The sequence below is a fragment of the Antechinus flavipes genome, chromosome 3 (genome assembly GCF_016432865.1).
Source record: "Antechinus flavipes isolate AdamAnt ecotype Samford, QLD, Australia chromosome 3, AdamAnt_v2, whole genome shotgun sequence".
Lineage (NCBI taxonomy): Eukaryota > Metazoa > Chordata > Mammalia > Dasyuromorphia > Dasyuridae > Antechinus > Antechinus flavipes.
Genome location: NC_067400.1, coordinates 11,661,222 through 11,733,310, shown reverse-complemented (window position 1 = coordinate 11,733,310; position 72,089 = coordinate 11,661,222). Strand labels below are relative to the sequence as shown.

Sequence of the window (72,089 nt, the reverse complement as noted above, 5' to 3'; positions counted from 1 at the left end):
AGATAGTTTCTTGGTAATTTAATCATTTTATTAATAAGACTAGTATATTTATTAATAACAGACCCTTAAGGGCATTGGGCTTGTGATTTATATACCCTTCTTTTATGCTTTTTTTATTAATTGTTTTATTTTTTCTGGTTAATTTTTAAAATACACATTTCTTTATGAGTCATATTAGGAGAGAAAAATAAGAACAAAAAGGAAAAACCACAAGAGGAAAAAAAAACAAAAAAAAAATGTGAACATGGCATGTGTTGATTTACATTCAATTTCCATAATTCTCTGTTTCCTATTCATTTTATTGTGATTGCCTTGGATCACTGGAATGTTGAGAAGAACCAAATCTTTCATAGTTGATTATCATCATTCAGTTGCAACAGGGAGTAGAAATAATTCTCAAAAACAAACCATTTAATTTTTTGTCTGCTTATTTCCTAATATGTAGCATGAGACAGACTACAATGATAAGCTTGGAATCAATCAAAATCTATTAAGCACCTACTATGTGCCAGACACTGATAAGTGATAGGGATACAAAATGAAGGAAAAGGCAGTTTCTTTAAATCATTAAAGAGATACCTGCCTATGATTGCATCCTCACTTACCACTTCTGTGAAACCGGGATAGTGATGCTTTCTTGCTAAAGTTATTGTAAGAATTAAATGAGATGACAATAAACACTTGGCAACATTTTAAATTTCCATGTGAATTTGGGACTTCATTTATTTATTCATTATTCTTTCATTCATTTGTTTGTTTTTGTTTTCTTGGTTTTGGAACCTTCTGGTTTGGAAATTTCCTTAAATAATGAATGATCTTTTTCTCTTTCTCCTGACTTGAGACTTTATTCAGGATTACAAATTAGTGTCCTTTCTGAAAGACCTCACATTACTTGACACCAGAGACTCTTTTGCTTTTCTTTGTCTACACAGGCCTTAACACAGTTATTGGCTGCTTTACAAATAGTTCATGGTAGTTCATGAACTGGTAAACTAGGGTTAGTGCAGCAATAATGATTTTTTAAGGTTGCTTTGTGTTGAAGGCAGTTAATTTTATTGGTGGTCTCTTATGAGACCAGCCATGCATTTATTACTGGGAGATGTGCTAGCTAAAGGAGTAAGTTGCTCTCAGGAACCTTTTAATTTTGGTGAGGAGATAAGATGTAGAAGCATTAAATCATTAGGGATTATTGCTGAGGCTGCAAATAGGAAAGGAAACAACTATATAACATCTAATGTTACAGCATCGGAGAGCTGAGGGAGGGAAGATTTGGGAGACTATCTGGTCCCCCTAAACAAGAATTATCCATACTGTGTGATGGTAGCTCTCTTGGGCAGAGTGCTTAAACTCGGTGATTTGAAAGTGTTTCTTTATATACATTATTTCATTTGAATCTTTCAACAATACCGCATTGTATTATACGCAAATTACATTATTATATTATATATATTATACATATACCATATATATTTTTCCATCTTACTATAAGGAAACTGAGGTTAAGGAGAGTTTTAAGTGATTTGCTTGGTGACAAGTAGCTAGTAAGTATCTGAGGTCAGATGTCCAACAAGACACAACCATGTCCAGCTACATCTTGTATTTGTGAAGTTGATTTTTGAACCTGGACATTAAAAATTTACAATTGTTGCTCTTAACTTTTATCTCCTTAGATGAAGTTCTTTCTTTCTAGGATTATGAAGGACCTTAACTCTTTTATCCAATATGTTATGTATAGCTCCTAGATTTATGAATGATACAGATAATGACATGCTATGAATTATTGAAAAAGAAAAAAAAAAACTAATAGGAACTACATTGATTAGGAGGAGTTTCCAGGGATGGTTTGCCTAAGGATGAGTAGGATTAGAAGAGGTAAGAGAAAAAAAATTAGTATACCAAGTTTAAGAAGCAGCAAATATGGAAAGAAAATTACCATATTTAGGGGAACATGAAAAACTTAGTTGTATTTTAGGATAACTATAAATTAATAGAAATGGTTTAAAAGATAGGGTGAGGTAATATTATGGAGGCCTTATAATTGGTCAGGACAATTAGATAGCACAATCCTGGGCTTGGGCAGGAGAACATGACTTTAAATCTGGTCTGAGATACTTACTAGCTTTGTGACCCATGTCAAGTCATCTAACTCTTTGTGCCTCAGTTTCTCCATCTATAAAATAAGCTGGAGAAAGAAATGACAATTATCTTTCCTAACCAAACTCCAGAGAGGGTCACAGAGTAGACACAAATGAAAGTGACTGACTTGCAATAATACATCAAGCGGATGGTTTCCAAATCTGAAAAACCATTAGAGATTTTTGAGTAGGTGATGAAGATTCATTGGCAAATCATGGAACAAAGACTGGCTTTATCCTGAAAGATTTGGGTTCCAGTCTCAGTTCTGGTGCTTACTATCAGGGTAGAATTAGACAAAAAATCTTTGCTTCTCTAGGTCCTTGATGAGCTTGAGACAAAAATTAAAGCATCTGGAGCCTCAATTCTCTTATATGTACAGTGAAGGCATTGGATTAAATCATGGATTCTTAATCTTTTTATTTGTCCCCGATACCTTTGTTCGGTCTTATAAAATCTAGGGATCCATTCTAAGAATAATGTTTTAAATACAAGAAATAAAATATAAAATATATAACATAAAAGAAACCAGTTATATTGGAATATAATTATTAAAATATTTTTAAAAGACTAATTTTCATAGTCTCTAAGATCTATATATAGTAGAACCCTAGAAAAGAACCTCTGGACCAGATGGCATAGTTTTAGATGCTACCAATATGAAGGATGATTAAGACCAGGAGAGACTGAAAAGGCAAACAGCAGTCCAGTGAGTAGTAAGCAACATCTGGTCAAGGAAATAGATTTTATTTTTTATTAGTTTCTTTTATAATAAAAAAAAATCAGAACAATGTGTGCTTATTTAAAAAAATAGATTAAATGTGGAAAAAATATAGAATTGGTATCTTAGAACCTGTAACTTTATGGAAAAGGTCAACGAAAAACAACAACAACAAAAAAAAACATTTATTAAATCTTAACTACATGTGAGATACTGCATCACTAATGTCCTTTAAGAAAGGTAAAAAATTAATTGTAGTTTTGAGAAATTCACACTCTAATAAGGGCAAACAACACATAAAAATGAGCACAGAGTTTATGGGAAGAGGTCATCAGAGAAAGAAAGAGAAAGGATGTAAGAGATGGTAATAAAGTGGTCATTTTAGCCTAGGAAGCAAACCAAAAAACCTGGGAAATTTTATCAGTTTTTATCCTCCTGGTGATGGATTTGGGGGAAGAAGCAGAAACTGTATTGTCTCTTTTCTGACAAGAACATTGTCACTTCAGGATAAGTCTGGATTTCAGGTATAATTATGCAATCACCTCTAATCTTCGTGTTTTGTCTTTGTTCTTGTTCAGTCATTTTAAATCATATTTGAGTCTTCATGACCCAATTTGGGGTTTTCTTGGCAGGGATTTACTGATGGTCTGCTATTTCTTTCTGTAGTCCATTGTACAGATGAGGAAACTGAGGCAAACAGAGTGAACATAGGGTAAACAAAAAGACAGAGACTGCTCTATCTCAGACCTCTGAGGCTAATGACAAACTAACAGGCTGAAAAGTATCCATTCTCTTTAGAAAGACAATAAATTTACTGGCAGATTTTAACCAAGCTTGACTATTTATTTTCTGTATATCCTACGCATCAATGAAAAATGTCTCATATCAAGAAATCTACGTCTCCAAAGAGACACCCTTCTCCATCTGCTAAATGATGTTTTCCCCTATCCAGAGTGGTGACAAATGTAAAGAATAAAAACCTTTTCCTGACTTGTTTTCTGAATTGTGTTATAATGGATTTTCAAGCCATGATAAACCATCTCTGCTTATAAGTAAACCTTTCCTTGACCTTGGGACTAGGAAACTGGATGCATGATATCTCTTACATTGCTGTTATAACATGATTTAGAATAAAGAGTTTTGATCTTCAGGCCAAGGAGAGAAGATAAAGTCAAGAAGACCTGGGTTTGCCACATAGTACCCCAAATGACTTCAGTCAGGCAAGTATTTTACTTATCTATGCTTGAGGTCTTTAACCTGTAAAATGAGCATCTTAGGCTTAATAACCTGGAAAGTTCCTTCCAACTCTACAGCTATAATCCTATAATTGCAGTCTTATTACTTCCACCAATTAAATTCACCAAATGTTTATTAAGTATCTACTATGTGCAGTGTATTCTTCTTGGAGGATATAGGAACACAAAGGCCAAAGAAGAAATAGGCCCCATCTTCAAGAAGCTTACATCCTGTTTCAGAATAAATTGCTGCTACATTTCCAATTTAAGAGTCTTACAATTTCATTGCTTGTTTAAATCCTCTCAATCAGTTTCCACAAAAACCATGTGGGGAAGAGAACAATTTCCCCTATTGAATCTCTGATACCTTTTCCTCACAAAACAACCACAATAAAATTCATAGAATAGTTGGTTTTACTAACAACCACTCTTTAAAACTGATTTGGTTGCACATGGCAAATGTGTTGACTGCACATGTTTAATCTATATCAGATTGCTTGCTGTCTTGGGAAAGGGGAGGAGGTAAAGTAGGGAGGGAAAAAACTTTAGAACACAAAGTCTAACAAAAAATGAATGTTGAAAACTAACTTTACATGTATTTAGAAAAATAAAATACTATTGAGAAAAAAATAAAATAAATAAAACTGATTTGGATCTCCATGTAAATAGCTTTAGTTTTCATCTATTCAAAAACTGGTTTCATTCACCATAATGTTAGAAAGTATGTTAGTGGCTACACACACACACACACACACACACACACACACACACACACACATATGTGCATGTATAGAAGCCAAGAAAGTCAATGATTAAAAAATGAGAATTTTTTCTTATGATCCCATATTCAAGAAAATATAGCACTTTTTGGGGGGGATAGGGAGGAGGGAAAGAGAGAACACAGTTGGGATGGTTTTCATTTTCTTCTTCTACTATAATCCTGAATCTATGGTATGATGGTCATCTATCAGCCTTCATTTCCAAGGGGATTTAAGAAAAAAGATTTGTCTTGCAAAAAACAAAACAAAACAAAACTAGACTCAGGAAAAGGAGGATAGAGAATGAGTGGAAAGGTACAAGACATTTCCAAATCTCTCATGACTGAATGAACTTTTAATTAGATGACCTTTTTCACTTTGAGATGAATTTTCCCTAGGTGCTAGAATTCACAGTCATAACTCTGAAATTCTGAATTGTCCAGTTGCTGAAGCCAAAGTCAAGATGAAATGGCTGCAGTGAAGTCACTTATCCATATAATGAGGGGATTAGATTGGATGATCTTTAAAGTCCCTCCCATTGCTTCAAAGCTCAATAAGTAAATGTTACCCAACTTTTCCCTTGACCACTGACATGCACAGAAAGCTCATGGTTGTGGTTCCAAGTCTCCTATTATTTGTTTCCATCATTTTAAGAGCATCAATAAAGAGATAAAGAGCCAAGGGCATGATGCCAGCAAGAGAAGACAAAGGGTCTATAAGTTGTCAAAGCCTTGTAGTCTTCAGAAACTAACACTGGGCTCTGCATCATGGAGAATTGATTAGCAAAAAGATGTCACTTCTTGTGCTATTTCTTAGGCTCATACCCAAATTTCCCATGAGTACCAACACTGAAGAGAGTTTCCTACAGTCAGGAGTCATTTTATCCTTATTTGGGGATGTTTCAGCCATTATGTTTTCCATTTTATCCACTGGCTTCTCTGGGACAAAAGTACAAACATTTCCAATACTCACTTTCTTTCAGCAAGATAAATGAGATGATTACTTAGTGAGAAAATTATTGGGGGGAAAAATCAACTTGGCATTAAATTCAAATAAAAATAAATTTGTCCTGACAGTTAAATGTCTTTTTGAAGATCGAGGCAACTTTTGGCCTGAGGTTTGTATTATTTTAATAATTAAGCAATAATTGAAGGATGCTTTAGTAAGGGAATTGTTCATTGTATATCATTTGAATTTCACTGGATTTGAGTTGTTCATTGTCCAATAGCCAAAAGAGATAGCAGCCAAAGAAGCTTCAAAAGGGAGCTGAAAGCAGAAACTTTTAGTGCAAAACTGAAACTTACCAAGCTATCAATTAAAAAGTATTTATTTAGCACTTACAATGTACAGGGAGCTATACTGGGTTTTAGGAATTTGAATGCAAAAGTAAAACTATCTTTGTTCTCAGGGAATTTATGTTGTACTGGGGAAAATATATGTTCACAGATAAGTAAAATAGAATGAATTCAAAAAAATTTCAAAACCTATTGCAATTGGAGGAGTCAGAAAAGAGATAGTCCTTCAATTGAGCTTTAAAGGGAACAAGGGGTTCCAAAAGGTGGGAGAGAAAGACAAAAACATCAAATTAAAAGAGGGAATGGTCAATTGTCCTGGAATGCTTATTCTATTAAGGGGAGTGATGCATTCTTTCCAGAAAATTATCAAATGAGATATGACTTGTGAGGAGCTTAGTGCAGTTCCTGGTAAATAGTAGGTGCTTAATAAATGCTTGTTTCCTCACCTCCCCACCCCCAACTACAATAGTTTTGTCAGTAACATAGTGTAGTGGAGAGCATATAGAATGTAGAGACCAGAGGACTAGGGTTCAAATTTCACTTCAGATGATGCTGTCTTAGAGAGACTAATGGGGGCCCCTAGGTAGCACAGTAGATAGAGTATCAGCCCTGAAGTCAGGAGGACCTGAGTTCAAATCTTATCTGTGTGACCCCGGGCAAGTTTCCTAATCCCAATTGCCAGAGAGAGAGAGAGAGAGAGAGAGAGAGAGAGAGAGAGAGAGAGAGAGAGAGAGAGAGAGAGAGAGAGAGAGAGAGAGACTAATGCCAGATAGTGATAAGCTTACATACTCAATTGAAGTGATTGTATTTTATCCTATAGGTAAGAAGCCCTGAAATTTCTAGGATTGGTGACTGACAAGGTCAGAGCTATCCTTTAGGAATATCAGTTTGGAAGTTGGGTGGAGCATGGACTACATAGGGAAGAGATTGGATTCAGGGAGAATGAATAGTAAATTCACTGTGACACTGGATGTTAACGATAAAACATTCTGCAAATTATGGTAATGGAAACCAAATTGCAGTGTTTAGAAAAGAATGAGAGGATAGGAAGTGAAGACATCAAATATGGGTGAGTTTTTTTCCCCCCAGGGAATTTAGCCACTAAGAGAGAAGTGAGACATAAGCTAATAACTAATAGGGATCCAATGAAGTGTTAGTAAGGTAGGGTGAAAGATTTATTTGTAGGCCATAGAGAAACTACCAGTAGATAGAGATTGAAAATAATACAATAGAGATGATATTGGGGCAAATGATAGTGATAAGTGAATGGTCAATAAGTGCCTCTGATGATAACAAGAGTTCATCCATAACATTGCATTGTCTGCAGTTCATTTCCATAAATCTTTAAGAGGAATCACTCAGTATGTTAAAGGTTTTTCGATAGATCTTTAAATCTTTTATAACTACCAGTAAAGCTTGCACTCTTTCCAGAAAATTATCAAATGAGATACTACTTTTGAGTGACTTAGTAGGGGTTTAACTCATGTTTGTTTCCTTGTCCCGTGCCCTTGCTCTTGCCCTTGCCCTTCTCCTCCAGTAGACTGGTCAGTAGCATAATGTGGTGAATAGCACAGAGAATGTAGAGATCTGAAGATTAGGGTTCAAGTTTCACTTTAGAGATTTACTACTTGTGAAACATGGGGCAAGTCACTTACCTCTCTGTTCTTCTGTTTCCTCTTCCATTAAATGAAAGGGCTGGACTTCTCTAAAGTCTCTGTCAGCTCAAAACCAATGATCCAGTCTGCAATCTGTCATGCTTAACTCTGGCTACTTCATACTATTTTGTTCAAACATATAATACCAATGTACATATCAGTGGTCTGTTATTTTGTCTTTATGGTAACTCCCTTCACTGAGCCATCCTTCAATTGGTCTGTACATTATTCTTAAAGAGTTGTCTGAACTATATAAATATGTATACATATATTGTATTTAACATATACATTAACATTTTAATGTGTATGGGACTACCTGCTATCTAGGGGAGGTAGTGGAGAGGAGGAGGGGAAAAGTTGAAACAGAAGTTTTTGCAAGGGTCAATGTTGAAAAATTCCCCATGCATTTGTTTTGTCAATAAAAAGTTATAATTTAAAAAAAAGAGTTATCTGAGATCCAGACAAGTTAAAGGTCTTGCCCAATTTCATATAATTTCCAAGCGTAAGAGGTAGATTTGAAAATTTTTCAACTCTACATTTAGCACACAGATTATTCTATGCTCCTCTTTGGGTATAAATATGCTTATATTTTTATGTAATATTTTATCATCTATTTTCTATGGTTGTTTGATTACATTTAGAAACAGCATAGGGTAGAAGGTAGAGCACTCCACATTGAATCAAAAGGAAATGAGTTAGAATGCTGACACAGATATTCCCTGCTTATGGCATGCCAGGCAAGCTGTTTTTGTCACTCTCAGATCTCTAGCTATAAAATAAAAATAGTAGGACTTACCTCACAAGGAGTTTGTGAGGATCAGATTACCTCAAATATATCAAAAACTCTTCTCACTTTAACACATTTTAGAAATGTCAGCTATCTTACACAGTGACAGCCAAAATGTGCAATGATCAACTATGAAAGACTTGGTTCTTCTCAGTGGTTCAGTGATTAGTGCAATCCCAACAGACTTTGGATAGAAAATACCATCTGCATCCAGAAAAAGAACTATGGAGATTGAGTGTAAATCAACACATGCTATGTTCACTTCTTTTTTCTGTTGTTGTTTTTTTAAATCTCTCCCATGTTTTTTCCCTTTTGCTCTGATTTTTCTCTCCCAACATGATTCATAAAATAATGTGTATCTAAATAAATAAATTTACTAGAAAATAACTTTTAAAAGCAATGGTAGCTACCATCCACATGGTCACCATCACTACCATCCTCTCCATTAAGGATTTAGGTGTGCTTTTAGAAAGTCATTCGGTAACACGGAACCCAAACTCTTTTGAGTTCTATCATTCTGGAAAGACTTCAAATTGTTCCAGCAACATAATGTGCCTTCTGTTTGAGTACCTGGCTAGGTCAATATGTGGAGATTCTTTCATCTCCAGTTGGCTGGCCCTTTCTTGGCTATGACAATGAATGAGGAAGAGAAGAATAGAAAGTGGCCATCCCTCCACCAGTGTACCCTTCTTCTGCTTCTGTGATGATGGTGGTAAAATGGTAAAAAAGGCAGTATAAGCTATTAAGAATCCCTCAGATTTTCTGGTAAGCATCAACATCACTTTTGGTCATTTAAAGGCGAGATCCTTGTCCAATGACCAAAGACTTGGTGCCAGTGCTAAAAAAAACTGGGCCTGTGATTTCATTGGTATAAGGACTTTCCGGTTGAGAAAACTCCTTCTACCAATGCAAGTCAGAGGGCCAAGCGCATTGACAGATTAAATGACCTTCAGAGTCATATGAGTGAGTCAGGATTTAAACCCAATTCTTTGCTTTGAAGACAACTCAATATCCATTACATCATGCTGCTTCTCTAAAGGAACTAAAACACATCAAAACAGACATTTCTATCTTTTCTGAAACCAGAAGATAGAAGGAAGTTGAAGATAAATTGAGAAAAAAAGCTTACACTCATCTTTAGAGAGACAAATCAGGTACCAGTGGAATTGGTTTCATTGTGCTCCCAAAGGCAACACGAGGCAAAATTTCATGGGAAAATTTGTTATGTTACTTTGCCATGGTGATGATGAACAGAATAAAAAGAGCAGAATAAAGATTATTAAGGCTTATGCTATTATTACAGAGAACAAAAAGGCGGTAAAATACACAAAGAATTTGTCCAATTTTATCCAAATTATCTAAACCAATGCAAGATGTACTTTATTTCTTTAGTTTCTACAAGTAGAAGAGTAGTCACAGAAAAGGAAGCCTTAAGCACTAATCAGAAACCAAACACCCAGAAATTAGAATGACTTTTTTTTTAAAAAAAGAAGCCAGTCAGTATTTTGCTATATAATAAAAGGATATGTATATTTTAACTCAATGTCTGTTTGTTTAGATAATGGATCTGCTAAGAGAAAGGAATAACAAGTCTAAGAAAGACCCTTCATCTGAAGGAGCCACAAATGTTTTTGGACCGTTGAAATGTGTTCTCCTATTACATTGTTGGCAGATACAATGCGCTTTATTTCTGGATAGCTTCAGGCTATTAAAAAAGCCCAAAGAGATACAGAGATACAGTTACCAGAATGATAGGAAGAAGCCTTTACCCCCATCAATGTGCATGGTTTATGAGTAGTCACTCTCCTTCCTTCCTCTCTCTCTCTCTCTCTCTCTCTCTCTCTCTCTCTCTCTCTCTCTCTCTCTCTCTCTCTCTCCCTTTCTCCCTTTCTCCCTTTCTCTCTCTCTGTCTCTTTTTTCTCTCTCTTTCTCTCTCTGTCTTCTCTCTCTCTCTCTGTGTGTCTCCTCTATCCACCATTCTCAGTGTTATCCAATTGCTGATGAACAAGGGAACTTGGAACTGCTCCATTTCTAGCCTGTGACAGTTAACTCCTAATTAGGCAGCCTGGTGACCATTTGCACCAGAGGACTCACCATGTGGATGACAGATTTAGTACAGCCACCTGATCACTTAGCCCATTGCAGCTCAGAATTACCAGAATTATCAAACACAAGTTTCCCCAGTGGCAGAGATTACATGCATGTGCCTTCACACCTATTCTCACTGCAGGGCTCATTTTTACAAGGAAAGCCATAAATCATCTTTGTTTAAAAAACATTCCTGAACATGAACTTAATTTTACTTCCTTCCTACAATAATTCAACCTGGCCTTTCAATAATCCTGGCAAGCATAGGGACCAAGTGAATAAAACAAAGTAGAAACACTCCTCTATATGTGTCTGAGAGCCATGGAGCCCAAACCAAGACATCTTCAAGAACACAACTCCAAAGTCAAAAGGTCATGATAGACAGTGACCTGTCACATGATTCTTCTCTTCCCCATACCAAGCTTGTGGGAAGAAGAAAATCATAATGGCCTTTTATGTATCTTGGTTGTTGGCGGCTTGGACTTGGCTCAGTTGAACAAATGTGGTCTCTCTCCTCTAAGCCACCAGCTATCGAGTTACTCCCAGCTTAACAGTAACTGCTCCTTGCAAAACATTTTACGGCCAGAGTGAAAACTGCTCAAGAACAACTCCGTGCCATGTTATTTGGAAAAGAAATGCTCCATTTTTCATTATTTCGTGGCAAAGGTGAAGCCAGTTCCAGTGAAAAGTCTCTCTTCCCAGCAATGACTACCAACAGCCAATGGTTTTCCCAAGAGCTTTGATGCTACAGGTCCCAACAAAGACTTTTTTTCTGGAAGGCTGTTGGAGCCTCTGCTGCCAAACTGTTGTTTATTTTTGTTTGTTTGTTTGTTTGTTTTAAGGAGACATTTAGAATTTAAGCAGGAAATTTCTTCCTTCCTTATATGTTGTATAATATGAGCACCCTGTGAGGAGAAACTGTTTCATTCAAGGTGGTGGTGCCTCCAGAGTCTAACCCAGTGCTTGGCACATGGGAGGCATTGAAGCAATTCTTCTTGGCTGATCACTGGCCTCCTTTAATGCTACTGCTACTGATGGATGAAGTTGGTCTCAAGAGTACAGACTGGGAGAGTTTCCAGGCAGGGCTACTAAGCTCTCTTCAGACAAAAGGATTACTAAGCAGATAAGCTAAGAGAAAAACAGTGACTTTTGAGCAAAACAAATGGTTTGATTTGAAGAAAATTGAGAGAGAGAGAGAGAGAGAGAGAGAGAGAGAGAGAGAGAGAGAGAGAGAAAGAGAAGAGAGAGAAAGAGAGAGGCAGAGAGAGAGACACACACAGAGAGAGAGAGAAGAGAGAGAGAGAAAGAGAAGAGAGAGAGAAAGAGAGAGGCAGAGAGAGAGAGAGACACAGAGAGAGAGAGAAGAGAGAGAGAGAGCGAGAAAGGAGAGAGAGAGAGAGGAGAGAGAGAGAGAAAGACAAAGAGAGACAAAGAAAGAGAGAGACAGATACAGAGAGACAGAAACAGAGAAGAGAGAGAGAGAGAGAGAGAGAGAGAGAGAAGAAGAAGAAGAAGAAGAAGAAGAAGAAGAGGAGGAGGAGGAGGAGGAGGAGGAGGAGGAGGAGAAATAGTTCCTCAAATAATTAACAACCAGTTGAAGTGTGAGATAGGAAATAGGTTATTTTATAAGCTATTTTGTAATTTTGTCCTCTGGCTAAGAAAAATGACAATGTTTCAGATGGTTTCGTGGAAGCTTAGTCACAGAATATTAGTACACTGAGATTGACAGCAGTTTGACCCAACCAGCAAATATGTGTCCTAATCAGGCTTGTTATTTTTGGTGCTGAAAACTTCAGGATCTTGGCCCAGCTCAAAGCGTCTAGAGCTGCACTAATTCCTTCATTCTGGGAGCAATTCAAATTTGGCACCAAGTGCCTTTATTTGGTTTCTATGCAAAAAGAACATATGCCCCACCCTCCCCAAACTTGCTTTGGGCATCTAGACTAAGACTTTTGCAATCCTTTCTTCATTTACAACTCTATTCCTGCCTGACTTTGAAGTTTCCCAGAATTGCCAATGGTTACCATCAAGTGTCTGTTTTTTTCTTTTACCATAGGTCATGGACTCATTTCTCCTGTGTGATAAGTGACTACTGACTTCTAATTATAATGATCTATGAGAAAAAGGAAAACAAAGTGGTACCAAATAAAGACAATCCCCTCCTCTATTTCAAGAGAAAAGGAAGCAGAGCCTGGTGAGATCAAGTTTGCCCATAATCTAATCCTTTATCTGCAACTCTTTCTCTTTATGCCATTTTGTGAAAGTGTGTATCTCTTTGTGATACTTTAAGAAAAGTTACTAAAATGTCTCAGAGTTCCCACTCCAGGTCAAGGAGATTAAGGAGTAACATAGTAGCCCTTATATAACAAAATATTCATGGTAGCACTCTTCAAAGTTACACAAAAATAACCCAAACAAATCGGGAAACCAAGTGGGTGCCCATCATCTGGGAAAGGGCTAATGAATTAGAGAATATAAATGTAATGACATAAGTCTGTGGTTAAGAAACCCATCACTATAAGAGATTCAAATAAACCTGGGATGGATTTTATGAACTGATTCATAGGAAAGGAAGTAGCACCACAATAACAATAACCAAAATAACCACAATCAATTAAATTAATATGAGCATTGTAGCTATAAATTCAGTGAAAGTCATGAAGAGAAATTTCTCTTTACTAATGCAGATGAGAGTATGGACTCCAAACTATGGTCTTACAGAGCTGCCTCATGCACTGAGAGATGAAGAGATCTGTTCAAGATCTCTAAGTCAGTAGGCATCAATAGTAGAACTCAAACTTCCATAATCCTAATTTTAAGGTTAGTTCTGAATCTTCTGAATGAATTTGTATCTTAAAATAACACTAAATGGCAGCCAAACTCAGAATCATTGTGCAGATCAGATTATGAAACCCTTCTCTTTTTTTCAATATAAATATCGGGGGTGTTAGCTGTGTAATAGGGAACAAAAAATCTGATGTAACCAGTGTTGTTGGTTGTTTGGCTATGTCAGATTTTTCATGATCCCATTTGGAATTTTCTTGGTAAAGATATTGGAGTAGTTGCCTTTTTCTTGTTCAGCTCATTTTGCAGATGAGGAAACTGAGGCAAACAAGGCTAAGAGACTTGTCCAGGGTCACTATTAAGTGTCTGAGGCCACATTTGAATTCAGGAAGGTGAGACTTCCTGATTTGTGACCTGAAACTCTATCCACTTCACTACCTAAAATCTTTCTGTAGAGAGAAGTGTAGTATTAGAAAAATAACATTTAAAAAAGGCAACAATAATTTCAATGCACTTTTTCCTTTTCTTCTTTTCTTGTGACTTCACTCAGTTGATTCCAGATATCCCAGAGCCAGGGCATGGAAATTGGCAATCACCCTAATTTTAAGCTGACAATCGAGAATCATTTTCTTACATCAATCTACCTAAACCTATTTAGAGATAAAGCCCTTATGTCTGATTCTGGGAAGTTGTGACTCCGAGGATTTCTCTCTGGAGGAATCCAGAACTGGTCTAAAAATACCTGTGGTCTAAAGCAATCACTTAGACAGTATATTTCAAAGACAGCATAGAGTGTTCAAGCTGACATACCTTGTACCCTAGTAATCCCAAATGCCTGGATCAGAAAAGGGGATCAACAAATTGTTGCTCTCTTTAATGTTCATATTCTAGGATTAATTGGTCCTGCTGTATCCTTCTTTCATAGTTTCAAGAGCTAAAAGGGACTTTAGGGTTTATATGGTTGTAAGGATGGAGAGAGAAGCCCATATCCCAATAAAGATCAATGTGAAGGGCAGACTTCTTCATTGAATTAATTGTTCAAAGTTGCAGCTGAGTAGAAACAAGTTCCTCATGAATTTGGGAACAGTGAAACCTTTGATCATTGGATAAAAATAGATGGTGCCATTCATGAAACATCTTGGGATTGGTTGAAAGAGTTCAACACAATACTGAGCTCATATGAGCATATGACAGTTCAGATTCTCCTAGGAGAGTTCAAGAATATTTCATTGACTAGGGGTGATCAAGGAAATTAACCTTAAGTGGTTGGAGATAGGGATGTATTTAGTTCTCTATCACTTCCTTTCCTATTTTGAAAAGAAGACCTTGTTAACTTTACAAAGCTTGCTTAATTAGAGTGTCTCTGGGATTTTATTTATGACTATTGGCCACTGTCTTTATCAGAAGCTGAAAGAAACATTGAGGGGGAAACTAGATGTACCAAGAAAGAAAAAATTTGAATCTCTATAAAGGCGCTGTTCCTGAAGGCCCAAAAGGATATCAGGTAGTCGGAAGCATAGTTAGCCCTTGTGGCAAAGGTTCCATCTTCCCACAGACTCTATATCTTTTTGTGGTCATTATTTTTGTAATTAATGTTTTTCTATGCCATGTCAATTAAAAATTCTTTCTAAAATCTCATTAATGCCAAATACATAATAATCAATGAGAAGGATAACTTTTGTTGTCTTTTCTTCAGGATTATCTCTGAACCTTGAGCGTGTAAGTAAAGCTGCCTTCTGGGGTCACATCCTGCTAAGGTGAGGAGCAGTGAGGGAAACTGTAGTACTCTAAAATTTTCATTTTATATGTGGTGAATCCAAGATCCAGAAAATGGAAAACATTTCCACCTATTTAACATGTAAAGGACTGCTTGCCATCTGGGGGAGGGGGTGGAGGGAGGGAGGAGAAAAATTGGAACAGAAGTGAGTGCAAGGAATAATGCTGTAAAAATATTACCCTGGCATGGGTTCTGTCAATCAAAAGTTATTAAAATACATAAATAAATAAATAAATAAAAACATTTCCTCCAAGATCATAGAGACAATAAAGAGCAGATTTGGAATTTCAGCTGGTTTACTTGATTTGGGATTGATTATTCATCACACCATAACAGGGTCTTATTTTGCTTCTCAGAAGAGGATTGTTTACATGTGATTCTCTACTATATCTCCTAACATAGTTACTAATAACAACTGCAGGAATTTTGAACTAGTTTCATGGCAATAATAGTGAATTACATCAAGTTATTCATAATCCTAATCCCCTGTGACCAAAGCTAACTTCAAAACTAATAGGGAGTTAAAAGTACATTCTATGCCCCTGAAAATTAAAATCAAAGTTGTTTTTATAGCTGTTATTTTCCTTCTATGGATAGCTAACTTCATGTATCAATTGTATTCCTCTTAAATCCTTTTTAATGAATAAATTAAAGCATGTCAACTAGGCAGCTGTTTATAATTTCATCATGTGGCTGGAAGATTTGACTCATTTCTTCGTACAATTAAATGGGTAAATGAGGGGAAAGAGGGTACATTGTATTAGTTGAATGACATGGTCTCAATTAAAAGCTTGTTTCCCAATTTTGGGTGATTAGGAAAATTATTGGAAAGCAGAGTAGGGAAAAGACATCCTAACTATTTTTAGAGCTGCATTTTTTAAATCATTTTCAAAAAATAAACATAAACCAAATTGAAACAACTTTGAGCCCAAAAAAGGCAGATGGAGGGGAGTGAATTCTATATAACCCAATATGGCTTCCCTCCTTTAGTTTAGATGCCAAGAAGTTTAAAATTCAATTCCCCTCTTATTGTCAATGCTTGTTCATCATTCAGGGCACCTGGATGCTTCTCTATTCAGCTCCTTTTAATTGGCTTCGGTTTGGTGTTGATATTCAACCGCCCCTTTTTTCATGAAGTTTAATCTTGCGATTAAATGTGAATTCTTTTTGGAAGCCAGGCAGACTATAAACCATAAATCAAATAAATAAGCCTGAAAAAAATCTGAGCTTGCAGAGAACATTCCACAGCCATAAAGCTATTACTCTGTGCTCTTACCTCATATTTCACAGCTTTTCTGGGCCCTTTGCCCTAAAAAATTGCTGTTATAGTCAATGATAGTTGACCTTCTCCAGACTCTTAAAAAAGGTCTACATTGCTACATGTGAAAGACATTGATGTCCCGGATCACCGATTCAGAACTGGATGGTAAGGAGCTCCCAATTTTACAGATGAAAAAATTGAGGACCAGAGGGGTTTCAATTAATACCTATCAAAAGTGAGATCTGAACTCATCTCACCTGATTCCAAATTTAATGCTCGTTTCATGACGGTGCTCCACTGACACGTTTGAGGTAGTCATTAATAACAGGTTTGTTTTTTTTTTTTTTAGAAGCAAGAATGATGATACAAAAAGGGAAAAATGGATTGCAGAATGATTCCAGGAGCACAATATAAAATTTCCACTATTAGAATCATATTAAAAAGGCACGGCTTCCAGAAATAAGAAGATGTATACTAGTGAGATTGTATCTAGAGTCACATGGTCAGTTCTGACTGTCAAAGTTTAGGAAAGACGGACAAAACACTTTGGCATGTCCATAAGGAAAGCAACCATAATAGGAGAAGACCTTCAACCTGTCATATAGGATCAGTTGAAGAAATAAAGGGGTTTAATCCTGAAGAAAAGAAGACTAAAGGAGAACATAATGACTATTTTTAGGTACCTAGAGGGCCATGATATGGAGGAGGGCTTAGACTCATTCTAATTGGTCCTAGAGAAAAGGGTCAAGAGCATTGGATAGAAGTTTCAAATAATATGGGGAGAGGCAAAACCTCCTAACATGGAAAGGTATTGACCCATGGAATAGCCTTCTGCAGGTGAGGGATGATGACTTCTCAGAGGTTGGATTGGGTATTCTTCTGGATGGTAATATATGCTGGGCTAGACTCAAGACACTTTCATGGTACTTTAGTTCTAGTAGAATGAAAAAAAAATACTCCTAGCTCATAAAACAGTGAACAAAGAGTCGTAATTAGGACATAGCAAAGAAAGGATAATCAACAACAATACTCAGGTAAACACAACTTTCTTACCCTCATCCATCAACGGATCTGGTTAGCAACACATGCTGTGGTGACTTGAATGGCCTTGGAATAACCCCCAACTCTAACGCCATAACATTTATATAGGCGTTGAGCTTTACAAAATGATTTGACATAGATTAACTCGTTTGAACTTAGAATGTCAATCGTAAGGCTGAGTTCCTAGAACCAGTCAAATCTGTGGGGGTCCTTCAAGGGAAGAGTACAGTAGTGATACAGCAACTGGTAAATATTGATCTAATAATGGTAGCTATGGTTCAAATTTATATACATCAAAGTCTCTTTTTAACTCTGAAATTTGATAATTCCATGATTTTGATTTTCAAGCTGAAACAACAGTAACTGGATTGATTACTAGATATTAATGTCTCCACCCACAGTTCATAAACACCTTGCTTTCTGAAATATGCTTGTTTTCCCCAAAGGCACATGCATTGATATTGGGTCTCAGGCACTAGTATATATATATATATATATATATATATATATCAGAAACCTGATCCCTCAAAAGCCCTTTAAAATGAAAGCAAGGTTTCCCATAAGTCTAACCTCACATCATTGGAACTTCAGCTAGGGAATGTGCTGTGAGAAGGTCATGAACACCAGCGCTCAAAAGGTTCAGTTCCATCACTCTCATCCCTATTTAAAGAAAGGTTTACTCAGTAATATGATCAGCAAGAAATCTCATATCTTCCTCCAGCTGGAATAGTCACGCTGAGTTTGCTCCACTTAGTACTCAACAGCTAAATATTTATATTCACATATTGCTTTTGTTTTAAGCTTCAGTTAGCTAGAACATGGGAAGATTAGAGAGAGTTTATTTTCAGGAGTAACACATACTAAAAATATTCATCTCGATTCTAAGATGAGATAGCTATATGAATATAATATTGTGCTTCACCCCGAAGACCTTCTGAAGCATAATGTTCCATTAATCTGACTCATGAAACATTTGATTTCTCTGTTTCTTTTTGCCTTCCCATCCAACAAAGGCAAATTCTGCAGGATTAGAACTGAATTGTGAACTAGGAGTTATGAAGAGTGGTTAGAGTACAAATCTGCTTCCCATCCTTACTATCCATTCCAAGGACATTCAGTGCCTCCAATAGCGATGTCATAGATGAATAATTCAGGATTTATTCGAGATTTCATTGCATTGCTGTCATTTTCTCACTTGCCACATTTCAGAAAGATAGTCATGCTTGCATTCAACACAGGGATGTTTGTTTAGATCTTGCATCTATTCTCATTGAGAGGATGTAGGTGAAAGGTACTGCTAAGTATAAATGGACTGTAATTCCAAAAGTATGAGAAGAAAACTACTCAGCAAGATAAATCAGTGTGTGTGAGCATGAGCATGATTGTGTCTGAGGGAGATTTCCGTTGGAGCAAACCACAAAGAAAGCTCTATTTTAGCCTTTTATAGGCATAAATAATTAGGAAGAAGTTCTATTTTAGCCAGATTTGTTTTTGTCCATGAATAAATTAAAATTTATTTCATTTCCATAAGCATATCTGATGATCATAATTCTTGCTCATCACAACAGCAGCAGTAATAATAATAATAATTAAGAGTGATGAGGATAAGTATAAATTTATCAAATTGTATGAACTAGTTGCTACAGTGGATTGAGCACTGAGTCTTGGGTGAGGAAAACCTAATTTCAAATCCACTCTCAGATACTCACTAGTTGTACAACCCAGATTAAATATCTTAATGCCTGCCTCAGTTTCCTCCTTTATAAAATGGGAATAATAATAATACCTATCTCCAGAAGTTGTTGTGAAGACAAAACAAATTATTTTTGAAGACATTTTACAAATTCTAAAACACATAGGTATACTATTATTATTCTTTTACAGGTAAAGAAGTTGAGGCAGACCCAGGTTGGCCACATGATACGTCCAAAGTCAGGGTCACCCAGATATAAACATCCAATGTAGGGTTTGGAAGGACTCAGAACTTCTTCATTCTAAGACATGTTCTCCATTCCCTGAACCAATGACCAAGTACTCGGCTAATACTTTGATTGGGTTTCATCTCTAATCAATGTATATATTTATCCCATAATTCAAGGTCTATCCAAGCCTAACAATCATAGTTTGTTAGACCAATAAATCACAATGTCATCCAGATTTTTGTTTAAACTTTTATCAACTCTATTTGCTTCAGTTCCCTGCAATAGAAATATGACCCAATCAGTAAGGAAATTGTATTAAAATTTCCATAAATGTAAGTTGAATTTTTTCCATTTTGTACTTCTTAGTAGGCAGCAGAATTCAGTTTATATTTTAAAATATTCATATAAATAATCAAGTTGTAACACAAAAAAAAATGACTTTTGAAAAGAAAACTAAAAAACCATTCTAATTTACAAATTTCCACAGACACAATAAGGAATATTTATTTATTTAAATAAGAATATTTTAATGTAAAAAATGTCCTATATGGACATTCTTCTTCTTCCCAGGTAAGCCACAATCTCAATATAATTAGAGAATGTAACACAAAAACCAATATCACATTGATATAATCCTATGAGGTGGGAAAATAACAGGTATGGATACAGGAAAAAACTATAAAATACCAATTAGCCATTGAATTTGATTTGTTTGTTAAGGTTTATTTCTAACTATATTTCAAATATTGATAATTTACAATTCACTTGGTTCCAAAGTTCCCAATCAACTTTTACTAAATGGTCCTTTGCTTCATGAGTCTCTACAGAAATATGTCATGATTGATTGATAAAGCATGCTAGAAAAGCTAATATCATTCTCCAAGGCAGGTCAAAAGCATAAAAATAAGATTGTGGCATAATTAAAGATTGTAGGAATAAATATTAATAGGAACCTTTAAAATGGATTATTGCCCCCATCAAAGTGCTTGCATTGTGGACCGTCCATCTATCTATTTATTTCTATCTACCATCTCTATCTCTATCTATCTCTAACTCTCTATATCTATTTTTATCTATCTCTATCCATCTATCTATTTATCTCTACTATCTTTATATCTATCTTTCCACATATATATCTAAGTTTATATTTATTTAGTTTAGTTTTTTTTTTTTAGTAGTATCTGACTCTTCACGACCTTTTTGGAATTTTAGTTTTTTGTTTTGATTTGTTATTGTTGTTTTGTTTGTTTTTAGAAAAGATACTAGAATGGGTTATCATTTTCCTTTTACAACTCATTTTACAGATGAGGAACTGAGGCAGACAGGGTTTAAGTGGCTTGACCAGGGTCATAGAGCTAGTGTGTGTGGCCAGATTTGAAATCAGGCATTTTGGCCAGCTCTGGCACTTTTTTCACTGCACCACCTAGCTGTCTAGGCAAAACACCTTGCTGCAAACTTTAAAGTGCCATGCAATGCTAGCTCTTTCTACAATCATCCCTGCCTGTTCTCTTTTCCAGGTTAAAGATTCTTAGCTCTTTGATTGTCATGAGGCACAATCCTGACGATTTTTACTAATTTCTTTGAATTTTATCATTTTCCTTCATTAAGTTAGGATATCCAGAACTGGGTACAATACTCTAAATATAGTCTGACCACAGAAACTCTTACCATTTGACTTGGACCACACACTTTCCTAATGTAGCTTAAGACCACTTAAGCTATTTATTTGGGGAAAGGGGTATAAGTGAAGTGGGAGGTTTACAACATTGTTTATTCATTGAAATCGCATCTGTTTATCCACTCCCAACCCAGATTATCTGTCAGATGCACTGCTTGATGGTCATATCTCTTGTGAGGTGTTTTTTTTTTTAACTTAAAATATTATCATTATCATTTTAATTATTAAATTTGACCTCATTTGAAGTAATTCAATGCTTTAACCTGGCAAGACCTTTTTGGAGCCACATTCTGACAAAGAAGGATTTACTTGCAAATTTGATAAAACACTATCTTTCTCTTTATGCAAGTCATTTTTGTTCCATAGCAGAAGGCCAAGCCTAGGTTCCTGGATGCTGCCCTGGAGATCATCTTCAAAGTTGATGTTGACAATTGAAAGTTCCTTTAGGGTCTGGCCATTCAACTAGCACTAAACCCATGTAACTGGAATGCTGTCTAGGCCACATGTCTCCATGTTGTCCACAAGAAAAGCATTAAGAGATGATGTCATGTTATTTCAAAGACTTGAATTACAAGATATCAATAGCAATCTTATGATATATTAGGCAGCATTTCTATAACATTTTAAAGTATGCCAGGTGATTTACACATATTATCTCATTCTATCCTCATAACAACCCTAAGAGACAGACGCTCTTATGATGCCCATTTTCAGATAAGGAAATTGAGGTTGACTGATGAACTCATAGCTAGGAAGTCTCTGAGGTTTAATTTGAACTTATCTCTCCCTAATTACAGGTCTAGCTCTCTATCCACTGTGGCATCTAGCTACCATCCAGTCATTTATTAACTCAAAAAAAAAAAAAGCCAATGAGGGTAGTGTGCCATGACCTATTTTTTTTTATCATCATGCTGTTTCTTTGTGATTATTGCTTCCTTTTCCAGATCTGTGCTGAAAATTTCTTTAAACTCACTGATTTATGGTCTCCAGCTTCTTTCTTCCCCCGTTTACAAAATCAGAACAATTTTTTGCCTTTCTCTCTTTCTGTATCATTTGTGTCAACCATTTTTCAAAGATCACTGAAAGTGGCTTAATTATCCTATTTGCCAGTTTTTAGCATCCTGGGATGCAGTTCATCTTTGGTGACTGAACTCATGAGGGCCGAGGGGATATTCTTTATGATCTCTCTATTTATCTTGATTTTGATTCTTTTTGTTTATTTTTGTTATATCTTTTTAGTCCAAAGATCATTCTCTTGGACAGAAAAGGAAATAGTAAAAAGAGACTTAACTTCTCTAGTTCATCCTTTCAAATCCTCCTTGGCCATCCTTAGTGGTGATCCTGTGCACTCTTAGATTCCCAATAGAGCTCAAAGTTTTCACTGAACTTTAAAACATGACTGGACACTATTTTCATAGGATCATGCTAAATTTTTATATTCAGTCTTCATTATCTACCTGTACCTCATTTTCTTTTTGTGTCCATATCGTTAAAAAAAAATCTTTGGTAGCTATGTATTACACATTAACTCTAAATAATCCATGACCTGATTATTAAATACCATTTCCATAAATGTTTCTTTTATTTCTGTGAAACTTATGAAATATGATCTCCTAAATGTAAGATTTATTGAGATTATCTCTCTTTCCGATCACAAATTAAAGATTCAGTAGGAACTATCCCCCTCCTCTAAGATTCCCATTTCTAATAACCAATGCTTTCTTGTTGATAATAATTAGATCCAAGATAGGAGTTCCCTTCATTGTTGTTGTTGCTGAAAATCCCCAAGATTTTCAGGAGTGAAATTATCATTAAGGAGGTCAAGAAATAATTAACTACTCTACTTTTGGCATACAGTGAGTGCTCCCATAATTAAATGAAATACTCCATCACTATTCTGCCAAACTTGTGATCTTTTCTTATATCCCTCATCTATTTCTTTTTTCTGTCGACTCTGATGACAATAATGCTTCTACTTTTTTCACCCACTGAGTTTCACCCAAATATTTCCCTGATACGCTCTGCTCCATATACTTCCCTGTCTCCTAGAGTTCCTCTTAATAATATACAGTGGTAATGACCCAGCTTCCCATTACTTATTATGTTTCTTATAATGGAACATAAAACATCATTAGGCTATAACTTTTCCAAAGCCTTATTCTAGTGAAAGGCTCCAACTCAATCTTCAGTTATACCCAGAAGTCAAATTTGCTTTCTAATACTTGAATATATCTTTTTTTTTTCCCTTGGCTTACAACCCATATATTGTAAATTTGTATAGAGACACTTGCATTCATATTTTAATTTTGTTTCCTTGATGTATTTCTGGAATTTTGTCTCTTTGAATTTCTGGATTTGTCTTCCTACACTGAAGCTACTCTCTCTCTCTCTCTTTTTAAATCTAGTATTGTAGATAGTTTAGACAATTTCTTCCCTCTTTTGTTTATGTCCTTTTGATTAGATTTGTAAGAACTGAAATAGATAAATGTTTTTCATTTTTTAGCCTCCAAGAACTCATTATTTTGATATTTTAAGCCATTTAATATTTTAAAGCCAAGACCTAATCTCAGATACTATCTTGTTAACTGTCCCTTTAAGTATTCTCCAGGTCTCCATCAATATATCAACTGTCAGACTAATTTTCCCATTAAATGCCTCTTCTACATCAGTTGGCAGCAGATAGAGCTATCCATGCTCTGAGCTGAAATTCCATTGTCCAGGATCTAATCATACAACTTTTAGCAGAGGCTGAAAAATGTCTTTTTATTGTAAATTAAGCCTAAACTACCATCCCCAGCATTCAAGTTTCTTCTCAATATCCTTCTTTTCTTTTCTTATCCCTCTCCAAACTGAATATTAATTTCAATCAGGCCAATCTTTGTACACACTTGCATGTGAACAGACATACACACACATAGACACACACACACACACAGAGATACACACACACACACACACACAGAGTATTAATTTTATCTCTGTTCCCTGGCTCATGCTCTTCTCTACACCCATTCATTTGCAATTTCCTCCACCTGTTCATCTATTTCAACTGTCACTTTCCTCATAAAATCTTCCCTTAATATTCTGGTCTCATATATTGATTTTTCTATTCTCTGGACCTAGCATCTTCCATGTAACCCTTAATTGTGCACAGGCTTATGTTGTTCTTCAAGAGCTTTCTGGGGATTATTGTTATCTCTCCCACTAAGTTTTCAATTTTGGAGAAAACTGAGCACGATCCCCGACTTTTCTTCTATCTTTGACAGGATTGGTTACTATTGATCATAAGATGGGGGGAAGGCATTGTATAGGGAATTTCCTTCTCCTATAAAAGTTGCTGGGTACTTTTTCTGAAACTTAGGGTCTTCTCGCATTGCTTTGGGCATGGAGAGAATCCATGACTTCTCCAGGATCAAACAGTTGGCATGTGTCAGGGCTTTCTGACCTTGAAATTAACGCTCTATTCCATACTACATGTTTTCTCCCTGCCAAATGAGAGGTCCTGAGGAACCACTTTTGGATGGATTGAGGACAATAACAACTCACATCTCTAAGCTTTATATGGTTGACAAGATGGTAGACTGCAGGGTATTGTGGATACAGCACAAAACTTAAAAGGATATCAGATTCATATAGAGTTTCTGAGATTAACTAGCTTTGTGATAACAAACACCACATTTCTCATAACCCCAATTTCTTTATCTGCAAAATGGAGTTAATAATATCACTATCTCCCTCAGAGTTGTTGCAAGGGTCAAAACAGGTCATGGATGTAAAGATACCTAAAAACTTTAAAAGCACTATAACATAAATTATTATTTCTTCACAAGACTACCACAAATTAGGTAATAGTATTATCTTCTTTTTATAAGAGAGGAAACTAAAACTGAGACAAGTAAATGATTTGCTCAGGATCACACAGTTAGTGAGTGTTTAATAGAATCTGATCTCAGGTCTTTGCAATCTAAATCAAGCTATCTTTTCACGACACCATGTTACCTTTCAAATAATCTCTACATGAGAATTCAGATGCCTGTACTGACTACAGTTCTGTACTTGATAACTCATGGGTATTCCTACCACCTTGTCATATTTACCTGGTGACTTTCAACACTATGTTGAAACCTTTTCATTTTTAAAGTTGAAACTTTTCTAATTATAGTCTGAAATTATTCCAGGTCTAATTTTGCTTAATCTATTTATACAAATGTTCCCCAGCTGCTAAGTGTCACTGGAGCAGGAACATGGGAGAACAACACAGCATCTCTACCTGAACTTTAAAATTCAACAGAAAGATCAACTCATCAGCAATAATTAGTCTGGAGTCAACAGATGGTCAGACAGGTAGGAAGTGCCAGCTGATTTTATTAACATTTAAAGAAATCTTTAACCTCAAAAAGACATCTTCAGAAATAGATGTTAAAACCTGTTATGTGATTAATGGTCCAATTATTGTAACTCATTCCTTCTAGGTTAATATGGGCACCTTTTATTATCCAAGAAAGGAAATGTCGCAATATAATGTGTCCACTCTTTATGGCTCCTAAAATGCAAAACTCGCAAATTAAGAAGTAAACAAAAATGAAACTGAATGAATGAAACAAGAATCCAGGATCTGAAGACAAGAATCTCTTTTCTCTGATCTCTTAGTTTAGTGTTTAGTATATATGTCAGATCACAGTTCTCTGCTTTCTTTCACTGTACTGTTAGCCAGCTATAATAGGTATATGATCCTTGTCTCCCTCAAAGTATAAGCTGATTGAGGGCAAAGGTTATATTTCAGACTCCTGTATGTTGTAGCAGAATATGATATAGTGGAAAATTTGGAAGTAGTGGATCTCATTCGCATCCTATCTCTGCTTCCAGTTAGTCTCCTTTTGTGGTTCTTCATTACTAGCCTTTTAATTGTAGATGTCCCAGCAGTGGAACCAAGATGGTAGAATAAAGGCTATACTGTCTCACTTGGTGACCTGATCAGCTCTCCATAGTTCAGTCCCCATCTCTATGCACATGATGCTAGATCTAAATATCCAGTCCTAATCTCTCCAAAATTCCCAGCTTATTTCAGACATCTTAACCAGGAGTCCTATAGTCATCTCAAACAAAATATATAGTCAAATAACAAAGAACAACAAGGTACTCTCTTCTCTCCCTTCCCAACATTTTCTTCTTCTCAGCTTCCCCAATTCTATCAAAAGCATCGTTATCCCCATGTAATCCATTATCAAACTTGGTTTTAGCCTTACCATATCTCTCACCTATATATTTTCCTCTTCTCTCTCAGATAGCCCCAACCATAGCCCCAGTGCCTTTCTTCTGAATTACTGCAATAATCGTTTAATTGGTTTCCCATTTTAATCTAACTTCCTCTCAGTCACCAATGTTATTTTTCTAAAGTATAGATCTGAAGAGCAAACAATTAATTAATTATGGATCTGAACATACTACTTCCTAGCTCAGTGACTCCTAATACTCCCATAATCAAAAAGGATCATTTTAAAGGCTCCATGACTCAGGCCTTTTTTCCATTTCCAGTCTTCTTTCACTTTACTCCTCTCTACACACTCAGACAAACTGGGACCTGGGAAAGACCTTAACTTAAAAAATCCAGGTTCTCCAACTGCATCTTGGACCACTGCCAGTCATCCTGAACTATATCTTTCCATTGGATTTTGATGACTTTGGAGGGGAGAGTGAGATTGATGACTTTGCATGGTTCTACTTCACTTAAATCTAATTCACTTGCAAGTCAAGACATCCATTCTGATGTCATTGATCCTCTTTGAGAACAAAGGGCAAAAACACAACCAATAGAACACTAAATTCTCAGTCATCCTGTCTTTGTACTCACTGCTCCATAAGCCTTCCTTGTCTCCACATTACATCCTTCCTCTTTCCAAAAGCCTTTCATTTGGGGGTATATCTTTTATATACATCTCTTCCATACATTCTCCTCTTCTCCCTCAGCTAGCCCAACAATAGTTTAAGTCCTCAACACTTTTCTTCTGAATTACTGCAATAATCTTTTAATTGGACTCCATTTTAATCCAACTTCCTCTAAGTCACCAATGTTATTTTTCCAAAGTGAAAATCAAACAATTAATTAATTATGGATCTCAATCTGTTGTTTTCCTTCACTGATATTTACATTCCTTAAGGACGGGGTTGTTTTTTTTTCCTTTCTTTGTATCTAAATCATTTTGTACAATGTTTAATTGCTGTTAATTGATCAATTACAGTATGATTTTGAGCAAGTTAGATAACTTTTAGATAACAGCTTCTTCATTTTTATAATACAAAGGTTGGATTAATAAATACAAACATCTCTTCCAGTTCTAAATCTATTATCTTATGATACATCCTCTTTGGACCTCAGTTTTTCATCTGTAAAAAGGTTAATAGATAAGATGGCATCTAAAATATCTTCCAGATTTAAATATCTATGTGAATCTATGATCCTACATGGGACCTGCAACATTGTTGGATGGATGCTTCAGGAAAACATGCCAGAGTGAAATTCTGATTAGCCAGTAAGAAGATTTTTCAGCAGCAAGTAACTATAGAGTAGTATAAGTACTTTGAAAAGATGGGTATGGATAAGAAGGAGAAAAACCAAAACAAAAACATGTTCTTGATTTTGATAGAAAGTAACAAAGAGGTCGGCTCTAATGAAAGAGTCTAGGTCTTTGAATTCCAAAATCTTGGGTTGCGTTTTCCCAATGACATGAACTAGTTATATGACCATCAGCAAATCATTGAACATAAACTCGATATAAAAACATTATCATAATCTTATTCCAAATTAGGAAGCTCACTCATTATGATCTGACAATATTTTAGCACAGTATCTAGAACATAGCATGTGCTTAAAAATGCTTGGTGCTTGACTTGGCTTGCCAATTACTAGTGAAGTTTGTCCCTCCTCTTACCATCCCCTAACTATTGATGTCAAAAATTTATCTTCCCAGACGTTAAATTCATTCCTATTTTAAAATGCTATATAAAATATTACCTCTACGGAATAAAACAAACAAACAAGAAAATAAATAATGGCTAGATTAGTTCAGTATTTTATTCATCATAAGTTCACTACAAGAATTTTTTGAATGAATAAAAGAATAAATGAATGAATAAGAAAATATTATTCATGGCTTTCAAGTATTCCTATACCCAAACTCAAAAAGGCACTGTGATCTCATTACTGTGAAAGCTCTTTCTGATGACATGGATCAAAATTATTTGATATTTATTTGAGTGAATTACATGTGTATAGCACACATATGTGCTATGACTATATATAAATATGCCCCCAAGTAAAAGACTAAAGGCCATACATCACACACACACACACACACACACACACACACACACATACTATCAGACTCACCAAAACATTTGATGCAAAAAAAAAAAAAAAGACTAATGGATAATTTCCCTTCTTATCGTATTTGTGTTAAAATTTTACCATTGGAACTGACAATTTTCTGTTTGATGCTTTCTATCTCTTGTTTAGTTAAGAATTGTCCTTCAACTGTAGTTGTGAATACATTCTTTCTCATATTCTCTTCAAAAATTTTTATGAAGTTATTCTTAATATTTTGTTCACATTTCCATTCAGAATCTATTGCAGTATATGGTGTTTGTCACTGATCTAAACCTATTTTCTGCTAAGCTATTTTCTAAATTTTCCAGCAATTTTTGCTAAATAAGGCATTGTCCCCAGCCCTCCATTCGTTTATATTTTTTAATTTCTTGAGCATTGGGCTATTCAGTTTAATTGTTTCTGGCCACATTGCTTATCTCAGATATTCTATTAATCTTCTTTTTCTGTTTTTAATGAATAACAAATAAGTTTCATGACTCCTTTTTTATTAATAACTACTGTTTTGCAACATAGTTTGAGATCAGGAAATGTTATGCACCTACTTAATTAAACATTTTGTCTTTCCTATTATTTCCCTTTTTATATTCCAAATGAAATTTTACTCTATTTTCTACTTCTACAAATTTGATTGATATATCTGTAGCTATCCAAATTCCAATTATTGGCTATAGACATTAAGATTAATAATTTAATAAGTTCACAAAATTCCAGCCTCAGTTTTGGAAGGCACCTCAGAATCTATCTATTTTAATATAAATCTGTATAAGAATTTTTTTTCTGAGGCATGATAAATACACTTGAACCATGCATACTCCCAAGGAGGGACTCCCAAAGCAGTCCATTTCATCCATTTCAGTTGGGCTTACTCTGATCATTAGAGAGTTTGTCTTTGTGTTGACCAATGACTGTTCTTTTTGCAGTGATACCTATTGTTCCTAGTTCTTCTCTCTGGGACTATATTGAGAATGTTAAGGTACAACAGAAATAATGTTGAGTTTGGAATCAGGATCCTGGGAGGCAAATTTCAGGACCACTTTTTGCTGCCTGAGTATAGAGAAGCCATTAAATATCTCAATTTTCTCCTCTTTTAAGTGAAAGGATTTGATTGGATGAGTTCTAAGGTCCATTTCAAAGATAAATCTAGGATCATATGATCACTCTCCAATACAACAGCCCTTGACATTCTTGAAAAAAGCTGCCTTCTCCTGCTAAGTCTTCTCTTCTTCAGTAGAGATATGGCATGTTGCCGAAAACCTTTTCCCATTTGTGTTTTCCCTTTCTTTAGATATCTGAATAAGAAAGATTATTTTGACAATTGTATTAAGGATGAAGTACAGTCAGGATGACTTGTATGAAGTAGCAAGATTTGTTCGTGAGGAAAGTGACTTAAAATATACCTGAAAATCATTTTACCCCCAAGACAAATTCAGTTGGGAGGGATGAGGGAGAAATACATTGTGACTCAAAACCCCGAAGAGGAGATTCTATTAGAAAACTTGTTTTGGGATTTAACAGGCTAGAAACGAACTCAACTGAAATGTATTCCCCAAGTGAGGGGAATAGAAAGGAGAAAAGAGAGAGGAAGAAGAAGGCTGAACAGGATAGCACAGATCAAGACAGAACAGGAAAGAATAGGACAGGATTAGAGAGAACAGGACAGGAGAGAAGACTTAGGATAGAAATAATGAAATATAAACATAGAACAAGTTTAAGGAGAAAGATAATCAACTTAGTTTTGGACATGTTGAGCTTGAGGCTTAGTAATTTCTAGATAGATGTGTCATGTCAGCAATTAAGTATAAAAATATGGTTTGCAGAGGAGACATCAGGACTGGGACTTATACATTTGGGGGTCATTTTCATAAAGTTGGTAATCAAATGTGTGGTATTAAATGATATTGTCAATACATCATTAAAGAATATGAAATTAAATAGACTAGACAAAGGGATACCGGAGCAAATCCTTGGAAAATGTCCATATTGCATGTTAGAAAGATTTGAGTAAATAGAAGGGTTGATTAGAGAGATAAAAAGAGATATTTAAAGTGTGGAGTCATTAAAGCCAAGGAGGGCAGAATATAATGTTGTAGGGAAACTCAATCGTGTCAAAAACTTTAGAGTTCAAGTAGGGTGAGGATCAAAAATTAGGCCATAAGATTTGACAATGAGTAGATCACAGATGACTTCTGAGATAATTATTTCAGTAGAATGATAGGAGTGGAAGCTTAGTTGCATAAGACTATGGGAAAATTAGGTAATAAGAAAGCAGAAATCTTGTCTGGACAATTTCCCAAAAAAATTCATCAGTGAATGGAATAAGAAATAAGACTTGGGAACTAAATGTGATGGAATTATGAGAATGCTTTTATTTTATCGTTTTTTTTTTTTTTTTTTTTGTTGTTGTTGTTGTTGTTTTAGACTAGGAAAGGCCAGGGTATATGTATAAACAAATGAGAAGAAGCAAATAAAGCAGAAGAATTTTTGAGGATTTTTGAGAGAGAGGCTAGCAGAGTAGTCCTGAAGGAGGCATAAGTAAATATGATTGAGGGTAAAATACACATCTTACACTTGAATCACAGGATCACAATCTTGACTGTCACAGGAGGGAAGAAGAATGAAAATTTTGAAAAATGAAGAACAGGAAATGAGGAATATCTTACTGTTCAGTCTCTATCTTCTTGTGGAAATAAGAGGATAGTATATAAGAATAATGAGAGAGATAAAGAGACATGAACCATTAATTAGCAGAAATGAAGTAGAGAGGTGATAAAAATAAAAGAGATTGTTAAATATCAGTAGTAGCTCATCTGCAGTTATGTCCAATTGCTGATAAAATAATCTAAATTTTATGCTTTTCTCAAGCAATTCTCAGGAGCTCCAGAGAAGGAATAGGGGCATTAGCGGTGGTGATTTCTGCTGAATAAAGATGAAGGAATAAGGAAGTAGGTCATTGGAGAGAAGAGGTTAAGTACTTGTGTGGTCAGTTACCATAGATGTTGTCAACATAAATAATGAAGTCCTGAAGCTGATAGAAACGGATGTAGTGGAGAGTAAGATGTAAATAACAGGGGAAAAAATGGAGAAATGAGCTGAGTAAAGGTCAGTAGACAATATCAACAAGAAAATGCATGGATCTTAAAAGAAGAAAATTTATTGGAGAATAATGATAGAGAAATGATCTCAAAATCTCATCTGGATTTGGGACATAATGCAGGGGCAAAAAAAAAAATGCCTATCCTTCTTCTTGGTCTTGACAGATGTGAAAAGAAGAATTAGTGGTCTAGAATGTAAGTGATTGCAAGGAAGGAAGCATTCTCGGGGGAAATATAAATTTCCACTAAAGGTAAGAATTAGAATGAATGTTGGTTGAAAAGTCTGAGGATGTAGATAAATTTACTAAGAATAGAGCAGTACCAAAAAGCACAATGGAATGAGCTAGAAAATGAGCATACTAATTTGGAATGAACATAGGATATTATAGAACTGATTAGGGAAAAAAAATGAGGATTCTGAAGAAAATAACACCTACTACTAAAAAAAAAGAGGCAAAGATGGTAGTAGTGGGAAAAGGAAGTGGAACATTTATTAAGCACCTACTTTGTTTATGTTCCAAACACTGTATTACTATCTCATTTGATTTTCACAATCATGCTGTGCTATATGGGTGCTATAATTATCTCTATTTTATAGAGCAAGAAACAGAAATAGTCAGCAGTTAAGCAATTTTTCCAGGATTGTAAAGCCAGAGAATGTCAGGAACTGAATTTGAAATCAAGTCTTTCTGACTCCAGTCCCATCACTAAATCAAATGATCCACTACTTTATCTCTTAGCCAGTGTCAAATACTTTTTGATGACTACAGATTTAGGGTTAGAGTCGGGAGGCTATATCGTTTGAGATCAATTTTTACAGGTAGGCCACCTTCCTTCTCACTTTTTTCATTAATTCACTGAATATTCTTGTTTTTTCATTCTTCCATACTTTTATTATTTTTTCTACTTCTATGAAATAATTTTTGGTAGTTTGATTGTATGATACTAAATAAATAGATTTATTTAGGTAGCATTATCAATTTTAGCATATTAACTTGGTCTATCTATATGCAAATGGTATTTTCCTACTTGTTTAGATCTGACTTTATTTGTATGAAAATTGTTTTATACAGGAAGTTTATATAGTTCTTCAGTTTGTCTTGTCAGGTAGACTCACAAGTATTTTATATTATCTACAGTTATCTTAGATAGAATTCCTCTTTCTATGTTTTTCTGGTGGGTTTATTGTTAATATATAGAAATAATGATATATTTAGGTTTATTTTATATCTGCCATCTTTGCTAAAGTTGTTAATAATTTCAAGTGGGTTGTTTTAGTTGATTTTCTAGGATTCTCTAAATATACCATCATAGCATCTGCAAAGAGTGATCATTTTCCCCTCATTGTCTATTCTAATTCCTTCAATTTCTTTTTCTTCTCATATTGCAATAGCTAGAATTTCTGGTACAATATTGAATAATAGTGGTGATAATGGGCATTCTTGCTTCATTCCTGATTTTATTGGGAAAGTTTCTGGCTTATCCCCATTACAGATAATGCTTTCTGATGGTTTTTGGACAGATTATACTTATCATGTTAAGGAAAGCTCCATTAATTCGATACTCTGCAGTGTTTTTAATAGGAATGGGTGTGTATTTTGTTAAAAGCTTTTTCTACATCTATTGAGATAATTATGATTTCTGTTACTTTTGTTTTTAATATGGTCAAATATGCTAATAGGTTTTCCTAATAGTGAACTAGTTCTTCTTCCCTGGTATAAATCTGGCCTCATCAGAAGGTAAGGTCCTCATAATAAATCTCCTGTTCGATATTTTATTTAAAATCTTTGCATCAATACTTATTAACAAAATTGGTCTGTTTTTATCTAGTTTTCAAATAGTTTATGTAGTATTAGAATTAATTGTTCTTTAAATGTTGGTAAAATTCACTTATGAATCCATCAGACCCTGAGTTGTTTTTTTTCCCCCTTAGGGAATTAATTGATGGCTTTTTTTTTCAATTTCTTTTTCTAAATTGGGTTATTTAAGTATTTTATTTCCTCTCTTGGTAATCTGAGTAATTTACATTTTTGTAAATATCCATTCATTTTAATTAGATTGTCACATTTACTGGCATATAATTAAGCAAAATAGCTCCTAATAGTTGTTTGAATTTGCTCTTTATTGGTGATTAATTCATCCTTTTCATGTTTTATACTGATAATTTAGTTTTCTTTTTTCTTTTTTTTAGTCAAATTAATCACTTTCAATTTTATTTATCTCTTCTTTGATTTTTCAGGACTTTCAATTTGGTCTTTAATGAGGAAGTTTGCATTTATTATTTTTATAGCGTCTCTTTTTTTAGTTGCATGACCAATTCCCTAATCTGCTCATTCTCCTTTTGATTGATGTAGATATTTAGTGAATTTTTTCCCAAGTATTGCTTCCCATAAATTTAGATATGTTGTGTAATTGTTGTCATCCTCTTTACATATTTATTTTGTCTATTTCTTTTTTTAATTCAATATTTCTATTTTCCCCAGTAAAAAATAATATATAGCATTCATTTTTAAAACTTTGAGTCTCAGATTCTCTACCTTTCTCCCTAACCACCCCACCTTATTGAAAAATGAAAGCAAATCCAATATAGGTTATACATGTGTAGACATGTAAAACATTTCCATAATAATCATGGTGTAAAGAAAACAAACAAAAAAAATTCTCAAGAAAAATAAAGTTAAACAAAAATCTACTGCAATCTGCATTCATACACCATCATTTTTTTTCCTTTGGGTTTGGATAGCATTTTTTCATCATAATATTTCCAGAGCTGTCTTGAATCACTGCATTGCTTAAAATAGTTATGTCATTTACAGCTGATCATCTTATAATATTACTGTTTATAGTACTCCTTGCATCAGTTCATGGAAGTCTTTCCATGTTTTTTGAGAGAATTCTGCTTTTGCATAATTCTCATTTTCCCCCAATTTTCTTCTACCTCTCATTCAATTTTTAAAACCTTTTTGAGCTTTTCCAGAGATTATTTTTGGACCTGAGTAAAATTCTTTTCTTTGAAACTTTGCATTTTGACATTGTTGTTCTCATCTGAGTTTTTATTTGATATCTACTGTCACCACAGTAATGTTCTATGGTCAAGTTCTCCATTTTTTTTTGCTCATTTTCTAGCTCATTTCATGACTTTTAACTGTCTGTTAAAGTTAGGTTCTACTCTTGAGGTAAAGGTAACACTGACCTGCTTCTTGTTTTGGGGGCTTGGGGATTTATCACTGGCCCATGCCCATGAGGCCTCACCACTGGCCTGCCAGGGAAATGGAATTTTGCTGTTGTGTAGCTTGAGATTTGGATGTTGGCTTGCTGGAGCATGATCTGCTATTGGCTTGCCTGGATACTATATATGCTGGATGGTACTTCCATTTTACCCTATTGAAATAAATCTTTCCTATCAACCTTTGAGTTGTCTCAGGATGGAAAATTGTTTCACTGCATCCTTTTGTTGTTTCTGCACTCCAGAATTTATTTTGAAGTGTTATTTTATAGTTGTATGGAAGTGAATTTTGAAGAATCCCAATGAATTCCAGTGACTTCTACCATCTTGGCTGCCATCCGCTTTGAAAATAAATTTTAAATAAAGAAAAAATTTAAGAGTGGGTGGATGGATATGAATCATCAGTTGAGCTATCACATAAAGGCCTGGTTTTGTTGTCATGTTGTTATTTCAATGATCTATGACTCTATTGAACAGGCAAGCAACAAGTATTAATTAAGAGTTTACTATATGTGAGACAATATACTAAGCACTGGGAACACAAATACAAGCAGAAAGAAAGGTAATCTTTCCTGTTGAGGAACATGCATTCTAATGGGGAATGACAAAATATAAAAAGAGCAAAAGGAAAAAAAGGGAAACAGGAACAAAGTTTAGGAGAATCAGAAGGACAAAAGAGACAAAAGAAGATTTGGCTAGCCTGTGTCTATCTCCAAAATGGAGGTCCTCAGAAAGACTTCTTCAGTAAGAGAGGAGAGCTAGTTTGGCAGAACGAAGTTTCCAGATGAAAAGGCAATTATTCTGGTGGTGAAAGCTGAAATGGGTGTTCTCTTCATAGATGGGGACCATCATATTTACTTACCTTTTGTAGACTCTTTAATGAGTTCCTGTACTTCCTCCCTCCATTGCTTGGGCATCCTCAGATGGCAGACATTTTTTTTTTTTTGGTCACTGGACCTATACTTAGAAGCTTTTTATCTTGTAGTAAAACATGTCAGAACTGACACTCTGCTGGCATAGCTTTTAGGAGCCCAGGGGCATTTCCATTGCCATGCCATGATAATGTATCAGAGTAGAATTTTAGAAGATTCATTAGATCTCATTGGAAATAGTGTTCACAGTTTTCTCTGAGATAAAATTCATATAATATCTTCCGATGCCCTAATCCCTTCCATTTGGAAGCATTTTATAAGGGCTGATTTCTAAAGATAATACTAAGTAGAGCAGAAGATAGTTTGAAAATGATGCTTTTTTTAATACCTGCACATTTATGTTTAAGCTGATCGTAGTCCAATTTTTTTTTGACATTGTAGCTGTGTTGTTTTAGACTTTGCCAAGATCAGGCTTGTTGCATTGAATTGAAATGAATCACAAGCCATTTAAAAAAACAGAGAGATATGCTCTGTCAACTCTGATTTTCTTAGGGGGAAAAATCAATTTTTGTGATCATCAAGTGAAGCTGTGTTTCCAGATTGGGAGAGAAAAAGAAATGGAGTAAGCCTTGAGTCCTTTTAACTTAAAAAAACAAAAAACAAAAAAACAAACTTTAAATTTCACAGATATTGTTTAGACTCACAAAACTGACCTATAATTTGCTGTGCAGCATGAAACAAGAAAACCAGTGCTAATGCAATAGGAGTTGTTTAACATAGATAAGAAGAGACAGAGTTGGGCCCCTCCAAGGCAGGTCCAAGGATTTGAAGGGCTTTCCTTCAGATAGATTAAACTTGCTTTGTTTGACCTTAGAGGGCAAAATTGGAAGCATTGGGTGAAAGTTGCAAAGTCTTAGCCTTGGGATTTACTTAAGGATCTGTGTCTCCAAGAAACTGGAGGTTGTACTGTGTACAGTGGCCACACCCAATAATATCATTGGTAGACAGGGCTAAGGCAGGATGAGGATGACCAACAGGCCTCAAAGCCATCAATGAGTTAAGGGGTTGTATACTCCAAGTATGTGAAGACTTCTCCCAGAGGAAGGGAAAGATGAGAACAATTGTCTCAATGGCCATGAAGGCAGATGAAGGTTCAAACATTGAAGATGCCCATCCTAGGCGATTACCAGTTGTCTTGACTTTTGTTTTATCACTGGATTTCAATGACTCTGGGAAAGAAAGTGAGATTGATGACTTTGAGTAACTCTGTTTCACTTAAGCCTAATTCATGTACAAGCCAACACATCACCCCATGATATATCAGAAAACAAATGATGAACAAGAACCTAAAGATAAACCTCCTATAACTGAAGAAAAAAAGAGCCACTGCTGTTGCCAATGGGTTTTCTTCCTTAATAGATGTCTCCAAGCAAAGGCTGAATGGCCATTGCTTTTTTATTCTGTAGAGGGAATGCTTGTACCCATATGGAGTTGACTACATGACTTCCTAGGTTTTGTTTTTATAAATCTGAGTGACTATGTTTCATATTTCTTGAAGAGAAGTGCCATATTAACTTCCAGGATAATTCACATTTTGAATCGATGCATTTTAAATCATATAATCAAGCACTTATCCAATAATTTATATATTCAAGGAAGTGGAGATATAAAACAAAAGATAAATAGCACCTCTGATCAAATATCTTACAGTATTACTATACATAATTATAGTACTTATGTGTTACAGGAATACATTGTTTACAAAGATGAGAGTATATAAAACATAATTTGTGAAAATTATGAACTCTAACAGATATAGAAATTAAGAAAGGATTTGATTACCTCTGAACTGAGTTTTAAAAGAAGCTAAAGATTGAAAGAGGAAGAAATCAGAAAGAAACACATTCTAAGAATGAGAATAAATCTATACAAAGGAAGAGAGGGCAATGGCAAAAACAAAGGGCATTTGCTTAGATTGAGGAGTATGAGAGAGGCAATAATTTGTAATCAGCCCTAAAAATAGGTTAGAGCCAGATTGTTAAAATGCATTATATATATAAGACAAATTGATTAGTATTTTATCTGAGTTAATAGGGAGCCAGTGAAATTTCTAGGGCAGAGAAGTGACACAGTCAGACCTATTTTTTGAGAATATTTATTTGATAAGTAATGTGGAGGCTTAATTTAGAGAGGGAAAGAGAGTAAAGATAAGAATACCAATTATTAAGAGTTTATTGCAGTGAAAGGAAGTAAGGACCTAGTAAGTGGTTGCCATATTTGTTGTGATTATGAAATTGATAAGTCTTGGAGCATGAATGATCAAAGTAAAGAAGTGAGAGTTTCTCCAGGGAGCCAATTTAGATTGAGGAGTATGAAAATACTAAAGTTTGGAGGAAGGGAAGAGCAGATTTAAGGAGCGTGATAATGAGTTTCTTTTTTGTATGTTTTACATTTGTGATACCAATGGACATTTAAGTGCTGACACCCAGGAGGGAGCTGGTATATAGGCTGAAAGAGATGAAGGAGTGAGGTATAGATCTAGGAGTTATCTGTATCAAGATGATAATTGACTTGAGAGGAGCAGATGAGGAAGACATAGGTCACAGAGAGGGAAGAAAAATGAATGGTAAGCCAACAGAAAAGACAAAGAAAATGAGACTATTATAGGGAAAACAACTGAGTTTGAAGGAGGAAGGAGACAGTCACATCATTCCGTTCTAAGGAAGAGAAGTGAGGAAGGATTATAAATCCCTTCAGATTAGCATATAAAATCGAGGATCTTAATCCTGTTTCTGTCACAGATCTCCGGTTTCTGAAGACTACCCCTTCTTAGAATAAAAGCACTAAGTAAAACATATAATATTACAAAAGGGGTCATATTTAAGTGACAATATTAATTTTTTAATCCAAGATTTTAGAATGAAGTTAAAAGATTTTAAATTAATTGTAAATGAAATAGTTTTGCCTTTTCTTTCAGCTTCATAACATCCATTTTGCTGAAGTCCTAAAATGTTTCAAATACAAGTTCAAACAATACTGCAATATAAATAAATTCATTTTGAAGGCTAATTGAAATTATCAGCATTTGTTTTGCATGTAAATAATCAGTGAGGTACTGAAAAACAGCTTGATTTCTGAACTGTACTAAATGTCTCCCTACCAATTTCTTCCTACTATGACTTTGTAGGAAATCCCCCTTTTCACTGGTGTTACAAAGACAAATTTTAAGCCAACATAATTCATCACAGAATTCGGAATTAGTAAAAAATCCAAGGTTTTATCATACCTTCAAATATTGAATCCAATCTAATCCAATGCCATCAATGAACAAACATTTATTGAGGGCCTACTTGGATACAATGATGAAAAATCATAGAAACCCTGGACTATAGAAGCTTGAGGTCTAGTCAGCAGGCAGTGGCCTAAGACATAGACAAATAACCGTAATAAAATCATTACACGACAAATCCTTAGGTTGAGAACAATCAGGATGGCATGACAGATTTAAGGAGGAAGATATAACCTCTGGTTGGGGAGACCAGAAAAGGCTTGACAGAGGAGGCACATCTGAGCTTTGGAAGAAGATTGATAGAAAGGTGAGATGCATTTGCCATATTAACTTCCAAGTGCAACTGATGACTCTGTTATGGTGCTTTATGACGGTGACACGAGGAAAAAAGATTTAGAATTCATCCTCCCTCCATTATACATTTCTTTTAAAGTTCACAGAATAGAAACTTTAGAAAATTTCACTAAATATGACAACCATAAATTACACCACTGATGATTCAGGCTCCTGTTTAGCGGAGTATTTGCAAGAAAATAGAGTTACCTTAGCAACTTATCTCTCACATGGGACATGTTTCATGCCGTCTCTAGGCCAAGAGCTCTTCTCTACCAGAAGGATTGTATAATGAAACAACAAAGCTGCCAACAGTTACCCCGCAGCCCTTAGCTGAGGAGCTCTTTCCTAACTGAAAAATCGTGTGCATTTACTCTTATCAATTATTCTTGCCGGCAGTCTTGTCAGGACCCCATTATCTCCATTTTACAGATGAAGGGACCGAGACACCAATATATTAAATAACTTATTCGAGTAGACCCAGAAAATGATACTTGTACTTGGGCTGTATCTACTGCACAAAAGGTTCAGTTGAATTCAATCTTATAGTGATTTTTGTCATTAAAACAAACTTTTACTTTGCCTCTTTTGTCTATATGGCAAAAAATGAAGTTATAATCATAATAGCTATTCTTTTATAGAGCATCTATTATGTGCCAGGCACTGTGCTAAAAGCTTTACAAACATTGCCTTATTTGAGTCGTTCAACAACCCCGGAAGGTTGGTTCTATTATTATCCCTGTTTTACAAAATAGGAAACTGAATCAAGTAGGTTAAGTGACTTGCTCACAGTCACCCAACCCCGGTCTAAAATCCCAATGAACTCAAGTTTTCCTAACTCTAGGCCGAGAACTCTATTTGCTGTGTTACCTATCTGCCAGAAATAGTCAGTAGACTTGCATATTCAATTTCCAGAGTGGAAAAAAGGAAGTAAGGAAGGGAAGAGATGGAGGGAGAGAGGGAGGAAGAAGGAAGGAAAGAAAGAGAAAGAGGGAAGGAAGGAAGGAAAGAGAAGGAGTGAGGGAAGGAAGGAAGAAAAAAGGAAGAAAGGGAGGTGAAAGGGAAGGAGGGAGGGAAGGAGAAAGGGAAGGAGGAAGGAAGGAAAAAAGGAAGGAAGAAAAGAAGGAAGAAAGGAAAGAGGGAAGAAGGAAGGAAGGAAGGAATGAGGGAAGAAAGGAAAGAGAAGGAGTGAGGGAAGGAAGTAAAGAGAAGGAATGAGGGAAGGAAGGAAAGAAGGCGGGAAAGAAAAGGAGTAAAGGGAGGAAAGAAAGAAGAAAGGAGGCAAGGAAGGAATCAAGGAAGGGATGAAAAAATGAAGGAACAAGGAAGGAAGGAAGGAACAGGCACATATTAAAAACCTAATATGACCCCAAATCACAGACTATGGCAACAGAGTGATTATTCTGGATGGTCTCACCAAAAGAGACAAAGTCAAAAATGGTCTACACTACAGAATATTTGCCAATCTCCCCACAACTAGTCTGGTTAAGTTTAGAGTGGGTTTGCCACCTGGTGGGATGGCCACCAGGTAATTGAGTTTTGTTGGAATTTTTTTTGTCACAGAAACACATGACCCTGGCTACTAAGACATGGAGACTTTTTCATCACCTACAATGGTTTAAAGTAAACCATAGGTGAATCTTCTGAATTGTAAAGTATTTATCCATAGGTTCATTTTTATGGGGGTCATCAGGGTCAGGGATTGGAAGGAATTTCAGAAAATACATGGTGGGAGCTACATGCAAAGCTTTGTTTTCTGGAGATTATGTGTTGTAAGATTCAAACTAGAGGTTGGAGCTAGGGGAGATGAACTTGTGGGTCCATAGCCAAGCTGATCTTTAGAAAACAGCAAAAGTCTGTGTCCAGAATACTGTTCAAAGTCTTTTCTGCCTCCTGGAAGCTCTCAGGCTTTTTGTTTTACAAGTATAGTCTTGAAGTAAACCAAAGTCGCCTCTTTATCAGGAAGAGACCCAGGATAGATATTCATAGAATGATAGACTAAGAGGGAATTGCAGGGTACAATTTCCTCATTTTATAGTCCAAAAATGGGAGGCCTGGAGAGATCCAGTCACTTGGCCTCAGGAAGCAATTATTAGAGGCCAGATTGAAATTCAGATTTTCCCACTTCCATATCCAGTTCCCTGTCTGCCATGAAGCATTGTCTCTCTCTGTGGTGCAAGTCATAATTAGTCTTCTGTTTGAAGAGGCTGTTCTGGGCACTCACCTCTTCCCTTCCCCTCAGGCTGATATTCACCCAGAATATCTTGTATTTACCTTAGAGAGACACTTCAGGAGGGTACTTACCTCTGGAAGGATGTAAATGTCTTTCACATACATATAATCACCATCATCCATATTTGTATACATTTAAATGAGGAGACAGCCTCAGAGTTAGTTCACGTTCCTAAAATGTCATAGCTCTAGGTAACCCTGAACCAATCACACAAATTCTTATTGTCCTGAACATCTCTCTTAACCTATAAGTGGAAGAAGAGATGCCAGTTGGCAGTAGGAGAGGGAGCTTCTTCAACTGGAGGAATAGTGATAAGGCATTAGCGATGAGATAACATCTGACAAACTATAACATGATAAAATGTGATGTGATATGATACATTACGATGTATTATATGCTATGTGATAGATAATATATACCATGCTATGATATATAAAACCTGTATATAAGCACATATGTTTATTATAGATTAATATTTATATAAGTACATATGGACATACCATATTACATTATATCATACATTACATAGATATCATAGATTATAGATTTATTATATTGTATGACATCATATTGCATTATATCTCATCATATATAACATATCACATTGCATTGTATTGTATCACATTGTATGATATCATTGCCACTGAGGCAGAGATTATTTCTATTCTATCTTTGTGCCATAAGCACACTGTCTTAGCAGGACCAATAAGCAATGGTGGGGTGGCTGGTAGGCATAAGCAAGCTGCAACACATGATGGACAAGAAATTGTGAAGGAGAAATAACTTATCAATGAAATCTATGCTTTCAAAGGAAGTTGAGTCAGTCCAGTAGCAGGAATAAAGGAGGGATAACCAAGGACACTGATAGCCTTTCCCTATGTCAAAAGAACAATAAGTTATCTTCCCCCCTCCACACACACACACACACACACACACACACACAACCCTGTTGAACCTATGGGATCACGTGACTAGAGTCTCCCCAGGTGAGCTATGATCTGTATTGTTGAAAAGAATGCTTGTATTGCTGGAATCCTGCACCCATTTGCATGTCTTAGCATGTATTTTAACTTCTTCAAAAAAGACAAGACATGAAGGTTCATGAAATTAAAGCCTGATTGGAAGTAACCCTTCCCCAGATTCACTCTTATTGGATCTTCTTCCTTATAACCCAATTCAGAGGAAAGGGGGATTTGTGATGGTTTTTCACAAGAGGAAATACAGTTCTTTTGTTTCTTCTCATTTCCTTCACACACACACACACACACACACACACACACACACACATGCAGATGCTATGTTGAAATTGGAAAGGGAGAGGGAGATGCCATTTTCCTTGGCCAACAAAATAGACTTTAATAAAATTAACTTTTTACTTCAATGAATTGCCAGTGAATTGGGATTGCTTCCAACCAAGTAACTGTGTTACATGTTTAAAGTGGGTTGTAGTATAAGAAAAGGTAGGCCAATCTCAACCAACCAAGGGTTCATGATCATGATGGCTTGTCAAGTCAAATATTCTCAGGTTCTAGGTCAAGAGTTCTCGGGTTCTAATTCATAGGTACTCAGATTCTCAAAGGGTTCATGGACAGAATTCAGGGGCTCCATGTATTTAGATGGGAAAAATGTATATTTTGTACAAATGTAGAGCTGTTCAGCTCTAAGAAAAATATGACATTAAAAAACAAACAAGAGACTGTTCTAATTTTTAAAAAGTGTGCTACAACACAGCATTTTCACTTTTTTGTGGTTCTTGCATTTTATTTTCTTTCTCATTTTTTTCCTTTTTGATCTGATTTTTCTTGTGCAGCAAGATAATTATATAAATATGTATACATATATTGGATTTAACATATATTTTTAACATGTTTAACATATATTAGATTACTTGCCATCCAGAGGAAGGAGTTAATATTTAGAACACAAGGTTTTACAAGGCCAATGTTAAAAAATGTACCCATGAATATGTTTTGAAAATAAAAACCTTTAATAAAAAATAAAAATAAATAAATATTATGCTGCTGACCCTACTTCAGCAAAGATTTTGCCTTTGCAGTAACCATTTCCTTACTTCAAGGATTTATGATTCCATTGGGAGGATCCTTCTTCATAAGTGAACTGTCCTGCTTCTACCCCCTAGTAGATATTTAAATGGGTTATTATGGTTATATGAATACCTACCTATTACATCTGTATGCATGTAGGTATATATGGGTGTTTGTGTATATATATGTCTATACATACACATACACACACACATACATACATAATCCCCCTAGGGGCCAGTCTGTTGATGATGACACTATCTGGATATAACTAGACTTATCTTTAATCATCAGGCATATAGTTAAATGACTTGCATCTAACATTTTGTTGATAGCCTTCTGATGTTCTGGAGCGCAGGGTCATTTACTTCTATTCCCAATCTCTTCATGATATCCCCTAAAGGCAGGATTTTTGTTAGGAGTCACTAAGATTCACTGGAAACACAGTTCCTGATATGCTCTGCGATAATTTTCACATGAAAAGAAACCACTTATAATTTGGCTCAAGAATTTCATCATTTCTGGGAATAGGGCAAGAAGGATAAGGAAGGAACTCGAGCTAAGCCTTGAAACCAGCTGGGTGGGCACATGACAGGCATGGGGGACAGCCAGTAAAGTGACAGGAGAAACAATGGCTCAGGCCTGGCCTAGTGACCGTAGCAGCCAAACCATCTGCAGGGCCCCCGAGTTTCTCCTTTCTGAGCTCTGTCTGACCCCTTGTCTGCCCGGAACAGTTTATTCTGAAGTAGATGGACTGCCCCAAAACTGCTGAGTCAAGGGAAATGAGATATCCCCACTCCTCTGGAGGCTCGCCCTTTTAACTGGAATGGTATCCCCCAGGGAAGCTCTGATAAAAAAAGGTCTGGCCAACCAGCAGCCTCACTTCTTACCTCACCTTGTCCCTTAGAGACTTCCTGGTCCTAATTATAGTTTGATGACCACACCTGTCCCACTAGCCATGTGAAAGATAATACCAGCTAATCTTTTCAGAGAGCATTAAGGTTTGCCAAGCTGCTTGACATGTGCAATTTTGTTTGATCTTCTCAATAACCCTGGGAGATAAGTATTTATTATCCCCACTTTGTCACTTCCAGAGGAGGAAACAGGCAAACAACAGTTAAGTGACTTGATTTTATAGAGGAAAAAAGTGAGATTGAGAGGTTAAGTGGCTCAAAATCACAAAAATAGCAAGTGTCTGATGCAGAATTTGAATTTGCACACAATAGACCTAGAATTGCCTCTGGACAATTTCCTGTCTCCAACCTTGTCCTTGTCTTCTCTAGAGAGATGTCCCCTCCATGTTTTGTTGGGACTAATTCTAACTTTTGGTCTGACAATGGGGTGGTACTACAAAGAATCCACTAGAGGGCAGCTGAGAGTCAGGGACAATCCCAAGAGCATGAGTGAGACCTTCAGATTTGGAAGTGAAAAGATGGCGCCAAGTTGCAAGGGTGTTTGATGGGAGGGGAGAGAGGGAGCCATGTTGGCAGTCCCCCATGAGGCACAGCTGCAGGCAGTCCAAGGTCAGGTCTAGGAATAGTCTCAATACCAAGGTTGTCCAAGTTGGACTTTGGACGAGCCAAAGGCATCAGAATCCATCACACATGGCAACTTGGTGGTCAGGAGTTTAGCCTCCAAAGTCTCAGGAGATGAGGGAGGAGGCCAAGCCCAGGATGTTTACTTGGAAGACACATACTTGGGTATGAGGCAGAGGAAGTCTGCCATCAGGCCCAGGAATAAATATATCACTAAGCTGGTCCAAGTCAGCCTGGAACTGAGCCGGGTCAGGAGACTGCCATGAGAAGCAGTGCCCCAGGAAGGTCAGGAGGCTGGTCAGGATGTACAGCTCCAACAAGGCTGGGCTACTGTTACCTCTTCTCTAAGTGGGGCCAGGTACCCAAGAGTAGGTAGTTTCAATACCAACGGCCCTTTAGTTGGGCTCCAGGCTTCTGGGAAATAGCATAATATGGAGGAAAAACAATTTCAAATCCTGGCTTTGGCACTTTTTACCTGTGTGGCTTTGAAGAAGACCCTTAACCTCATCTAACCCGTTTCCTCATTTTCATAAACCCTGATACTATTTTCAATCCCCATTTCACAAGGTTTTCTGAGAAATGTGACCAACTTTATAATGCCATATAAATGTGAACTTTTATTATTATTCAGCTTCGACATTTATTTATATATATTTTTTTGAATGCAGGAAAGTTTTATTTTGCATTCTACTAAAATGGGTGCCTAGATGAGTAGACATTTTGAAACCAAAGGCAGCATTCTATTCCCTATCCTGAAGCATCAGTCCCTCCTCTGATTCCCCATTAATTGGATATTACAGAAGTTATATGACATGAATCTCCACCCTTCATTACATAGCCAGTCACTGCTCCCAACTTTTCTTCAACATTTAAATTAACATTAAGATTAATAAAAAACCAACATTCAAATATCTCACCAGACCCTATCTCAAACACCCTGTTCTCTCAGATTTGGAAATAAAGCCTTTGCTACTTAAGCCTGGGTCGGTGCTGGAAAGGTAGGGTGGGAATGGGGAGGAGTATGAAGGGAAGGAATTGCCTAGGCACAGGAGTACAGGCTGGTCAGCTACATTTTCTAAGTATAGCTCTGATGGAAAGCATGCCCACATTTTATTTATTTATTTTTTAATTTGTGTCTTTGCACTGTTGGGAAAATCAAATAATTCAGTGAGACAAGTTGATGATTTAGGGAGGCAGCAAATGCTGGTTGTGGAGTCAGCAGGAGCTGAATTTGGATATTGTCTCCTACACTTCCCTGGCACGTAGCAAGTATTTACAGAATGTTTTTTATCTGTCTACTAGCTGAGAGCATGAGAAAATCACTCAGTCTTAGTTTCCTCATGTGTAAAATGAGGATAATAATAACTTCACCTTTATATATGAAAAGCCAGATGATCCTTTTGGCATTATCGAGCTCACGTCCTTAGTATCTCATTCTCCTGACACCCAAGGTCTTTGTTCTAGCTTCCTCTGCCCTTGACTGTAACATTCATATCTTTTGTAACTTTTCATAATTTCCCAGATTCACCACTCAGCACACATTGCTTACTTCATAAATCTTGTTTTCCAAGGACTAGACAGAGTAAACATCGCTCTGAAAGAATCATTTATTTTTCTGTTGTTGAGTACTGTTCCTTCATATTTTATAACTTACTGATACAGAGAAATGATGATAATCACCTAATAAAATCCAGGAAATGGTGGCATAGGATTGGCCAAAGAGAAGCTCAGGTTTCTTCTGCCCATATGTTTCTCTCCAAATTAAGATGCTTTCATTGACTAGTCCCTGCCTACACCGACCCAGGGCTACCAGTGCTCGGAGCTCAAGACTTTAGATACAGTGGTCTCTATTGCCAAAGTCTCTTTGGGGATGGCACCATTTTGTTGTCTTTCTACTCCCTTTTATCTTCTCTACAATGTCCTTTTCAGTCTCATTGAGCCTGGATCAAAAAGACTTATCTTTTAGAGTTCAAACATGGGCTCAGGCACTTCCCAGCCAGATGATCCTAGTCATTTAACCCCATTTGCCTCAGTTTCTTCAGCTGTAAAAATGAGTAGGAAAAAGAATGCCAATCATTTCACTAGCTTTGCTAAGAAAACCCCAAATATGGATACAAAGAGTAGGACACAACTGAAATGACTCAACAATAAGAACATGTATTAGGTAGGTGACTTTGAGAAAGTCACTTAAGGTGCTCAAGCTTTAATTTCCATTAAGAAAAAAAATAAGATGGATTAGATGGTTTCTGAGGTCTCTTCTACCTTAAGATCTGTAAAAGTCTATTATGAAAAGGAAACTTTTCTTCCCTCCAAAGATCCATGGAGATATCAGGCCTAGAATTTGGTGGCAGATTAGCACATGTAGCTTTAGTCATCTGACTGTGGGATTTTTTTTTTCTTGTTAGAAGGAAAGGATCCATATATGTGAGTGTGGGGAAGGGGGGTTTGGGGAAATGATGAAGTATATATAGAAACAAAGGCAAGATAAAATTTGAAAATGATCAAGAAATTAATAGGCTTTTGCTGGATCTGATTCTTGAGTTCAATGAATAGTGATATCTTGACTGCAAAACATTTACTTATACATGTGGCAGGTGGGAGAATCAGAGCCTTTTCTCTGGAGCTGGACAGAGCTTAAACCCTTTTTGATGAGACATTTGTACTGACCTCTTGCCAAAAAGACAAGCACAAATGTTGACTTCAGCTTGGTCCATCACTATATGTGATGGTTATAAAGAGGAATTTTTAGCAACTGAGCCAGGAAGAAGTACCCACTATGGCGATGTCCCATCACAGGACAATTGGAATAGACCTGAATCATTTCATTCTTGAAAAGAGGCACATCCATTACAATTGATCATCACATAACCTTGTTGTCATCAAGTGTACAATGTTTTCTTGGTTCTGTTTACTTCACTTAGCATCAGTTCATGTAAGTCTCTCCAGGCCTCTCTGAAATCATCCTGCTGATTGTATCTTATAGAACAACAATATTCTATAGCATTCATATAATGTAACTTATTCAGCCATTTCCCAACTGATGGGCTTCCACTCAGTTTCTAATTCCTTTACACTACAAAAGGGGGTGTTTACATATTTTTGCACATGTGGGTCATTTTCCCTTTTTTATGATCTCTTTGGGACACAGATCCAGTAGACACTGCTGAATCAAAGGATATGCACATTTTGATATTTCTTTGGGCATATTTTCAAATTGCTCTCCAGAATGATTGGACCTGTTTACAATGCTACCGACAATGTATTGGTATCCCAATTTTCCCACATGCCCTCAAACATTTATCATTATCTTTTCCTGTTATCTTAGCCAATCAGAAAGGTATATAGTGATACCTCAGAGTTGTCTTAATTTATATTTCCTGGAGGTCTAGTCTTAAGTGGGGGCCTAATGAGACAAAATTTTGAGAATTTTCCTGTCAAGAAATTTCCTGTTTTTGAGGAGTCAGGCTTACCAAGACTAAACTCAGTATTCCTAATATTAGAGTAAGAGTTCTTTGCAAAAAAACATGCCCCATCCAGGGCCCAGGGTAATATAAATGGACCTCAAATTAATAAAATCTAAAGAAACAATTTCCCTGTCACATATTCTACAATAATAATAAATATAATATAATTTGATAGAGACTGGGCTTGGACCTGGGATTACATTGGCTTAGAGATCTCCCAGGAGAGGAAAATCTTTCAAATGTAGATCAGTACTTTCTTTTCAATATAATCTTGGGTAATTGCTTAGAGCATTAAGAAGTTACATAATTGGACCAGAGTCATAAAGCCAGTAGGCATCAAAGACAAGGCTTAAACCAGGATCATCCTGGTTTCAAGGTTAGTTAGCTATCTATATTGCCTTAAATCATATTTGGCAAATCCTTAAAAGAATTTCCACAAACTCTGATATTGCCTAAGTTCTCCTAATAAAGAACTATACTTGGTCTTTACCCATAGAGCTTATCTGTAGAAAGCTTCTCCCACATATATAGTCTTGGAACCATGGGTTCCCTATGTGGGTGCTCTCTGGGTGTCAGTTCATGAAAGGGGTCCCTGCTCTGTCGTAGGAAGTTCTCTTGTGAATTTTTTGGGGTAGTTTTATGTTGAACATTACTTTCATCCTCTGGTTTGAGAAACATAAATTGGTGGGGGCTTCAAAATTGTGGTTGAATGTGCCTTTGCAAGGCATTCAGGGGCCATGAATAAGGGTCACAGAGTAAAATAAAGGCAAAAGATAACAATTGCAGCCTGAGTTCTGAAGCTAATTAGCAGAAGTTCAAATAATGATGTTGTCTACAACTTTTGCAATGTCTATTGGAAAGTACCAGGGTAGTGTTAGGACTGTTTTAATAGCTTACAAATTGATCTTGATGTCATTGTTTGTCCTTCGTTCTGGAAGACTACCACATAAAGAAGATAGTCCCATGACATGCAAGTTAATTGTATTTGAATGAGAGAGATCTGTGTAAGGTCAACAGCCTTATTTTCTCCTCCTGAAACATCTGGGTACAGTGGCCTCATATAGGTGATGACAAATAAATCTCAATATATCATAGTCCTAAAGTGTTGCTTTGAGTTCTTGAACCCTCTGTGTGAATTTGATTGTTCAAGCAACAAATATGAAACAAAAAACCCACACAAATGATCTAGGGGTCCATCATTCTTAAAAGCAACAGCATAATGAACATTCATGAATATAATTTCTTCTACTGAAATATCTATATCTATTTACACACACACACACACACACACACACACACACACATATATGTATATACTTGATCTGATAATTTGTTGTTGTATATTTCGAATCTTCCCTGATGTTCTTTTGGGCTCATGACAGTGTTCTCTTTTATTTTGTTTTGTATTCCTTTGTTTGTTTTTTCTGTTTTTTGTTTAAATTTTTTTTTAAATAATAATCACATATTCATCTATTACTGAATATTTTTTTTCAAAATCCTTTCAGATGACTTTCCCTCACCAAATTTTAGTTCCAAATAAAATGGCCTACTATCTATTGCCCAAACTTGGGGGAGGGGGAACTACAGTAGCTTAGCCTTTCATTGAGGTCTTTAATTTGCATGTGTAAGTATTAATCTGTTGGGTCATAAGAAAATGAGCAAATCCATTTTACAGGATTTTGTTTGTTTTTTTAGTTGTTTTTTAACCAGGCAAATAAAAATTTGCTATCAAACATTTATGATTCATATTAGTTTGTCCTGATCCTTGTTTTTTTTTTTTATTAGAGCTTTTTTATATGCAAAGTAATTTTTCAACATTGATCCTTGCAAAAACCTCTGTTTCAACTTTTCCCCTCCTTTCCTCCACCTCCTCCTCTAGATGGCAGATAGTCCCATACATGTTAAATATGCTAAAGTATATCTTAAATACAATATATGTATACATATTTATACAGTTATCTTGTTGCACAAGAAAGATCCGATTTAGAAAGAAGGTAAAAATAACCTGAGAAGAGAAAACAAGAATGCAAGCAAACAATATCAGAAAAAGTGGAAATGTTATGTTGCAGTCCACACTCATTTCCCAGTGTTCTTTCTCTGGGTGTAGCTGGTTCTGTTCCTTACAGATCAATTGGAACCGATTCAGATCCTCTCATTGTTGAAGATAGCCTTGTCCATCAGAATTGATCATCATGTAGTATTGTTGTTGAAGTATATAATGCTGATCCTTGTTTTATAAAAGATAAACATTTGTCTATAAAAAAAAAAGAAACTAAACTAAAAGCATGGAAGAAAGCTAACAAGCTTAAGGCCCCCCTGTGCCTAATCTGTCACAAGAAATCTCTCTTAAAAAGAGTTGTCAAGGAATCTCCCATTGGCTTGAAATTACCTGCTCACACAGGTCTTCTCTCTAGCCACTGTACCACCTGGCAACCATACTGGGTCCATAAACCCATCAGGTGATGGGTTTTGGTGCCCTTAAAAATAACATTGACTCCAACAGAAGGAGTATATCCTATTATAGAACAGATTCCAGTGGCTGCTCTGAACATTCAAGGCTACCTTTGTCTTGCATGCTCATTTTTGTACTGCTGCCATTGATCTGCTTTGCTATCTGCTTTATGTAACATAGCTTTGCCAGCTGATTTGAAAACAAAACAAAACAAAACTTTATGTTCTTTCATTTCTCTTTTTTTAAAAAGTAGATTGACTGTCCCACACCTACATATGCAGGTAGAACCAATTAGGGAGGAACGATGGTGGTAAGAGACCAGCCTATCGTGCAGGCTCTTTTTAGAGAGATGACTATAGTACAATTTTTTTTAATGTCTTTGTGAATGTTCTTGTCAACAACACAACTCACAAACCACTTATGCCAGCCCATTCTAAAGATGACTTTCAGTTATTTTTTAATGCGGCCGTATATTCAATTCAATTCAATACATATTTATGAGCAGTCTATTATCTGTTAGGCCTCCGGCTAGGTACAAAGAATACAAAGACAGAATTGAAACAGTCCCCACCCTCAAACCATCTCTCCCCAAAGCTCTCTTGAAGGAAAGTCTTTTTTTTTTTGTCTCCTATAATCTCTCCATTTGTTAACCCAGAGATTTTCAGAAATTTCATATGATTATAGGGTCTAGAACTAGAAAAGGTCTCAAGTGACATTTAATTGCAGCCCCTTGATTTATGATTTACAAATAAAGAAACAGAAGCTCAGAAAATTTATGGCAAGCCCACAGTTACAAAGGTATCACAAGGTATGAACCCAGCATCTCTAATTCACAGTGAAGTAGAGTATCAGTGGTCCTGCTTTTGAGTCCTGCCTCAGACACTTCTGACTCCATCTTGGGCAAGTGTGATCTTGGGCATTTAGTCTTTCTGAGCCTCATGCCTTTCCCTGTAAAATGAAAGAGTTAGACTCAGTGACCCAAAAGCCAATGTTCCTTTCACTGTGTCACTGTGCATAGACAGAAAACATGTCCATAATATTTAAAACATGGGTATTGCAACAAATGTAATTAGTAAATCATGGAGAAAAACTGTTGGCCACTTTAATGAGAAGATTATTTTTTGGGGCTGAGGCAACTGGGGGTAAGTAAGTGACTTGCCCAGTGTCACACTGCCAGAAGTATTATGGGTCTGAGGCCAGATTGGAACTCAGGTCCTCCTGACTTCAGGGCTGATGCTCTATCACTGTGCCACCTAGCTTCCCCTGATAAGATCATTTTTAAATGAAGTTATTTCATATCCCTTGGATTCTGAGCGCCATTATCCCAGAATTGAACAGAGTTCAATAAATATTTTTTCATTGGTTTATCCAAACTAACATTCAAATAATGAATGAGAATATCTTTGCTGTCCAGTAACTTAGAAATTAAGGTTTTTATGCATAATAGAAAAAATATCTATTTCCTCCTTTTATATTCTCTTCTCTTTTCACAGATTGTTCATGTGGAAAGGGAATATAGAAATCTCTTAAATTAGTCCAAACCTTTCATTTTAAATATAAAAAAGTGAAACTCACAGAGAAAAATCTTTAGGGTATTTTATTACTGTATCTCATTATTCTTTTCTTAATTATGTTACCAATAATCTAAAAGTCATTTTATGAAAAGAAAAATCAATTGTTTTTATGCAGTCTTTCTTGCAAAAGCCAATAAGAAGAGTAAACTTTTTTTGCCAGGAAAAATGCTATAAAATAAGATACTTGGGTGGATTATTTAATTTGGCTATTGAATTCCTGGAAGCATTGAGTTTTGAAATGTTTTATTCCAAGAACACGGGGTTTCTGCATATATACATGAATCATCACGGTGCTCTAGTATAGAAGTCAGAATGATGAATTGAAGGGGAAGAGAATCTGGATCCAAATTCCTGCTCTGCTATATACTATGCTCTCTAGACTTCGGTTTTCTCATCAGAAAAATGAGAGGAACAGGATTGTGCCTTCCAAGGCCCATCACCGGCCTCTACCTATAAACCTCTAACTAATCCAAGGACATAAAACTCATGAATGTTGGAGTCAAAAATTAAACTTAGCTGTCTTCCTCTTCTTTTCATGAGCTTTTCAAATGACTTTCATCCAGTTTTCAATGGTTTGGAAAGCACAGGTAATATTGGTTGATTGAGTTATTTTACTTCATCAATTCCCTGAAACTTTTGAATGTCATCTTAAACTTCATTCTCCCTCCCTCTTTCTTAGTCCTTTCATCACAGTTAAGAATGTTTCTCTCTTCTTCATATTTAAAGCCTTCTATTACTCCCCCAGATTGATTCTGTTTCTGGAACTGGCAGCGGGGAGACAAGTTTCAGGGAAAGGTGCTCCTGAATCAAACAAATGGATCACTTCATTCCCCACTCTTTTCATAATCCTGAGGAAAGCATTTCTTTGTCATGTCAGCTCACAGTAGGCAGAGGCCAAAGAGCATATTGGCAATCACTCTCTCAGATTTAAAGGAGTGCTTCGTGATTAATCAGAACAGGTGATGGCAAATCTTAGGAAAACACAGTAGTCATTTTTGTTCTTATTATAAGACTTCCAGTTTCCACTTTATTGATGATCCTCATTCAACCATTATAAGATACATGCTGTTATTGGGCAGCAGTAGACGAGTGTCCTTTTAAACCCACTCCCATTTATTCTAATTCTGAACCCATTATTCCTATGTTGTTTTTCCCCAATGTAATTTGCTTTTTCTATTTCATTACTGTTGCTCAAACTGTGCTATTTCAAAATAAGAATGCCTGAAAATTATCCACTTTCCCCCCTTATTAATTATAGGGCAACTACATACACATGATTTCTGCTTTCTATTGGGTTTCTAATATGAGGATTATACTTGAGGGACAGACAGATTGTCAGAGAAGAAGGAGAAGGGAGAGGGGGAGGAAAGAAGGAGAAAGAGAAGGAGGAAATGTAGATAAAAAGAAGTGGAGAAAGGAAGGAAAGAAGGAAGGAGGAAAAGAAGGAAGGAAGGAAGAGGAGGGAGAGGGATAGAGGGAAGGAAATAGGGAAGGAAGGAAGGAGGAGAAAGAGGAAGGAAGGAAGAAAGTAGGGAATGAAGGAGGGAGAAAGAGAGGAAGGGAGGAGAGAAAAAGGGAAGGAAGGAAGGAACAAAGGAAGAAGAGAGGGAAAGAGGGAGGGAAGGAAGTAGGGAAGGAAAAAAGGAAGAAGAGGAGGAAGAGAGGGAGGGAAGGAAAGAAGGAAGGAAGGAAGCAAGTAAGCAAGCAAGGAAGGCAGGCAGGAAGGAAAGATGAATTAAAGGAAGGAAAGAAATAAGGAAAGAGAGAGAGAGGAAAGACAAAGAGAAAGAACGAGAGCTAAAAGACTCAATTGCAGCATTCTTTCCTGATCTTGATGCTCCTGAATCCCTTCCTATTTTCCCTCCTCATATAACCCACTCTTAGATGGAAATCCACCTCAGTCCCAGCTCTCAGGCTGAGTTTAGTGAAAATATTTGTATTACCAGACGGAGGACTCATACCATCAAGGAGGAATGTCTCTGACAACAGGAACCTGTTCCTTTGCAAATGTTCACTGGTACGTCTCCTAAATTTGAAGAACCAGCATCACACAGAACAACAAAGAGATCCTTGTTAAAGCAAAAGTTCTAGGCTCTGACTTTTCCTTCTGCTTATGCTTAAGAATGCTGAATTAAGATTTATAGAAAATTCATGCTAACCAGCTTCCTCTTCACCTAGGACTTGCAAATAATCCCTTTTCATTTTGGCTTCAAGGGAATGAGATTTGAACAAGGTCATGTTGTAAGCTTTCCTTTCCAACCTATTTTTTAAGCTTCTGCTGAAGTTATCATCTTCATGTTCACCACTGATCATATAATACCACTGCAAAATAAAAATTCTTATATAGCTCCTTAGTATCTACTCAACAAAGTCCAAAATCTTTTACTGTTATTTGAGGTTTTTTATGATCTGCTTCTAGTTCTTTTCTCCAGACTTATCTTTGCAGTCCTCCTCCCCTTCTCCCACCTCCTCCTGCTACTTCAACTTCTTTCAAGCTTCTACTGTTCCCCAGACCTCCCCCTTGCACACTGTCACCAGTTCACAAAACTTTTACTCCAAAATCAGAGCACTTTGATTAAAGTGGTTTATAAAGAAGAGGAGAAAAACATAAAGTGGGCATGTTCTACCTACAGTCATTCATTTATGCTAAGTTAGTCACATTAAATGCTCCCCCATCCCACTCTATACCCCATCCCTAGTCAGACTAACCTAATTTCAGGGACAAATTATACAATATTTCCCAGTGAGACCACATAATACAAAAAGCTAATTTAGCAGTAATTTTGTCATAAAATTTTTCAATGTGGTTGTCACAACTCATGGCTGTCATTGCATTTACACAATATCACTTGTCAGCAGAAAATTCTGAAAAGTAAATGTAGGCTGGCAAAAAAAAAAAACCTAGTAAAAAGAATTGTGCAGTTCTGGAGGAGAGAAGAGAAAAGTATCACTTTTAGATTCCTGGGAACAACTAGGGGCTAATGACCTGCATTTAAGTCCCATTTTGGAGGATTGAATTTTTCAGGGTCTGAAGTAAGGATTCTGTGATGTTTAAATTGACTGTCATTCTATGATCTCTGGAATTACAGAATCAACTGAAAAAAAAAACTGATAGAATGAAATTTCTCAGTCCTTCAAATAGAGGGGTCTAAGTGTTATCTGTAATCCTCAACTTCTAAAATGGTGGCAAGTTAATATTTTTATTATTCATTCATTTTACTATTCCCCAGATGGAGGAAGAAAATAATTTTTCTATGTTGAACAGATGGAATGCTATGTCCATTTGTGGACAACACATTTTAGAAGGATCAGAAAGGGTGATCAAGATTGCCCCAGCATGATATGGTGGGAAAAGCTCTAAAGTTAGAGGATCTGGAAGTTCCAAATCTCTCCTCTGGCCTTTGCCACCTTTGTAATTTTGGGTAAGTCAAAACTTCCTACAGTATAAGCTATCTTACCTGTAATTAGAGAAGATTGAAATATGTGATCTCTGACATCTCTTCCAGGTCCAAATCTAAGATTCTGGCATATGTTCAGAGATTGCTCCAAATAACAGTTGCTGAAACTAGGGATATTTAGTCTGGAGAAAAAGGATGGTGGAAGAATATTCATAAGGAACTGGGAGTGTTTTTTTTTTTTAACTGCATGTATTTATATAACTGAGATTAATTTTTTTTTTTTAGGACAACCGGGCTAGCTTTCTGAGGGACCTTCAAATGGGTCTTGGTCTTAGTGGAGAAGTGAAGAAGACAGGACAGCCATCAAGAGATTCTTTATCTTTGAGTCTGTCCTCCAGCCTTCAGTCCTCTGTCTTCTCTATCTCCCAATCTGTCTCTCCCAGATCTCTTAGCTCTTATACTCTATTATAAGTACATCATCATAGTTGTCTATCTTGTAGAATAGGTGTCAACTTGTAGAACTATACTAAGTACTAAGTACATGTAAACTAGAGAATCATTATCTCAATTCCACCGAGTTAACATCTTGTTGTAGGATTAAATCAATCATACTGAACCTTAGATATACCTTTTCAGAGGTCCTGCCCTCTACAAGAGGGTAGAACTGCAGTACCAAAAAAAAAATCAGGATTAGGATCAATGTAGAAATTCTGAAGTCAGAATGGAGCAGTTTTAGCTCTCTCTGCTGCTTTCATGATGAAACAAGATACCAAAAAAGATATATAGTTAAAGTAGTCTTTAGGGGAAATATCATATCCTTTCAATCATATTTAACAATATATTATAAACTAAATATGAATTTTTAATAATCAGAGCATCAACAAACAAACATAAAGTAAGCCTAAAAGAGATGTTATTATCCTAAGTAACTTAATGGTTGGACATTAGTAAAAATAATCAATATAAAAACCAAAACATCCAATCACATGGTCACCTCAATAGAAGAAGAGAAGCTCTTTGACAAAGCACAACATTCTTTTTATGCTAAAAACATTACAAGATATAGGCATAGCGGGACCTTTTGTAATATAATTTAAAAAAAAATCTATCTAAAACCCAAAGCAAGCATCACATGCCACAGAGATTCACTAGAATCTCTTTCAATAAATACAAGAATGAGACAAGGACACCACTCTATTCAGTATTATTTGAAATATTTCTAGGAATAATAGCACTAGGCATAAGATGAGAAGGAATGAAAGGAATAAAAATGAATAAAGAGGAGATAAAACTATCCATGTTCAACAAAGATATGATGGTTTACTTGGAAACCCCCAGAGAATTAGCAAAAATATCAAGATAATTAATAGTTAAAGCAATGTTGGACATTATAGAATTAATCCTCAAAATTCAAAAATATTTTATATAATGATAACAAAACATAAGAAGCAATAAGAAAGGAAATCCCATTCTAAATAAATACAACATGAATAAAATATTTGGGCATGGCATTAATATCCCAAAACACACCAATGATTTGTATAGATTTAGTTACATAGTACTACTTTAAAAAATTTAAAGAACCTTAATAGCTGGAGGAATAAGTTTTCATGGATAGACCAATAAAAATGACAATAATAAAATGAATTTATACTTTTAATGGTATAATAATTGAATTACAGAAAGAATATGTTATAGAGCTTGAGAAAAATAATAATGATAAATAATAACAATAACAATAAGAATACAACAATAATAAAATAATAAAATCCATTTGAAAAATAAAGTATCTCAAATATTTGGGAAATTATGAAATGAAGTTAGGATAAAAATGGAATAGTAGTCATAGGCTTCAAACTATGTTATAAAGCAAAAGTGATCAAAACATCTTGTTTTGGACAAAAGGAAAGAGATCAGTGGAAAATACTGGACAAGAAATACATGACTCATTCTGAATCCATCACTATTCTATTAGATGAACAAGCTTCATCACTAGTCCACTGAAATCATTATTGATTAAGGGATTATAGTTTTTTGGGTTTGGGGGTGTTTGGTTTTTTTCTTAGTAAATTTACTTATTTTAATACACATTGTTTTATGAATCATGCTGGGAGAGAAAAATCAGAGCAAAATGGAAAAACCATAGGAAAGATTTTTTTTAAGCAGAAAAAAGAAGTAAACATAACATGTGTTAATTTACTTTCAGTCTCCTCAGATCTTTTTCTGGATGTAGATGGCATTTTCTCTTCAAAGTTTATTGGGATTGCCTTGGATTACTGAATCACTGAGAAGAACCATAGTTGATCATTGCACATTCTCACTGTTACTGTGTACAATATTACATATTCCTGGTTCTGCTTGTTTCACTCAGCATTAGTTCGTATAAATCTTTCCAGGCCTTTCTAAAATCAGCTTGGTCATCATTTTTTATAGAATAATAATATTCCATTACCTTTATACCCCACAGCTTATTTAGCCATTGCCTAATTGAGTGGGCTTACACTCCTTTTCCAATTCTTTGTTACCACAAAAAGAATCACTACCAATTTTTTTGGACATGTAAGTCCTTTGAATTAGAGTTTTAAAATTTTGTGTGTCTGTGTTTTTAACCACACATCTTGACAATGGGACCAATGTGTTTTCATAGTTAATCCTGAATCCCTTCTTGAAAGAAGGAAGATCATGGAACTAAATATTTTCCTTCCAGAGAATCTATAGACAAGGCTTGGATGCTTAAAGTGCCATTGATTTCAGCTACTGCTTACAGAAACTTGGGGACAATGTTAGAATTGTAAAAAAAAAAAAAGTCAAAGATCAACTAAACTTATCTCAAATCTTTGCTACAGTAAAATCTGGATTGTTTTTTCCCCCTAGGGTTACCTTAGTTTGGTCCTCTTAAGGAATGTGTTTTTTTTTTTTTAATTGTAATTAGGATTCATGGAGATATTATGAAATTGGAATTGCAAAAAGTATGACGTACTCATGTAATCACTGTTCCTGTATGTTCACCTCTTTCTGTGAACACAGACTATCATATGAAAAGAGTCCCTAAATGCCCTTCCTAAGGCCTACTTCTCCATTTGATGCCAAAGGACTAGACTTAGGGAACTTTCTTTTGTTGTCTTATACCAGGTACAGCCCTCATAGAGGGCTATGAGAGCAACAATTTAACATCTTGCTCTTTTCCTTGAGAGAAAAGATGACCAGGAAATGGCGAATGGAGGAATACAAGTGATCAAATGGAAACATCACCATCATTGCTAGCCCAGGGTTTAGATTAAAAGTTATCACATCTAGCTCTTTCCAAGATGACTTAAAATCGAGTTTCTCCTTCCTTTGCTTGCTAAGACCTGAACTGCTCACTGTTTTCTGTCTGTTTCCCCTGTTACAGTTGATAACATCAACCATTTAGGAGCTCTGTGAATGCGTCTCCTTCCAAGTAGCTCCAGGTGGGGTGATGCTATCAACTGTAACAAGAGTAACAAAGGAACCTCAGGGCCTGGACTCAGGTCTTGGCTTGTAAAGTGCCTACAGTTCAATCTCCAATTCTTCTCTATGTATTAATTAAACCTGTTCTTGTCTGTTCCTGAAATGTCACGAAGTACTTTTTAAAACATTTTTATTTCAAGTTTTGAGTTCCAAATCTATCCATCCCTCTCCCCCCATTCCCCTCCCTGAGACAACAGTAAGCAATCAGATATAGATTATATGTGTGCAATTGTGTAAAACATTTCCATACTAGTTGTTTTGTACAGGAAGACTCAAATAAAAAAAAAGAAAAAAAAAACATCCTGCTTCAGTCTGCATTCAAAAATTATCAGTTCTTTGAAGGCATTAGTCCTTTGGGTTGGTCTTGGATCATTAATGTGCTGAGAATAGCTAAGTCATTCACAATTCTTCACTGAATGATATTGTTATTACTGTGTAGAATCTTTTCCTGGCTCTATTCACTTCACTATACATCACTTTCTATAAGTCTTTCCAGGTTTTCCATAAATCACTTTTGCAAAAGTTAAAAAACAAACTTTTAGAGAAATTTTAGCTCTTTGAAGTGTAGCAGAAATATAAAATTGGTATTAAGAAGGAAGCAGAGAAGGATTTTAGGATGTACAGTTAGAAAAGCTCTTAAATCACTTGGTCTAAAACCCCTTATTTTATGGAGGATGAAACTCAAAGCAATTTTCATATGTGGAGTTTTTTGACAGAGATACTGGATGAGGTTTGCCATTTCTTTCTCCAGCACATTTTTGCAGATGAGGAAACTGAGGGAAACAGGGTGAGGTGACTTTTCCAGGGTCACACAGCTAGTAAATACCTCCAGTCAGATTTGAACTCAGGAAGATGTCTTCAACTACACCAGTATTCTATCCACTGTACCACCTAGCTGCTCCCTAAAACTGGAATACTATTTCAGGATATTATAGAGATGTTCCTTAGTTAAATAATGGTCAGACTCAATATCCCTTATAGTTTGTGATTGATCACTAAAGGAGAAAGAGTGGGAAAGGCAAAGATATAGGATTGATTTTCTCTGAATCACCTGTAATTTCTAAAGATTAAGTATTAAGCATGATGGGCTACACCCAGCTCTGCTAAAAAGTGCTACCTTGTCCTAGAAGAGAGCCAAGATTGGCTACCCCTTCCTGGAGTGACTGTGCCCTCTAAGAGATCCATTCCTCTCATGAATGGCTGTGTCCCTACCTCCAACTAATCTGACTATGACACTGTCCTTTTAGTTGTTCATCTTCATCTCCCCACCACATTCCCAGCTGAATTTGCCTTGGGTATAGTGTTGGCTACTCAATGTGGTGATAAATTTAAAAGGTGTAACTTAACCCTGGGAGAAAATAAGGGATCCTGTATCTCAGAATAAAGTTCTTAATTTTTTCCATTCAGGGTCTTCTCTTCTTAGGAACCCCAATCATCAGGCAGAAACTAGGGGACAATTACACATGAAAAGTTCATTTTTCTTAATGCTACATTCAAAAATTGACCTTATCTATCTCTTTTTAAAAGGGAAATCTTAGTTTCCCACAATTTCCAATTGTGGAATAGGAAAAGTTAATGTAAGATACAAGTAAGTAACAAGATAACATTTCTTATGTGGTTATTGAGTGCCAGGATCTGTTCTAAGTTCACAGTTAAGGTCAATGGTTTCATTTGGTAATCAAGCTTTCTGGGTCTGCAGAGTATTCACTATGAGATCAGTGAATGAAATATCCATAAAGCTGACTGAGAATATGCTCTCCCATCTCACATTTCTCTCAGAATTTTGCCAGGAATTCTTCTTTGCGATGATTTGTGACAGTCAAAGGACCATAAAGTCAAATATAATCTTGGGTAAACTTGGGCCAAGTGAAGCCTTATTGTCATTACAAGATATGGCAGGGGGACATCAAGTATTGGATGGTATTCCTTTATCAAGCAGAATATCAAATGCAATTCCCCACATATATACACACACACACGTGTGTGTGTGTATATATATATATATATATATATGTATATATGTATATGTATGTATATATAGATAAACATATATATACACATATACATACATAGACACATATACATGTGGAGAGGTACATAAACATGTGTGTTCATACGTATGTATATACACATATCTATACACACATGTTATGTACATGTAAGTGTATAAAACAGAAGAAATGAAAGCAATTGGCCTGAGTCTGTAGGTGACCTTGGAAATGGGGCCAAGGCTGACCATTTTTGACACAGTAAAAGGCATTTAAACGTGTGTGTGTGTATGTATGTGTGTCTTAGATTTCTTAGGCAGTCAGTCTGGTAAGATCTATAAAACCCTTTTCAGAATTAAGTTTTTAAATGTATAAAATATATAATGTAGAGGGCCGCAGATAGTGGGGGAACTCTGGGCATGGTAAAAGACCTTTCAACCCAGAGGGAACCTGCTGACAATGTTTGGTTTGGCTCCCCACTTCCCTTTGGTATTCTCACTCTTTCTGAGAAGTCAAAGAGGGCATGACCACTTGTTGAAACAAGGGATACTTACAGTAAAAAAAGGCATTTACATGTCAATAGCAGGGTGCTTATAGTTAGCACTTGCTCAGTGTGATGTGATGATGTAATGGTTCTCTAGTTGGCACATGCTCAGTGTGCTGTAATGATGTAATCATATTAAGGTATTTAAGGACTGAGAAGACTTGAAATAAGGACTCCATATTTGACCAGCCTCATGGTTCTCCTGCCTCCTTCACTCCTCCACTAAGACCAAGGCTGGTCCCCAGATCTACATTACAATATAAGATTAGAAAGGAAACACATTTTAATGAAATAAGCATAAATATATTTTAAGAGTTCAAAGATGATATATTATGAACTCTTGCTCTAACAGTAACATAGATAAGGGGAAGCTGGGTAGCACAATGGAAAGTGCCAGGCCTGGAGTCAGGAAGTCCTGAGTTCAAATCTGATCTCAGACACTTCCTAGCTGTGTGTGACTCTAGGCAAGTCACCCTGTTTGCCACAGTTTCCTTATGTGTAAAATGAGCTGGAGAACAAAAGAGGAAAACACTCTTATATCTTTGCCAAGAAAACACCAATGGGATCATAAAATGAGTGAAAAGACAGGACAACAAAAAATCGATACAGAACTAGAAGAAGGCAAAATCATAAATACAGGAAGAATTGACCAGTTATTTTCTACTGAAATGTCAGTCTGACACTGGAATCACTCCAAACCAGAAGAGGAAAAATACCAGCGTGCGCTCTCTCTCTCTCTTGTTTTCCTCTCCATCCTGTAAATTTGTGGGTAAAGAATAAAATCTAGGTTGTAGCTATCTTTGTATCTTCAGCCCTAATGCAGAGTTTTGGACAAATGAGCTAATTAATGAGTGTTTGTTAAATTAATAAATAAGTATAAGAATGAAGATCCAGGTTGGAAAAGGAGTAATGACTGTGAACCCTCATTGGCTAGCACTCACTACTTTCTTGGTAGGTGACTCTGGGCAAATTATTTAAATTATGTGTGCCTCAATTCATCTATAAAATCTACATTATCTATAAAATGGGTAGATTAGATTTGCTGACCTTGGAAGTAAGTCCTGTCTAGCACTAAATCTATGAACCTGTATCATCATATGACGACATACTGAACTTTTCTTATAAGTTCTGATGTTCCATCATTTTCAATCATATCCAACTCTTGCTGACCTCATTTGTGGTTTTCCTGGCAAATATATTGGAGTGGTTTGAGATTTCCTTCTCATTTTACAAATGAGGTCACTGAGGCAAATAGGGTGAAGTGACTTGCCCAAGATCACATAGCTAATAAGTGTCTGAGACTGGATTTGAGCTCAGAAAGCATTTTTCTGCCTCTAGATCCAGTGCTCTAGCCATTGTACCACTGCTCTGTCTTACAAGTTAAAAAGAGCTACAGTGAAAAGAATTGGGAATTATAATTCTATTAGTAATGGTACAACTATGGACAAATCATTAAGCCTCCCCTTGTCAACATTGTGAAATTGGATTAAATGTCATCTCAAGCTCCTTCTATCTGAAGATTTCTAAAATTTTTAGACAAATCAGGATTTGGAAGAGTGTCCCTACCCCTTTTCACCAAAACTGGAAGAAATGGTTCTATTTTGAAATGATAGAGCACCAAATCCAAAGGAAGAAAGCCATTTAAATTAAATCCATTCTAGCCTTCTAGGATTATGAAATATTATTTTCTATTGAGGGCATTTCCTATCTACCTTTTTTTCTTTATTTCGGTTTTTACTGGGAGACTACAAAGTTCCAATCTCCAAAGCGACAAGAAATGAAATATTCATCTGGTGATGGGAGATAGAGGCAGCGGTTTAGGAGGCTCCTTTTCTCACTTCTCCCAGATTTGAAAGCATTCTATTTTAAAGTGATTTACATTTGGAAAAGTAGGAAGGGAATTCATCCAAGGGAGCAAAGTAGCATCATAACCGAAATCTCTAAGGGATCTCAGAGCAAGGTACATTAGCCTGCCAACTAAGAGTATTTCCAGATCCCAAAGAAGTGTTGGAAAATGCTGAGTATTACAAGAGAGGCAAATGCTTAATAGATTCTTAGACATGCATTAGGGATATGACTCATCTATTGATCTAGAAGCCAGGAGCTGCCAATTCCGTCTCTGGGAATCTATTTGTTAACAAGGACTTTGACCGTTTCCATGAGATTTTTCTTCCTCCAATTATCTTCCTAGTTCAAATTTCAATGATTTTTTTTTTTCTCTTCTTCAAATTATCTTATGAGTTAAGTAGCTGGCTTGACTTAATTCTTTCTAAGCATGAGAGAGTTTATGCATCTAAGCTGTGTAAGGGAAAGAATGGCCTTTGTTGTTGTTGTTTTGTTTTGCTTTTTATTCTTTTTTCTTTATATTTGAGAGACTTAGCATTAAGCTTCATATCCTGTTGGTACTTCTGAGCTCTGTGTCTTGAAATAAATTTGGAGCAACATTTTTACACAGTGGAAAGAGCTGTGGGGGATTCAAGGAACCTGGGTTTAAATCCCAGCTTTCTCCCAGTGACTTGAAATCACAGATAAAGACCTCCCTGGGTCAGGGTTTCTTCATCCATAAAATGAGGGGCTTCCAGTACATGAAATAAAAAGTAACTGCCAAATCTAAATCCTATGAATTTTGTAAAAACTCTTTTCACTTTATTCTGCATAATTTTTCCTCTTTTACCCCTGTAGATTATTTCATTGTTTTCTTTATAGCCAAAGCATCTAGCACAGTGGGAATCTGGGCACTTAATAAATAATTTTTTAAGATTCAATCGAAAAGTTCCAGTACTTAGCACATTGCCTGGAACATAGTAGATACTTAATAAATGTTTATTGAACCTAATTGAAGAGTCAGATTGATCCAGTGGAAAAAAAGTTGATTTTGGAGGCAGGGATCTGGGTTTGGTGCCTTTTATGACTTCAGTTAAGTAACTCTGTGGGTCTCAGTTTCCTCATCTGAAAAAGTGAAGTACTTCTTTGGACTAGCTATTCTCCATGAGATTAGTGAAGATTAGTGAAGATAAATGTTCTTTTGGATAAAATCAGATAAAGTCAACATGGTGTTCAAGCTAAGTAGAGGATTGGGGGGCCAAGCAGTTTGGACTGACAAGAGCTGGCGATGGCATCAGTGATTTTCATTGTCATCAAAATATTCTTTTTCTCTTCTTAGGTGGTTTCTGCCCTCCATGGAGAGTTGTCTGTCATCATTGCAAGAGATTTGTCATTTCCTTGAGGTGGCACCTATGAGGGCAAATCACAGTCCAATCACCATTTTTCCTTGTTACTTGTTCTCCCATAATTCCTCCACATGATGGTCACCAACCTACTTTTGTGTGTGGTAAGGGTTATTTCTCTAATTCTTCTCCCATTCTATCTCACCCTCAATCAATGACTGACTGATGTCTTTTTCTGCCCATATGTTTATTTGGGGTCATCTTCCACAACACTATACAGTATGAGTAACTGTTTTAGGATTAATATGGAGTTCAGCAATCTTTGCTGTTTTGTGTTCTATTCTTAAGTATGGGTGAAGAGTCCATGTCTTCCCTCCCCATATTGAATTTGCAACAAGTCAACCAATAAGCAATTGAGTAATGCACTTCCTATATGCCAGGAAATAGAAATATATATATATATATATATATATATATATATATAAATAAATCAAAACAATCAAAACAGATCCTGACCATAAGGAGCTTATGTTCTGCAAGAAACATGTTAGATTGTGCTACTATAAACCAGTGCTGGATGTATGGGTGGAAGTTTGCAAAGCATTTTCTCTAATGTTAGAGAATGAAAGAGACAGATGGGTAGACATAGTGACAAAGACACCTAGAAACAGGGGAAGAGACAAAAACTGAGACATAGAGAGTTTGAGGTCTTTTTGCAAATCTAGTATGAAGACTGAGTAAACCATTGACACTCACTGTGTATGAGCGTAATTGTTAGGTCAATGAATAAGAGAAAACTTAATTAAACACCACGTTCTTTCAAATAATCCTCATATGACAAGGTCCTCAAATTCATGTAAAATAAGAGAGGGGATTGTAAGAACTGGGTTTTGTTTAGCTTTGAGAAGAGAAAACTCAGGTAGGGGCTGATAAAATTGTGATGTTGTACTTAAGGCCACAGCTTTGGAGCTGAGAAGAACCTCAGAGATCATTGATTCCATTTTACAGATGAAAAAAATTGAAACTGAGAGACTGAGGCTTAATACTAAGAGCAAGAGCAGAGATTTAAACTTAGATTTCATGACTCTTAGCTCAACACTCCATGACATTTAAATTACAGATTACATTTGTTTGGTTGAACTCCAGAACATACAAAAGGAACAGTAGGCATAAGTTCCCCATAAAGGGGTGGGGGGTACTTTGAAAGAAAATTGTAAAAGTAATTAGAAGTATCCAGAACTGAAATGAGCTGTCTCGGAAAGGAGAAGCTTCCTCTCTAATTAAAATTCTTCAAGGAAAGGCTAACTGACTACTTATCCCTGTGACAAAGAAGAGATTCTTGATTAGGCATGTCTTGGACTGCCTGAGCTTCTTCCATACATTGAGACTTTGTGATGCTGTTTCTCATCCTCCTGCTTAACAAAGGATAGCCAGGTCAGTGCTGAAGGTTGGAGTTTTTAAAACAAAACAAATAAATAAATAAAAACAATTTCCTTGATTGTCTCTTTATATATCCCAGCAAAAGGCCATTTTCCAGTATAGCAAGAGGAAAAAAAATCTCCTTTTCAATGTCTAAATTGCCATTAGAACCAACTAATCAGCCACTAATAGTCCAGCCATAGATTAGGAGGCTTCCTATTAGGGATTGAATAGAGTGTTGAATATTTTATTCAGTTGAACATTTCCAGGTCAGGGCCATAGATGGGAAATACTCTCCATTAGAGACATCATCTGTGCATAGGCTGAAAGACCTTGCAAACACTCACTTTGCCCTTTAGACAAATGCTGAGTACAGTAAAGCAGTTCTTTATTTTGTTTTGTTTCTCTTTTTCTTTTAATGAGGCACAGACTTGCCAAGAAGAATAAATTGGAAATGTTAGACTTCTCTCAGAAATCATCAGTGCAAGCTCTGTACTTGACAACTCAGATCACAGATTTTGGAACTTAACAGAATTAATTTTATAGTTAAGGAAATTGTAATGGTCCTTGATTGAAATAGATGTTTTATTTTTTAAGCTAAAGTTAGACTCTTTACGCATGGTCATCAAGTACTTTACTCCCTAATTTTGTCTAGAATAGAAAGAACTCTTTGTCTAGGAAGTTAAAATTTTCAGCAGCAAACTCAGACTTCTTGGATCACTTCAATTCCAATTTCCAAGGGAATTCAAAAGTACAGACAAGATTCATTTGGGTAATGAGGAGTGAGATATCTAATAACAAAGTTAATATATTTTAATGTTTAATAAAAGGGTCCCATTACGAGTCTCTATTGGATTACCTCTTTAAATGCTCTCCCTATGATCTTATAAACTGAATATCATCACATCTATATATTTGATAACCATCCCTCATTTGTTTGCTGAAAACAAGTCCCCTCTTAGATTACTAACTTCCCATTAAATAACTCCAATAGGTGAGTCAAGCACATGTCCAATATAGAATTCATTATTTTCCTCCTAAATTCATTCTTCCTCCAATTTTCCCCTTTTCTGTTGATGAGAGTACCATCCTTCCCATTACCACAATTAATAGTCTTGATAATCATTATACTGTATTCCTTCTCTCTAAACTCCAAATCCAATTTGATTCCAATTCCGATTAATTCTACTTCTACAGCATCTCCTGAATATACCACCTTCTTTTCTCTGAGTTCTCCTTACCTCATTTCCCTCAAGGTGCAGATTATGGGTTATTTTTTTCCAGAAAGCCTTTCTTGATGTTCTTTGTTGGTCACTGTTGGCTCTTTCCTCCAAGTATCACTTATATATTTACCTGTTCTGCTACTTTCCCTACAACATAATCTCCTCAAGGGCAAGTATTTTTGCCTTCTTTTTTTTATTTTTCCACATCCTACACAATGTTTTATTCATGGGTGACTCTTAATAAATTTGATTGGATTATTGGACATCTCAATATTCCTATTCAATCGCTTTCCTTCTAAGATCAGCCACAGAAAAATATAATCCTACAGAAAATATCAGATATGAAAAGTGTTTCACTTCTTTCTAATTTCCCTATGCTACATCCTTTTGCTATATTTTTCTATTATCATATAATCTAATTAGTACATCTTCTCCTCTAATGGCATCTTCCTCTCTAATGGCATCATTGAAGAGGGAAAAAGACTATCCATAAAGTTGTTTGTTATTTGAAATTAACTTGTGGCAGATGATTCAAACTAATTCTTTTAGTAAATATTTTTGGAACTGTAAAACTTGCATGACTATGCACATGTACAAATGACTTATGGCTTTTCTCTTAGTTGATGGTTCCCAGCCTCCATTGATATGCCACGGCAATGACTCATGATGTGGATGTAATTCTGAATTCTACAAGGCTGTGTCTGAAAAAAGATCCAGCAGTTCCTACCAAGGGGGAAAGAGTTTGAGGAGTCTGGAGAGGAGACTGTGTTACTTTTAGTTATACTAGCATTTACAAAGCACATACAATGGGCTAGATATTGGTTAGACAATGTAGTTGCATACTAAGGGCTGAATGGCTTAAGATGCTCATGGAAGGGTACCCATGACATTACACCCATGGTTGTCTTTAGGTAGTTATTTCCTAGGATCATGAATCTAGTTGCCTGAAACAAGAGAGAATAGAAGCTACCTGACCCAACTTCTTCATTTGATAGATGAAGAAACTGAGGCCCCCAAAGTTGAAGTGCTTTGCCCAATGCACTCAATCTAGGAAGTGTCAGAGCCAGGTTTCAAATCCAGATCATCCGCTTCCAGATTCAGCAGACTTCCTTGTGTACCGCACTGTTTTATTGTTATAGGAGAAGACTGTTTCTCTAGCAATGTTATCAAGTTTGACAAATGATCCTTCCTTCTTTCTCCCTCATTTTCTCTCCTCTGTATATGAAAAGTTGTGTGCAGGATGCCTTGCTGCATTTTCTCTCATTTCCCCCCAAAACAGCAAAATCTCCAGGCAGGAAGGGGGGGCGGGAAACAGTGGTTTTAGAAGCAGGGCATTTGGGGTTGAATGTAGGCTTGGTTATTCAATAGTTTTGTGACTTCAAAAAAGTCATTTAATCTTTCTGAGTCTCACCTTTCTCCTCAGTAAGATGAGGAGATTGGACCCAATATTTTCTAAGGTATCTCTAAGTTCTGCATCCTACAATCAGAATTGAAAATTTGTGAACATCCTTGGTTCTACTCTATATTTCTTGCTTTACTTATTTCAATTCTGCTGAGCCAGTTGCCCTTCCCAGTAAGAGCTCAGCCTCTCTGATCTCTTTGGGTGGCTAATTCAAGCATTAATTGATTTCAACCTCCTCTCCCTCTAATTGAAGGACTGGAAGCAGAATACCAACCTCCTCCGATGCCTTCCTTTGTTTGGGCAGAAATTGGACTTGAAGAACTCCACTTTACATGGCTGCTCTGTCCAGTTTCAACTCTGTGCAACAAGATACATACTAGGTACCCGAAGGTGTCCCATTTCCCACCTCATCCCTTTCCACCTTCAATTTCCCATCTCATTTCCTACTTTCTTTTATATGTGGATTGTATGTGGGATTGTAAACCATTGACAATTGGGGCTGTTTCTTTTTATTCATTGACTCTCCAGCACTTAGCACAGTGCTTGGCATATTGTAAATGATCAATAAATGTTTATTGGATTAGATTGGTGGCTGCTCCCAATAAAGGACATCATGAACTTAGTAATGGGAAAATCTGACAAATTAAGAACTTCACTTTCCAATGTATGATCATGTGAGGAGGTAACATTTAAAGGTCAATGCTATCTCATGGAAAGCATGCAGGCAGGGGACTCTGACTGCTGATGTTGCCCGAGACACTTAACCTTAACTGTAAAACAGGATGATGGAGCCTCTGAGGATTCTTCCCATTGTGCATCAATGATATCTTCGAACTCCAAATAAGTTACACATGAGGTAGATGAGGTGCATCCATCTAAAATGTAAACTACCTGAAGGTAGATTATTCCATTTCTGGAGTCTGTAGCACTAGCAGGTATAATCTTGTAATAGGAACTCTTAGTAATAATGATGATGATAGCTGCACAGCACATATGCTTACTATGTGTCTGGTACTGGGCTATGTACTTTATAATTATTATCTTTAGGAGTTAGGTGCTATTAGCACTCAAGTTTTCTGAGAAAACTGAGGTAAACAGAGATTAAGTGACTTGTTCAGATTCACACAGTTAATAATTTTCAGAGAAAGGATTCTAACTTAGTTGGCAAAGTCCAGACTTTTATTCATATGCCAGAAGCAATTTTCATAAGGGGAAGAGAGGAGGGAAGGGTTTAACATTTCTATATATCGAATACCAATTTCCTGAACTTTTATTTTTTTCCTGGCTGTTTTCCACATCCTCTCAGCTCTAGGTCCAGACATTTACAGATTCTGTTAAAAAAAAAATTCCCTAGGCTAAATTAGTTTGGGTCATTCAATGACCTTGCCTCTATCTCCTTGACACTTCCCTCTGCCCATCTACAGTAGACTCTTTCCCCATAATTCCCTTTCACCTTTACTCGTTTTCCTTCTCTATCCTATTACCTTTTATGTCTCCAGTGTTTCTCCTAGACTCCCTCCTCTGCTTGTCTCTCTGTTCTCTTTTCTTCTGCTTACAAAGTCTTTCTGTTATTTTACTAGGTTCCTGTTCCTATCTCAAGGTTTATATTTAAGAAAAGTCTTTAATGTTTTTCTAGTATTTGTATGTATGAGACATAGTTTTTTTTTTAATTTAATTTAAATATTTTAGGTACATGCTGTGCTTTGAAAGAAAGGAAGCCAAACTATAGAAAATTAAGTGTTTTGAAGGTAGCTGATGTAAGATAATAATAAAAATCATAGAAAAGCTTCCTAAAAAGTCACAGATTTTGACAACTTTTTTCCTTTAAATTCATCAGAATCTCTTTCAACTCCCTAAAGATGTCCTGGCTTATACTTTTAAAGCTGGACAGAACCTCATTGATCATAAGAAATCTTTTGAAAGGAGAAAGGTTAGGCTAGAAAAATCAGAGTTTTCTGAGTTATAATAATCAGAAAAAAATTAAATGCCTTTGGCCAAAGTTACCCACTAACTGAGAAGATAGCTAAAAAAAAAAAGTGGAAAAATTGAATCAAAGTTTCACCCCAGTTTAACCAACCAAGTCTCTGTAGGACAATGTAATTGAATCACTCTGCTTTAGCTGCTCCGCTTTCAGCAGAGTGCCTAAAAAAGGTCCAAAGCACCAACTGACTTCTCAGCAACAAAAGTTCCTTAAAGGAAAGGACCTGCTGCTAAAATCTTGGTCCTGGAAAAATTACTTCACATCAGAAATAAATAATGTTTTTTTGTTTTTGTTTTTTTAAATCAAAATAAAGGACACTAGAGAAGAAACATTCCCCTTTGTCTTACCAGTACATCCTAGATACACCACTGGCATTTTCCATCCATCCATGAATCTGATTCCTTCTGCATTCTCCCTGTCTCCCCAGCAGCATGTAAGCTCCTTGAGAGTAGGGGTTTTCTAACTATCTCCAGAAAGCATAGTGATTGTGAAGGGGGTGGTAGGGGGGACATAACATGGCAACTCCCAAACCCTCCTTCCAACTCTTTTGATGTCATCCCAGAATGTGACTATATCTGATGAGATTTTGACTTATAAAGATTATATGTCTATGATCAGGTCTCTTTATGACATATGAACACATATCTGATAAGGTCAAGAAAAGGAGAGCATGATTGGTTGAGAAAGCAAAGCTAGACACACCTCTGGAGACATTTCAGTAACTAACTTCTATTTGAGTGTCAGAATTTTAATTTAAGGCTTGTCTGTGAAAGAAATCCCTTCAAAGAGAGAAAGAAATGTCTCTTCCCCATCTCCTTCCCCATATCACTTTAAAGGTAGCTCC

The 72,089-nt window shown here is 36.0% G+C and overlaps 1 long non-coding RNA gene across 1 annotated transcript; it reads left to right on the top strand.

Moving 5' to 3' along the window:
• The first annotated feature begins 25,381 nt into the window (after positions 1 to 25,381).
• Positions 25,382 to 69,865, top strand: LOC127558396 (uncharacterized). Its single transcript, XR_007952799.1, has 4 exons — positions 25,382 to 25,479; positions 55,900 to 56,056; positions 65,217 to 65,384; positions 69,518 to 69,865. It is a non-coding gene; the product is annotated as an uncharacterized LOC127558396 (long non-coding RNA).
• Positions 69,866 to 72,089: the final 2,224 nt, after the last annotated feature.